Consider the following 72,089-nt stretch of genomic DNA (forward strand, 5'->3'; position numbering starts at 1 on the left):
TGATGAATTCGTACTTTAAAAAGGGGGCAAAACCAATCCGGAGAAAGCCCAGCACACAGCGAACTCTTTTTTTGTCATTCCTTTCCAACGCTTTGTCGGTTTGTGAGCGCACCTTGAGCGAGAAAGCTTTATCGCCTTCCCGTTCGTCGTAACTTATCGCCCGCCCCACCAGTCCGACCACTTGAATTCCAAAAGTACATTGTCGAGGCTTTCCTGTTATTAGCCGTGCATTTCATTAGTTGAAAATTTGAGGCAGTCCAAGTTCAGTAGTGGCAAAAGAAGGCCCACACTGGTAGTGTTACTTTCTATTGGAAGGGATTCTTTTTCTCAAAGTTTTCTTAGTCCCAAAATAATTTTGGTGAAAGTTTTGGAGCCCGTTGTGCTTTAAGCGGTGCAGGCTGCGATTTTTATTTCTTTTTTTCCGCCTACACAACCTCATGTCAAAGGCATGGGCGTGAAGGCTGGGCAGAATTATTCGCGTTGCCTTTCTTTTTGTGCCCACAATGTTTTATATCAGTGTCAAGGAGGCTGTTGTGCTTTAGGGTGTGCGGGATAGGCAATATTACATTTTTATTTATTTTTTACAATTCATACCAAGTTGTTGAAGTCACTGCTAGTTTTACTGGGGCGCCTGGCTCATGTCACTTAATCCCATGTCGCGTGAGGTACAAATTTTAGCGCGACAGCGTTAAGCAGCTCGTATCTAAGGGAAGTGATTTTCCTTCCCTCACGGCGCGGTACGGGTGTCCAGCGAGAATTGTGAGACAGGACGCCTTTTCTTAAAAAATTAATTTTCATTTTCCTTGAATTACGGCGCGGTTCGGGCGGCGTCCAAGATATGTTTCCTTTCCTTAAATTGTCCGCGCAAGGAGTCGCACCGAAGGACGATGGCATTCCGTGGATTCCTTGGCAATGCTGCAACACGCTGCCGCGTCCTGCTCTTAAAGGCGAAGCTTATGGTGTCTTCGGCTGGTCGTTCTTGAGCGCTCTAGAGCGCTACGAAACGGGTGGTTGTATTCGGCTGGTCCAAAAAGAGCAATTGACATGTATTCGGCTGGTTCTTTTCGTGCGCCTCTGACTTGGAGCGCTATGTGCCCGAGGGCTCCGAGTTGCTCTCACTTTCCTGACGGAGCAACGAAAGCTCGGCTGGAGATGGCATCTGGTGATAGCCACGTTTTCAGGTGTTGGATCCGCGCCAAGCCAGGCCAAGCCAGTTCCGTAACCTGCTGCAAAATTTGGCGCCAACGCGTGAACAGATCGAGTTACCTCTCCACCGAAGTTGTGTACCTGGTACCGCTGTGCTAAACTTTCTAGCTGTTTTAGCTCTGCTAAGTGCACGCAGTTAAAAACAGCTGTTAAAAACTGCTCCACAACTCTGTGTAAACAAGAAAACGATAAAATAACAGCTGCAGCTTCAGCGTTTCCATGTGCTGTGCATGTGCCCTAAGCAGTTCCTTATATCGTTCTCCCTTCTTCTCTCTTTCTTCCTTTTTGGCTTCTTTTTCTTGGACAATTGCACTCATTTTCTCAAAAAATAAATCCATGCGCTTTGCTTGTGAAGAACTTGCCCGCATGCTCCTATCTGCTTGGCGCTTTTTGCACGGCCTGACTGTATCTGGTTCTTCCAAATGACTTTGACACTCCTCGGCTGACAAATCCTCAGATGCAGTATCAAGTACTGAAGAGCCCTGGCTGCTATGGGATGAACTTTCCACATGTGTTGCTGTGTTTTTGTAACTGACATTTCCAATTCCTCGTAGCACCTCGGGCTCCAAGTTATTATCAATGGCCCTTATGGCGGAAAATTCCTCCTCAAAAGTTGGCCGACAGGGAGCTTGTCCCGACGTTTTCTTCACCTTCTCATCGCTCTTCTTTCTTTCTTTCTAAATCGAGTTTCACACTGTATTCCAGTGCGCTTGGTTCCAAGGACCTCTTCTATCTCACGAGCAATCTGCTCGTACATGGCGCGCTTTGTCCGGAACCTCATCAGTGGACCCACTTTCGGCGTATACAGCGCATTTTTGTCAAGGAGGTACTTCGTTTCCCCAGAGGTCTACGATGCTGTGTGAAAAACAAAGAGAATACTAATACATTTCGGTGTGCTTGCAGGCCTCGGCAAAACAGTGACGCAGAAATTGAACAGCTACTTAATGCGAGCTACTGCGCAGTACATGCTTAAGGCTACTACAGTACAATAAAATCGATTTCATGCACAGCAGCTTCACATTACTCTCTGCAGTGACGTTTTATGTGCACAAAGCCTAACTGCTCTAAAATCGCCATGAAAAACATTAAATAAAGAAGGAGCAAGCGTGGGGAAGAGTGCACGAGTGCTGCATTTTATTAGTACACCATCTCCATATCAGCAAATTAAGTCCGTGGAAACCAGCTAGACCATGCACAGACACTTCAGCATACCATTTCCTGTAGCATCCATGCTACTTGGCTGTCCATGCTTCTCTGGGCTTAAGTACTGAGGCTGATCAGGTGTGCCTGGTTGGCTACCTGAGAGAATATAAAGAAGGCAGGAGAGTCATCGTATGATCGTTCAATGCGACCTGCACCTACACCGTGCTCTATCTTTACCAATATCAGTGTGTGAGGAATAGCACTATTGGTCCCGACCTATAAATATGCCTATAAGTTGATATCAATAGACATGAAGAAAACAAATGTGGTATATTTTTTCAGCGATGTGAACGACACAAAGTGGCCACTTTTTAAAGCAATAGCACGATGTTTTTTTTATTTGAAAACAGATTTTCATTCGCGTAAATAAACTGGTTGAGGAGTTAAGGAAAAATAAAGCGAAAACAAACGAAAATTAGTTGCTGGCGAGGAAATACAAGCGGGGTCATTAGCTTTCCCACGCAACGCTCTTCTTATCACTGTAACCGCTAGATATTATTTCATCATTTACGTTTAACGCTGACAACTGTATGCATGAAGCAGATAGAATTTTCCTGCATCTATCAGTTGTGAAGGCCGTAATTTGCCGCGTCATTGAGGAGTATCAACGAGAAATGAAAAGCAGAGAGCTCGACGAAACACGCCTGCATATAACGTGCTACGGAGCACGCAAGCGGATGCACACACAAACAGCGGCAAAGTAGGAAGAGAGCGAAAACGATTCATCCAATCGCAAGCATATGCGACTGGGTTTTAGATGTAAATTAGCCTTTCATACGTCACCAACGCAGACCATCTTCTTTCTTGAAAACAACCCACCAATTACGCGCAAACGCGGCATGCCACAGTGAGTTGTTGCTACACATAAGAAATTTGGTGCCAACGCTCGTGTTTGCACGTTCACATCAAATTAACTGATGTGTAGATTAAAATCAATGCATTGCTGTGACTGTAAACTTACCGTCCAGCATTGCGCACAGTAGCTGCTCTGCTGTAGACGGACCCAAATCCCCCCCCCCCCCCCCCCCCCACCGTAAACGAACGCCATGTTGTTTGTTGCTGGGCGGCGAACCCGCGAAATGTTGGCGCTGCTGCCGAGCGTTTCCGGCCCTCTCGGCCGCTCCGAAATGCAGCCTTGTGTTCGGCTGGGGCGCCGTGCCTCCGGCTCGGATGACGACCCGCCCGCAGATTGGTTTGCTCCTGGGTTGCTCTGATTTGGAGCCTCAAAGCGACCAGCCGATCACGCCATTGATCATCCTCCAAATATTTTTTATTAATATCGAAGGACAAAAAAGAAAAACACAGTTTTTCGCTTCTAACAGGCGAAAAATTACCTGCGTAAATCCCGTTTATTTCTTTTTATACCGTTCAGTAATCAATGCTTTTGAAGCAGACAATCTGGATTGAAAACACTTAATAAAGAAATTCCTAGGTGACTGACCAGTTTCCAGCAAAGAAAAAAGACGTTTCAGGATCACTAAGGCTGCCTGAAGCTTAAAACGTCTTTTGCCGAAAACTTGCACCGGAACGCTCTAATAACCGAAGCGTGCGCTCAAAATATACATGGCCTGCCTTCTAGGAGATAGAGAGAGAAAAATATGTTTATTTTGCAGCATGTACAGATTACGACTTGGGCATCAATTCTGTAGGGGAGTGAAGGGGGAATGTGAAGCCCTTGCTATTCACTAATTGAAGCTCTGGCAGATCGACGCTTTATAAATTGTCTATCGTAGGATGTCGCGGTGTGCTCGGATACAGAAAACGGATGTAGAGGTTCATAGAAACTATTATAATGCCAGGCGATTTCGAAGGTAATTGTGAAAGGAACCTCTCTCTCCTTAAGCCTCAAAAGTCGACTTAAGGGCATATGCAGAACTGTGATTATGGACTGCAAACTGACTCCTGTGTCTAGTGGCTTTGCTTGTGTGTAAATGCAAGTGGCCTCATGTGTACAGTCTTTTTCAACAAACCCAAGGCCAAATGCTTTTTCTCTGAGCCACATAAAGAATTCATTGCAGCCCCATTGAAGACCAAAGAGATTGAAATGGTACCAGAACGTTTCTTCTCGGTGAGGAGATTAATTTGAATGCTCCTCTACACGGAACATTACAAGGACATTCATTATCTACAAGTGCACGCTATGGCCTGAGTACTTAAGACGAGGGTTAACATGCGATATTTTGGGGGTCGTCAAAAATTGGGCAAATATGTGTACGTGCGCTCACTAGGCGAGGCATGGTGGATTTGTTTTGACCGTCCTCGTCATTCGTGCGCTTCTACGCAGATTTTGAGCGAAGCCTCTAGGAAGACTACCTTGTAATACCGAAAGGCGCAGCTTGTGTTGGATGTCCAAAGGCTAAGACGTCGGCCTCAATGGTTCGGAAACTTGTGCGTTCTCCGAGGCCTCCCACAGCCCCGCCGCAAATCACTGTGCAATCAACACGCGACGCCGTATACGGTGCTACCCGCCCACGTTGTGGTGATGGCGTGTTGCTACGCATAGAGTACAACGTACGATGTAGCGCTAGTTGTGGGTGTGAACCAGTACCTTTTCTTGTGACTGTATTGCCGCTTTGTGGATTCTGTGTTTTATTGACGCTTCTGCTTTATTTGTCCGCCGTTCGCGGCACAATTTGTGTAGCCTGTTATGACCATAAAGGTGGGTGCTTGCGCTGCTGTCACAGAGGTCAATGGCGGAGATAAGGCATATATCTCTGGACCATAGACCGCGGCTAGAATTAGAGCGCGTTATTAGTTTCTCTATTTTGGTTATCATAATTAATACAATGACAAGTGCATTGATAGTTCTGTGGGGCTGATTATTATCACTGGTCTTTTTCATAGGTTTGCTGAAAACGTGCACGTTGCAGCTGCATTTCCTGAAAGCCGCGGTGCGGAGCATAACACGTGGGCACTCAAGCAGCCCACGTGTCATCAGTCAGTTAAATTTTATGCGACAGGAAGGCGGGTAAGTGTGCAATGAGAGTTATGATACTAGCAAAGCTACGTCCTCTACAATAAAAAGACCACTCAAGCTGATACCTGAAATCAATTTTCTTTTTTTCTATCGCCAGGCATGATCACTCCAGCGCCACAAACTTCATTATACCATATTTCCATCATAATCTATGCCACGCTCAGCTGTGTTCGCGTTCTGTGGTCCCCATGGGGTATGCTTGCTGGTCATTTTCCAGTGTCACAGGCGTGCCTCATTGACGTCGCGAAGAGAAGTGTTCGTGACCGGCCACACTAAAAGGCCTGTACATGGCACCAGTTTGCTGAATAAAATCTGTTCGTGTTGCGAAGCATGCATTTTCGGCTGTGTGACATTGAAAACGAGAGAAACGCTAAAAAACGATCAATTTCATATAAATCCGCGGCGATTCACGCAAGCGCAGCTAGACGAACCTAGAGCTGATCTCCTCCGTACAGAATTCACATCAGGCCTACCTTTCCAACGACTCTGAAAAGAATAGAGACTGGCCACCGGGTACCTGTGTGTAAGACCCGACTGCTGAAGTTTCTTCCAGCTACGGGGCGAGATATTAGCTTTAGCTATTGCGCACTCGACTTCTCGCACTGCCTAACGCATTAAACGCTGTGGCCAACTGGAACTCACACGCGCTTCACTTGTGCACCACTATTATTAATACGATAGCATTAGATTTCAGCAAAATCTGCCGTCCGATGTGACAAAATTCGCTGATTTATAGAGAGGTCACATGACCTTGTGGCGTCATCAAGCCCTGCCCAGCTGACGCATCCTGATAGGTTTAGAAAGGTAACGTGACCTTGTATCGTCATAACCTGCCCTCAGGGTTGGGAGCAGCGTAGTTTCTAGACAGAAACCTAGATAGCCTTCCCGGGGCCGTCCGATTTGACGAGATTCGCTGCTTTGTTGAGAGGTGTCACGTCACAAGATCACGTGACCCTAAAAATTTGATCACTACCCGTGAAAGGCTGCTACGAACTATACTGAGCTGCTCCGTCAGGATCCCGTGTGCCTTCTATCGCTCTACGGATCGCTTTTCGCCAAAAGCATCGCCCGCCTCTCCACGATTCCCTTTCTTTCCTCCTCCTCCTCTTTTGTCTCTAAAATCCCGCGCCACAGGATAAACGTCGTCTTTTTGCACCGGCTCCTAGCCCGTGTTGGTTCTGGTCTGGTGCTGCCGTCGGGCCATTTGATGCAGTGGCGAATGGGAACCATCGGACACAGTCTGTCAACAGCATTCAGGCAGAGGACATCCGGCAGCCGTGGGCAACCACCTGCCAGAGTTTTACAAAGGAAACGATTAGTGGCAATCGTACCTTGTAAAAGCTAAAGGGTATTTCGGAGCGAAGCAAATAGTTAACGATTTCAAGAAGAGATCCCACGGAGCACACAACAGTACTTCTTCGATAAAGACTTTCGCACGTTCTAGGTTCTGGTGGCCCGGTTGCGATAAATATATTGAGCGCGTAGCGGCTAAGTGTCAGAGCGGCGTTGAAGCCCTCTCAGTGCTACCTAGCACGACACCGGTGAGCTGGCCAAAAAGTCAAAAAAAGATGGTCGCTGTTGCACATTGATTTTGCGGGACCGATCCAAAACAAGATGGTGCTTGTCGTCGTGGACTCGCATAGCAAGTGAATCGAGGCCACCTCTCGTACCACACTTGAGCCCCTTCGCATGATTTTCCGCCAGTTTGGTCTGCTACGTACTGTTGTCTCTGTCTATGAAACCCCTTTCACTGTTTGGGAATTCCGCCAATTTTTGGAGCGGTACGGTGTGACACACCTTCGAACGCCACCGTACTATTCGCACAGTAATGGCCTAGCTGAACGGGCTGTGTGAGCGATCAAAGATGGCCTAAAGAAATGATCCGAAGGTGTCTTGGCCAAGGCACTGGCGAGAATATTGTGCAACTACAGAAACACGCTTTTGTTCTCGCGGCGCTCGCCATCTAAGATCGTACAAGGATACAGCTTGCGCACGAGCCTGGATGTGTTTCCCGCCCATGTTCCAGACCGTCCGCGAGTTCCAGTCGCAGCCAGACGCCAGTTGAAGCTTTGGTGGTATACATCCGTAACTACGGCAGTGGTGACGAATCGATGTTTGGAAAGGTCAAGGCAACAGCGGGCGCACAGGTTGTGGAAGCCGGCTGATAACGGGGTTATTCATCTTCATACAGACCAGCTCCGCAGGAGAAGCACTGATTCAGTCATTATGAAATCAGCCTCACCTGCTAGCCCTGGATTCTGTGCGGACCACCCAGCAACAGAACCGGAGAGAAGCGAGGCTCCTTCAAGCAGCTGCCCCGAGGGTCCAGAGTTACGGCGTCCAGCGCGTGCCCGCAGACCCGTGGAAAGATACGGGTTCTAAGGGGAGAAGGATGCTACAAACAACCGAGCTGCTCCCTCTGGGTCACATGTGCCCTCTATCGCACTACAGATCGGATTTCGACAAAATCACGACCGCCTCTCCTTCCTCCTCCTTCTTTTTTGGCATAAAATCCCGAGCCACTGAATAAACGTTGTCCTTTTGCACCGACTGCTTGCCTGGGTTGCTTCTGGTCCGGTGCTGCTGCCGGGCCGTTTTCTACAGAGGCAAAATCAAAAATTGATATGAATCAATAATTGATTCTACGTTGTTTTTAGACGTTAAGGCAGATTAGTGTGGAATATTAAATTCATTATTAAGAATTAGTATCGAAAATAAGACTAAAATCAAGGGCAAGTGTACAATGAACAAAGGTAATCACGCCGCTTCCGCCTCGAGTAACAGGGCAAGTACTGCATGGAGTCCACAAGGCACGTGTACAACGCTTTGGTGACTTGCACAAAGTTTTCACAGCTGGTCTAAGACTACCTTGTTCTTCAGGTGGCCACATCAAAGGATGCTTATCGACGAATCGCAACGACTGCATAATCTTCGCTTTCGGTAAGAAAATTTTGAAAGAAATGTAAAACGCGCCCTGTAACTCAGCCTAAAGCCACGCTAGTAGTGCTCTGAGAAATGGTACCACCCTATCGACTCTTAATGAATGGAATTTCGGAATCGGACATGGACGAAGATACAGCAGAAGTCCACTAGAAAGAAAATAGGACGTAGATAAATGAAGTGCCTGAGTTCAAAAAGTGAGAAGAAACGAAATAAAAAATAGCGGATACCTGCTCCTGCAGCTATCAGTCCGACTACTTCACGTCATAAACCTGGCAACTGCAAATAAACTTGCGTGAGCGCAGAAGTGGCAGAAGAAGCTGCGCAAATGTTGAATCTAAGGCTCTCACTTTACACTTTTCAGATGACTTGAACGCCTTCATAATTTCTTTTTTGGTTACGGGGGAGGCGATAAGAAGTTCATGTCTATCCAAACAGGCAACGATTCAAAGACGATTGTTTCCGAACCGTGAACGCGATGGTGGTGGAACGTGCCCCAATAAACACTCAGCATCGACACCTGGCTAATAATAAAGTATTTGTCAGAGCGGGTGGGAGCGCAAATTAAAAGCTGATTTAATTTCTACCCAAAAGGAAAGAGCGAGAAGGCACGATATCCCAAATTTCTTGTGCAGAGTGGTGAAGTTCTCACACGAGGGGGATTAATGGGTGTGGTACGGGCCGAATCGCCAGGTGTGGTTATGCTATATGTTCGGACACTGCAAAGCATGTGTGGTTGCTATACCTCCGGAGGGCAGGTATAATGATATCAACATAAAAATACACACATCACCACAAATAAACCTTCCACGAAGAAAGATACGAGATGGTGAGAACGAAGTTCGCGATTCCGGTAAGCCGACGAGAAAATGAATATTAGAATACCTTTAGATAAATCACTTAATAGTGCTACAACACAACACGGGTAAACGTTTCAAATTTTTCACAAATTATTTTGGTGTCACTAACTTCAAATCGTTTTGGTTGTGTTCAGCTTCTCAGGCTTTTTCTGCCCTATATTTTTCATGATGCAAACGCAGCCAATGCACCCAGGCACGCGGTATCGTCTACGAGGAAGAAGATAACAAGAAGCGGAGAAGAGGACGAGACAAGGCGATGCGGTCCAGCCAGCTCCTTTTCTTCAGAGACAACCAATGAACCTAGGTGACATTAGATCTGTGTTGTCACCCTGAACTTTGCCCCCAGCCTTTCTATCTTTGTCCTATCACCCCCGCCCTGGTTTCTTGCTCTTTTCAGAAGGATTCATACGCTCAGTCGTCCTGGCCCTAGCCCTTCACCTTGTGGTCCTCCGACATTGCCCCGCCATTTCGTTAAGCTGCACCGCAGGTGAGGAGAACGCGGTTTCTGCATTCTATACGTCGGGCTATCAAATATGCTCGCCAGTCATAGGGTGAGACAATTCAAGCCACAGTCTCCGCTTCTAACGGCTCCTGAAGCGTCTTCTAGAGCAGATTGGGATATTTTTTCCGGCCTCTGGACAACTCTGGAGAGCGCATAGAGGCGGCAGTTCTGCTTTTTACTGGCAAAAAATTGAAACATGGTCCTGGTTTAAGAATTTTTCACGGAATTCACGACGATGCGGCGTGGTGCTCACTTTCCCGAAGCACGCATCACCAAAGTGGCATCGATGTAGTGTGAACGTCCAGTCTGTTTTTATTGGGCCAAATGCACCAAAGAACACAGACCTCGCCTGCCCGATCTACTAATTATCCAGCTACTGAAATTCTGACCTCGTTGAGACCGAGCCATTCAGTAATGTCAAAATTGATCTCCATACATCCTACCGTGGGGCTGAAGCGAAATGAAAATAAGCCACCAACCAAAAGCAAAAAACGCAGCAGGACAACGTTTCTAAGAAAGAAACGTTGGTCTAATTTTTAGCATTGCCTCTTTTGTCATCACGCCTCGATGAATCGGGATTACACAAACTCTCAATTAGTGCACTGAATACAATCGGTGTGAGAGCGCTCAGACGCACGTAGGTGTACCAAAACTACCGATGTCGCACCTAACGTTTTCTGATCGACCATGTACCACAAAAGTGAGCGTGCTAATAAGCGGTAGATGGAGTTAAATGCATAACAGAACAGCTCTCGTCTGTGTTTTCTCTTTTTTCTGTCGTCTGTTTCGCGCCGTACTATCCACAATAAGCTGCTTCCAGCTTGGTCAGCTTCTACAATACATGAATCTTGGGTACATGGCATCTCCCTTTCAGCATGCGGATAATTTATGAAGACCTCAACACTACTGGATACACTGGCACATGGTGTAAAACGGAGCTCGTCAGTTTTGATACATTTTGTATCAATACACGCTCTGTGTGCATCGGTTATTTTTCATGCTTCGAGTGTTTTGCACTCGTTTCCCATCACAGCGTTCTGCACTGTGACTCTAGCAATGTCTCAGTAACATGCACTAGACAATCCCTGCTGGAATCACGTGCATTTGCTGGAATTACCAGGTGAAGCAACTTTCAAAAATAGGCTTTCTGAAGAAAAAAATATGGGTTTTGTGGCATGGTAATACTAGTGATTGCAGCTAACAGAAAACCGCTGAACCGTCTTAACTAGTGAGCTGGTTAACTAGCTTCTAATAAATAACTTTTGCGGTAGTCAGTAGTAGCCACATCAGTTCTTAGATTTTCCAAAACTCGATTATCCTCGGCGCTGTGACTGGTCAAATTTTTGTTGGTACATCCTGCTGAAATACGTGCGCATTCGAAAAGCAAATGCAGGCACGGCGACCACTCCGGCGCACGTAACTAGTCGAAATAGTAAAAATTATTCGAGGAACACACACCAAAGGTTATCGCGCTTTCGAAAATCTAAAAACTGATATCGCTATTGCTAACGAGAGGCTAAAAATATTTAGTTGCAAACCAGGCGCATAGCGCTTGTAGTTAAAAAGTCAGTTATTAGAAACTGTTTACCAGCATACTTATTGGAACATTTCGTCGGTTTTTGATGTGCACTACCACTGGTAATACTGTGCCGCAAAACCCCTAAACTTCTCTCAAATACTTTATATATCTAACTAGCTCGGCTTGTAACCTCTGATTATTCCTGCAGGGTCTGCCGTGGTGCTGATTCATCTGCGGGTCTTGTCTTCCAGCAGGGACGTCTCAAAAGCCCATCTCTGTCCCTACAAAGCGCTCCAATCTCAGCGCCATCATAGGCAAGTACATTGTTAAAATTATTTCTATATCCTAGTTTGCATTGGTTGTTTTGGACATGTTTCTCTTAAAACTGGGACCAGCATGCACACTACTTGAACGAAATAAAGCAGCGCACTTTTATGGCGGCTTCAGCTCGTTCATAAAGCGTAGGGTTCGTTGGTAAAGCAAAATACTTAGCCCCTGAAACTTTGATCACTCATTGCTTAAAGAATAATAGTGGTTTCACAATGATTTGACAAAGTGTTCTAGAAGGTGCCATTTTCCCTAAGCCGTCAGTGTTGCAGTCTTAATTGGTCTCTTCAACTCAAACTTCGTGCTTGCTTTTTCTCCTATAGGAGACGCAGCGGGTGTTTCCAGCCCGGCTTGCACCTGATGGAGCGAGGGCGGGGTAAGTGTCTCCATATGGCGATTGATAGGGATTTTAAATTGGCACATCTCAAAATGTTAGATGAGGTTATAGAGGAGACGTTTACGTCAGCAGCGTTGCCGATTTGTCGCTCATCAACAAATGCTAGTATAGGTTTGAGAGTTGTTTTGAGTGAACCGAATCGAGTTATAAAGTGGTTATGGAGCTTTGAAGCAAAATTCAGGCTATATATTGATCAGTTTCTGAACGTTTCTGAAGGGCACAGAGTGGAGAAGAGGTTGTGCTTCCCTCTTTTATGTCATCTTGGTGCTACTTGCTCTTTCACAAAAACAGCTAGGCACAAAACAAACGACTCACTACGGCAACTCTCTCTTCCTTTCTTCTTTCACTCCCTCCTTTATTCCTTCCTTTACGGCGCGGTTCAGGTGTCCAACGATATATGAGACAGATACGGCGCCATTTCTTTTCCCCAAAAACCAATAATATATATAATGCTTCAAGAAGCGTTTAAATCGGTTCTGCCGTGTTCCTGCTTTCGAGAAAACTATTGTTGAAAGCAGTGCTGAATTTTTGCGCGCGGCTTTTATTTTGGTACCAGTCATCATAAAATATAATAAATATAATAGGGCCCCTTAACTCACCTTAAGAGGGCTATGCGATAGCGGTGTGTTCAGGATCCATTGTGCACAAATGGAAGTTGATGAAGACAATACATCCAAAGCAGAGCGCGAGAGACCGGCAGTTAAAACACGCACGATGTTCAACTTCGGTGGTGGTGTTGTGGGTTAGGGCGCGCGACTACTGACCCGGAGTTCCCGGGTTCGAACCCGACCGCGGCGGCTGCGTTTTTATGGAGGAAAAACGTTAAGGCGCCCGTGTGCTGTGCGATGTCAGTGCACGTTAAAGATCCCCAGGTGGTCGAAATTATTCCGGAGCCCTCCACTACGGCACCTCTTCTTCCTTTCTTCTTTCACTCCCTCCTTTATCCCTTCCCTTACGGCGCGGTTCAGGTGTCCAACGATATATGAGACAGATACTGCGCCATTTCCTTTCCCCAAAAACCAATTATTATTATTATTATTAAAACGCTACGATTGGCTTTTGGTGGGCGCGTGACACTTGTGACGTCATCCCTATATCGACTTATCAGTGAACTTTCTAGCATCCGGCGCTGGCTTGATGTAACGATAGCGCTGTCATCAAAACCATTATCAGCCTGACTTCGACCATTGCAGGGCAAAGGCCTCTCCCATATCGCTCCATTTAACGCGGTCCTGTGCCAGCTCCAGTCACCCTATCCCAGCAAACTTCTTAATCTCTTCCACCCACCTAACTATCTGCCACCTCCTGCTAAACTACACGTGTACTACAGCTTTACGCTATCTCATTAATATCGTATTTGATGGATTATTACGCAGTATATTTGGTTCATAGGGGTTATCACGAATTTCAGAGAGATGGAAAAAGGGAGCTCTGTCTGCAATTTTCCTGTGCAGTTTATGTATCATGTACTTGTGTTAGTATGAGCTGAAAAGCTGACCTTAGCCTGGCGCCGCCTGTGAGCTTGGCAGTGAAGTATTGGTGACGCCCTAGATTCTCTTTCTCCACTGCTCTCATATAATGGCCACCATTAGACACTTAACCTGAACATGGGACATCTCATAGGGCACTCATCTATCCTCGATTTCTGAACCATATTTTAGAGTTCTAATCCTGGAGTCCTAAGCTAACCCTGATTTTCACATGTGGGCTTGCAAGGAGTTGAGCCACTCGTAGACTGAAGAGTTCTGGGAGAGGGCTAGCATGACGTTCAGTAAGAGCGGGCCGAACATACGATCTCTTTATATCGCCTCATCTCTTGCGGAATGCTATCGGCATTGCAAAAGGCATTCCTCCAATAGGATTAGATGGGAGGGGGCGGGGACGGGAAAGGTGGTCTAATTCTAAATAGTAAGCTCCTAATAAATTTAACTTGTGACTTGTTTAGTGTTCGCTTCGCGTACAGTACTCGTGCATATTTCGATGTACATTCCGCAAGGAGATAGGTCTCTGGCGATCTTTTCAAGAATTATTTCATCTCTTTTTTTCAGTCATAGAATCAAGCGAATTCATCAGTAAGTATCGTTGCAACGTCTTCGTAGTATGCGCAAATAACAGGGTCGGCGTCATGGCGCCCTTTTCCCTCACGTGTACTTGACCGCATGAACGTCAGTCAACTATCTATTCATTCATCATTACACTGGAAACTGGTTTGTTGTCATGTCTTAGTTTCGAAGATATGAACACGGTTTTTGTCGCGTATAGAACACAGTAAAAATTTTAAACCCCTCTCTAGCCAGCCTAGCAACTGATAGAGTTATTGGACTCGGGAAGGCACGTACAAAGGAAAACTTTCTGATGCTCTTGGATCTGAATGGACGGCGACATCCCCCAGAAGTGCGTCTTCTGCAATAAGCCAATAACTACCTCTGATGGCCGACAGGTGGCGCAGCAACTAGTTGCCTACAGTCGTTCGTGACGGGCTAGAGTGCAATAGTGTAAAAGCTTGCTCGACTGAGGAGGAATCACCACACCATCACCGCGCTAAGGCAAGGCTCTCGCGCGCTGTTTACGATGTGCATTGTGTGGTCAAGCAATGCGGTAAGCATTGCGCACGCGGGCCAGTGTGCTGTATTAGCGCACAGAGTTGACTAACCCCAAGCTCAGAGAGCACAGGCCAGAGAGACACAACGCTCATTGCCGTCGTTGTTCGTGAACAGTATGAGTATCAGCCACGTAACCTGTGTGGGCGGAAGAGGCGGTATCAGGGGCCGGCAGGTTGGCATCTATGCCAATCATAACGTGTTTAATTAATTGTATAGTGAAGTCTTCCGTGTACACTGTGGGCGTCGTCGTTCTGTGCATGTGTCCGTTGTGGATAGGGCTGCTGTGCTTGCGTCGAACGTTGTTCATGCGCATCCTTGGAGATTTTCCCAATGATTCTGTTTTTTTTTCAAGTCTTAGAAATATACGAAGAGTCCAGTAAGTACATCAGCATCATCATTGTATCAAGAACTATAAACAACTCAGGCCTTACAGCAATCTTTGCCGTCCTGTTTAATTGAAAACTTCAGTGTCGAATAACCAGTGCTAAAGCATTAAGCCAGATGGCGTTCAGTCCGCTTCCCTTAGTTGAATACCAGTTTTTTTTTTCTTACGGCTAAAGCCCATCTCACATTTTTCCTCGCGCTAACACAATGTCATTCCGAATCTTTAAATAAACTGTGCCATTTCACTTACATGCACAGTTTTCCCGCTTGCCACAAACCCGTCTGTGTGACGTTAGAAAGCCTCACGCCCTTCTCTCTGCATTTCAGCCTCAGAAGCAGAGTAAGTGTTTTCTCACCCAAGAAAAAATTGTCCCCGCCAGAAAGGACTGAAGCAACGAGCAGGTTTACGGTAGCAATGCACCGGATGTTAATAGCTTTCAGAGCCAGCCAGGCTACTGACGGTGTTATTGATCACTAAAAGGCCGGACAGAGTAAAAATACCTGATGGGCCTTTTGCTGAAGATCACTGTGATATATGTGAGCGCCATAATATGGTACGCTCGCAGGAGAGGCCTCTGACTATCGTCAGGTTGCGCATGAACGCGACGCAGAAGTTCGGGCTTGATGGAGAATATTCTTAGCAATGAAACAGCGCACAACTCTTCCCTGTTCCTGTCACTCACGTGCTGCTCCCGCTTCCCAGCATAATCGCCTATTTTAACCTTCCAAATTATTATGCGCCAAAGTCACAAGCGTTTTCTTTGTTTTCGTTACCATCCACTCTGCAACCGTACAACCCCATCGGTTAGCATTTCTTCGGGTTGCATCCACGCTGAAGTTATTTTCTTCCTTTGGTTTCTGGTAGGACATCATTCAGACCAGTTCACTAATACCTAGCCAGTTCTGTAATACTATCAAATGTATGTTTGTTGACATAGGCAACAACTACCTTAGTATACTTCATAGCTAGCTGCTTTGTTCTCTAAGTTCAAATGTCTGGATTGGCCAGCACTAAGATACAAATACTACATCTTTCATTTAAAGAATGTCGCCAAGCTTCTGAAATGCTTACAAAGCTCTCGCCACACGAACTTTAGTTTATCTTTCAATATTTCTGTATTTCTTCTCATGGTGAGGAGCAGCAGTTAAAGGCTGGCCTAGAGAGACAAATGACAGGGGCAGACAGAAAGACAGAATCAGAGACCCAGAGAGAGAGAGACAGACTGATAGACAAAGACAGGCCTGCAATACCTACCGTGCCCCTGAAGAGGTTCTCTCAGCTCTACAGGTGAAATCTGGGAACGAACCTTCCAGGGTGGAGGACGGTAACAGAGGGACATTCGTGGGCGTGGTCTTCTGCCTGGTGCTTCTGGGCTTCACAGGGCTCTGTACCTACTTCGTGTGTGGATCGATGAGCAAAGGTAAGCCAACTTCAAAGATGTTCGAATAAACTTGAATATGAGCGGCAATTGCTCAGGATTTCAAACTAAGGAACAAAATAGACTGTGTGCACACAGTGCCGGGTTCAAGAAACGTTTCTAACGGGACATCTTGAAGTTTTCGTCACAGCGGAAAGCACGGCGTCATCCGGGCGCTGTTTTGTCGCAAACTTCACGCCATGCGTGTCGTGAATAAAAATAATTCTTATTATGTGAACTATACGTCGGCGCGCGTCTCAAGCGACTTACTTTATAAAGTAATTGATTTAATGCAAACAAAAAACTCCGTAAACTTCAGTCGTGATTCGAACCCCCACACTTGGTAGCTAGCCATAGGCACGCTACCGACTAGAGGACGTATGCGCGCTGGCTTAGCTGAGGTGTAAGGGAGGGTTGATGTATGTGTGGCACTTGCTTAACTTGAAGCTTAGCAAAGTGGTAATTCCTGCAGCGAGATCAGACGTGCTACTTAATGAGACACTAATTAGAGTAGAATATGTGTGTGAACTGCAGTGTCGAACAGTTCGAACAAAAGAATACGGAAACTGTGTAGTAATAATTGTGATAAATGTCTGAATATGAACACATATCATTCACTATGTGTGAAGAGAAACTTATGAAGGGAACCGTTAACGCTGTTGTGTCATTGCCTTTAGGGCGGAACTTAATTGCACGCCTAATTTTTGTCTTCTGTCTAGAAAGCGATCCACCAGTGATTATAGTACTGAATGATGATACCCAAACATAGGTAAATCCGTTGTTTCGGTTCTTGTTTAAGTCGCTCCGTACAGAAATAAAACGGATGTAGGTTTATTTTTAAAGCAAGTAATTACCTCGCAGTGATGTTTTTGACGGTTTTCAAGTAAAATGGCTCTACAGGCCTCCACCTCGCCGATGTCAAAAGAAGTTTTCCGCATTCCTAACTGAAGTCAGGAGGACGACCCGTCCAAGTGAACAGGGCGGCCCAAAGACACTGGCCGCATGCCGCCAGGGTAAATAAGTCGAAGAAAACTTTCGCATTCCGTACCTTCCGTTCTGTAATCCTAATGGTAGTGAGATAATATCTGAATTCATCATGTGCTTCAACTTGAAATGAAAAAAGGCATTTGCGTGAATTAAAACATATTATACCAGGAGGCTACCTTTATCTCGCTTGTCAAAGTTTCAGTTAATGCTAGGAAGCATAAAGGATGCTACCGCAAATGAGTGATGCCTGCTTTTCAAATACTAAAGCGCTTCTCAATCTTCCGATAGAAGTTAGTGGGTCACACCTGACTATAGGGTGGTGCGATGCAGATGACGATGTCATGGACATCAGTGACGTGGACGGCGATGACACGAACGGGGACAAGAGGAGGCCAAGTTATCCCTCGCAGCACCATGAGAGGATTCCACAGAGCACTCGAGCACCACCAATTCCGCCAAAGTCCCCTTCTCCTCAGCCGTCCGGTTAGTGGGCGCTTTATTTCCGCTAAGCGATTTACACAACAAAGAGTAGCCCTAACGAGTTTGCAATGAGAGCGCTGGGCTAAAAATTGCGCTAAAGCAGAGTGAGACACGATGGGGCCAAGACCAGTTGCTGCATTTAGGCTTACTGCATTCTAGCCTTACTGATTGTATGGCAAGGGACTGTAAACATATTTTGTGACGTTTAGGAAAAACGCATAATCATTCTTCCATGATGTGGCATCAGCCATAATGTGCATTGATGCTTCCGGTTTAGGGCGGGTGAGATGAAAGACTTTGTAAAGCATCGCGCTGACATCGTGGAAAGATGCCGATGTGGCTGGGGACCCTGTGAGATAAGTGTTGGTCTCTTTGGTGGCAGCCGACCCGTCACCTGTAGAAGCTTGGCAGCACAGGAAGGTATGCATGTCCGGCATTCTCTGGCGAAAATTCTGAAAATTAGAACATTGTAAAACATTGTTATCGAAATATTGAAAGCAATGGTTCATTATTCTGATATGTAGCAAAAATATTTCATTGATGGCATCGAACAGATAAGACTGCCATAGAAAACAATGTGGGAAACGCTTTCGACGATAGCGGAAACGTGAATAGAAAACATATACAAGACAGCCGTCGGGTGATCTGCGGATATATTGATTGTTATAGTGAAACATTACATTGTAGGAAAAACTTGCGTTCATAACCGGTTTCCCGCTCCAAAATATTTTTGTCCAGAATTGCTGGCTATGGAAACTTTAAAAACTAACGAGCCCAACTATATAGTGGAGCTAGCTGGTTGGAGAAAGCTGCGGAAAGTGTTCGGTTCTCTTGTCACTCGTGGGAAGAGGTTGTGTGCCGTGCCGGTCGATGCTATGAGCAAAGAAATACAGGTCACGCATGTCGAACTCACATTTGGCCCTCTTGATGATCAAAACTTAGTCAGCGTTGTGGCGATAAAAGCTGCCGGAGATGTTGAAACATCGGTCTTCATCACTGCTAAAAGGAGATAGTCATCGATGTAAGCCGTGTAGAGCGAGAACTGAAAGTTCGACATGCAGGCATTCCTCCTAGGTGGAGGGATTTGGTTGCAGCATTTCGTGACAGTTATCTCTACACGCGTCCGTTAGCTCTAGCCGCAGTTAATGAGTTAGTGTTGCTTGTGGGAGGCATTAAAACTTGAAATAATGATCTGCACATGTCGGCGCCGGCTGTCATGGAGGCCACTAACCTCTCCTCCACGGCTCTCGCAACCACAGTGCCCATGTCGACGACTGCGACTATACGCGACACTACCTGCACGACAACGCCGACGACCATTCGCACGGCTACCCCGAAGAGTACCCGCACGACAATACCGACGACGCCTACAAATACCCGAAAGACACACCGATCCACGACATCAATGACTACCCGGACTACTACAGGCGCAAGCACCAGACCGATTACGCCAACGACGACCACCTGCACGACAGTACTGACAGCACCTATCACTACCCGAACAACCGGGCGAGCCACTACCTCAACGACCACTCGGACTTTTACAGGCACGAGCTCCAGAACGACTGTGCCAAGGCTGACCACCCTGATGACAATACCGACGACGCACACAATTACGACATTCACCAACCGAACTACTACCTCAACAATCACCCGGCCTTCTACAAAGACGAGCACAAAACCGCCTGAGCCAGGGACCACCGCCCGACTGACGCAGACTACGCCGGGACAAGTAAGCACATGTGGTTCATAGGAAGGAGGTGTACTAATTTTTAAGATCGAAATTGGTAAGATTCAAATAGAAAGCTTCAAATTACAAATCCGAATTGTAGACATAGACCTGTATTCCGAGCAAGCATTAGGAGTAAACGCGACGCGGATTTACCTGGTGGAAGAATTTTCCGACAAATGGATTCCTGTTCACATTTACGAAATTCCAGATGTGCCGGTGGATTTTCATGGGTAGTTTGAAAGGCTGCCTACGGTACAGATGTGCTGCAGCTTTAAAACTTTCGCTGCGGTCACGGACATTCAGCCCTTTAGAATCTCGATAAATTTCTGCCGTTCTCTGCTTTTTTCGTTAGACTAGATTTTGCCGATGCAACGTCTCGTATCTTCTGTAAGTCGCGACGTCTGCCTTTCTGTATACGGTACTTTTCATATCTGTATGTTTTTGCTTTGGTTACTCGACGAGCAGTGAACCTTAATGCAAATTGCCATAGTTACTTGCTCGTGGGCTTTTGGTAAGGAGTGAAGGAAAATAATAGTGGTAGCATGTTACAGTAAGCCAGACCAGTAAGCCAGACAGTAAGCAAGACTGGAGTAATTTGTTTATTTAAAGCACTAATCTCGCATTGCTTACAGCACGTAAATCTGCAGATATGAATATTTGCCCTGTTCATACGTTCTTTTCGCTGTTTAGGTTTTTATATCCAGAACTTTTGAGGCACAACACTGTAGTCTAAGAATTTTATGTAACTATCATTTATAATTCACTAACAAATTTCTGAAGACTTGCGCAGAATAAAACTAGGAAGCTATAGAAAATGATTCATATTAAATACGAAACAGCACAGTAACCTCTACAAATATTATAAGAAGTTTAACGTTAATAGAAAATAAGAGCTGCTTTGGTAAGGAAAGAAAGTCAAATGTATAATCTCTTGGCCTTAACTTAAAATGAAAAAGAACTTAAGCAGGGCATTTTACACAAACATAATAATCCGTCGGTCGGTCGCTTGCGGTCACGGAGTTGATTCCAAGACAAGGTAAGCATGGCGAGCTGGTGCGGAGAGTCAGATCGCAGAATGTGATGCAGTTGGCGAGGATAGGGGAGCTGCATCTGGGACTAGACAAGGTTAATTGGACGAATATGCGGAAGGCGTTTGTTCTGAGCTGCAGAGAGGTTGATAACTACAATGACAAAGGAGAAGAATCTCCCTCCCTTCGTCTAAACGGCAGCCAGAAATAGTGCATGTCGGTAACACGTAGCAACCAGCAGTCTGACTCGTCAACTCTTAAGATCCAGTTGTGCGGATATTGCTTCGTCCCTACAAGATGTCGTCGTTATGTGACCAGGTATCATGGCACCGGAATACGGAGTGCCATTTGTGCTAGGTCTGGCTCCACTTTTAGTGCTGATGGCTTTTACACAGCACCTTTCAGAGCCCGACGTTGTGCGGAATCCACTGTGTTCTCTTCAATTTTTTACTTTAAAACGAGAGTGAGCATAACTCACTGGCCTCTTTGTTCTGTGTAGTGGCTTACCTGGTCATGTGTTAAAATAAATCTCAGAGCCATTTTAATAGGTCACGTTACTGTCAATCTTGAGCGGTCGATGAGTTAAAAGACAAAATAAGTAATGGCCCTAAGTACATTTATTCCAGTGGACCACTTGATTAATTAAATTAGATATAAATGACATCAACGTTTGCGAATCGTTGAATAAAAGATTATCCAAATATAGTATGCTCCTCACACATAACGTGGTTTTACCCCAGAGTTTCTAACTAATTCAACCCTTACAGCACTTAAGAAAGTTGTGCTTACCTAAAAGATTTATCTTGGTGCTATTCGGTCATTGCTGCGTTTGCACCCTGATTTTGTCATCTACATCCTCAATAAACAACCTTAAATTTGGCTAGGACAGTTATGCATATATAGGTGGTCATCATGATGTGTGGCCCTTAGGGTAGTCTGCTGAAATGGTATTGACTTGCGTATTAACGTCGATTTATACCGGTACTTATAGCCACCCTGTGATAAAAGGGAATCATAGCGTCAACATTTCCACAGGAAACTACCACTCCACGCCCAGGGGGAGACGTTCCGCGCCGCCTGTGGCGCCACACCTCTTTCCTACACAGACATTCGGTAAGTGACTGTGTCCTCTCACACACATCATTACCATATCGAATAGAGAGAGTTCCGCTATTGAGCTTGGAATGCGGGCACCGAGCAGTGAATTTCGCGAACATGGGATAGGGCACGCATGGAACAGGGCCAGGTTCTACCTTCGAGGGTACTGATTGTATTGCGGGGCACATGATCGGTATTTGAAACCCCTTCATTTATCCCGAACCGCGCCGTATGGGAAGGGATTAAGCAGAGAGTTAAAGAAGACAGGAAGAAAGAGGTGCCGTAGTGGAGGCTCCAGAGAAATTTCGACCATCTGAGGATCTTTAACTTCAGTGCACCGTAATGATCCCTAGATGGTCAAAATTATTTCGGAGCCCTCCACGGCGGCACCTTTTTCTCTTCTTTCACTCTTTCCTTTATCCCTTCCCTTACGGCGCAGTTCAGGTGTCCTCCGACATATGAGAGACAGTTACTGCGTCATTTCCTTTCCTGAAAACCAATTTTCATATAATTTCATGTTAGAATGCTGATATACAGCACCGGATACGATGACAATTACGCGCAAGCGCGAATCCTCGACGTAAAATCTCTTGCGCTATCCCGTTCAGCAAACCTTCTGAAATATGGAGCCTGTTCTTTTTGCTTGTTTACTTGTGATTAAACATGTGTTGTGCGGGTTTTATTCCCGGCATTGACACTAGTGCCGCCGCCATCTGCTCATGTCCTAAAATTGGTCGCTTTTCATGAACGGATTTTCACTGGATGTATTGCAACTGATACGTTTAAGTTTTGCTTCGTGGCTTGCTTGATGACGTCATTTTCCTTTGCCTTCTGGGAGCCTGACACAAAATAGTACCTTGAATTTTTATATCTACTTCAAACTGCTGCCGATACCGTCTGATTCACCGTGACAGTGCTTCCTCTGTGTTTGGCGCATAATGGTCTGAGTGGATTGTGCGCCATAAAACCCAATACAATACAATCCTATTTTTTAAATTATAACGTTATTTTCAACAATCTTGTAAGCCTCTGCCATAAATAATTCCCCGGCAGAAATAAGGTTGACGTTTGCACGAAAACAACTAAAATATTTACGTGGCATCTATATATGTGTTGCCTTTACTATTTTGACATATTCCAGAGCGAAATTTACTGGCCCCACGCTCACCAATGGGCAAACTCTTTTTGAAACTTCCTGTCCCCTCCCCCTTATTTCCTTCTCTCATGTTTCTGTTGAGGGTTGCACCGAGAGTGGGAGAGTTAACAGCGGCTTTCTTTTCCTCATGGACTCTATACAGCCTCCCCCCTTCTTCCTCCCCCAAGAATAACGTGTGCACCATCTGGAGATTATCAAATCCTTCTCCGTGCACTCGGTGGTTGCAGCTAGTGCAGCCGCATGTCACAAAAACGCTAAAACAGCGTAAAAAGGAGACCCGCAGTGGTGCTGAAACTTCCGATTGTCGCTGCTGTGGAACGCGGTTTGTCGCGCTGACCGCAGCGGCAAGTAATGCGAATTCCTATTGCTGGTTAGACTTTTCCCTCTCTTTCTCATGTAAAAGGACAAAAAAAAAACTCGCCGCGCAAAACCCGATTATCCAGCTTGTTTATACAATCCTGTCGTGGTTTGTTGCGCGGCCTGGTGAAGAAATATAGCTGAAGAAATCCATACGTATCTGACGACTGTGGATACCAACAGTGACGTTTCTGCAGCAGTACAGCTCTTCCCAGCCCAAACATATTCGACGACACAATAAAGCAAAACTTTAATCACCCAAAGTAAGAAGGGGGAGGGTGGGGGCAACAAAATGTACAAGGGTTGCGAAAATTTTTTGTGTTATCTCCATTCTTGTAGAGTGGTCCAAATACTTGTCTAGAGCGCTCGAGCGGCGTGCTCTGTTGAGAATTTTTGACAACTGCCAGTGTCTGTCGGTCCCGATGCAGTTTTTACATACATGAGGAAATAAACACAATCTGTGGGATAGTTAGCGCGCGATGACGTCAAACTTAAAATTGGCCACTTAAAATTACAGAATTGTACTCTCCGGTGCGCGCTTTTGAGCGCTCTAGACAAGTGTTGGGACGACTGTACGTTGACGTCATTTCGACAGAGAAGACAAGTAGGAAGATGTGCCCTTCCAGCCGCGGATCATGGCTGGAAGCCCTGGTCCAATCCACGACTAGTAGCTTGCCTGACTGAGGCAGTCCTGGCATCTCATACAAACAATGCTACATTGTGGAGATGAAAAAAACTGAACAAAATACGAGATGATTCCTGAATGATACGAATTTGTGAGAAGGGCCTGTCATCTTTAGATGATAAAACGAGACTTCTATCTTTTGAAGAACATAAGTGCAGCGTTGCGCTGTGGTTGCCGTGTCTAGCGCCTAAAGGTGTGCCTTACATGCAATTGGATTCGCGTGTTAATGTGAAATTTGAACGCATTGTCAAACTTCGGTCAAATATGTGCGTGCGCAGATGATGCCAGGCATGGTGGGCTTCCGTTTGAATGTGTGCGTCGGTCGCGCGCTTCCATGCAGCCCTTTGGACTGCAGATCTCCGCACATCACAGTTCGCGGCCGAAGGGCGTGGCCTGTGCTCGACGTCAATCTGGCTGCCCACGTCAGCAAAAACATCCCTGAGACTGAGAAGTTGGAGAACATCCTCAACCACTTCGAAGGTTCCGCTAAACTGCGGGCTCATGACCTGCCTCGGAAAGACCCGCTAAAAGCCGTTATGCTGTGTGTGCGCGCCTCTGCAAAGTGCTTGCAAACAGCGCGAATTCTGCGTGCATGCCCACGCTTGCTGTTGTGACGATTACGGGCGCTTCGTTGACACCGCACAGCGGACGTTTCACCTTACTATCGCTGGTGTTTTGCGCTACACTCTGTGTAGTACTTTGCAACCAAACAGACGAGGTCCCCGATCCTACCCCCCCGTTACTGCCGTAGACATGACACACATAATATGAGCGCTGCCCATGGTTCCAATTGTTTTATATTAATTTCTGTATGTTGGCTATCCTTATCAGTACAATGTTAAGCCCATTCCTGCTGTGTTCTGAATGACCGCTTGAGACATGCATTGGCCTCTTTGGCATTGACCAGCGCGTGCTTGACCGTGCAAGTCATTTGAATGTTTTTAAGGAACCGGTACGGTATATCTATCGCACAGAAGTTCTCAGTCAGTGGCGGTTCTGTTGTTATCATGCCGGCAGAATTTTAGGTATACAGGGAGGAGTATGGTCCAGCTACGCCGATCAAAGGACAAAGGCCTCTCTCACTGAAGGCCTCCCTGACTGTCTTCTTTATCTGCTGTTCTTTATCCTCCTCGTCAAGTTTTAGTGAGGAAAACATTTAAAGGGACATTGGGAGGAAACTCAAGTTAGCCTGTATCGATCTATGACTACTTTGTAATGATAAATAGTTACTTGACCGATAGTTTCACTAAAAATTGAGGTTTTTGTATGCTAAAACTAGGCCAAAAGTTAAATACGGATGTAGCCACCGCATGGCGCTTTCCCATGTATACTGCGCAGCACCGACAATTTTTTTTTTGAGCGTGGATTCCAGAGTCAAGGCTACACGGCATTTCACCTCAAAACTGGGGTGACTGAGTCCTTGTTGGTGGAGTAGCTAGGATTTTTACTCGGACTGAGGGGAAAATTAGAATGGAATGCGCTCATCAATAAATGTATATTGTGTTCCCAACCCAAATAAGCCATCATATCAACAAAAAGCCATCCATTGATTTATCTTTTATGCCATTTTTCTTGTTTGTCCTGCAGTTTTCTAGAAGGAATCTTCTAAAGGGTGGTCTGCGCGTACCTTACTCGTATTAATATATCGAAGAAACGTATTTTGTGGGTCGGAGTATATGTATAGTACAGCTAAATACTGTCATCATCTCTTGACCGAAAATTCATGCCGCTATTTGCATTATTGTTACAGTGACAATTTTTTGCACAAGTGGGTGATAAGGAGATGCGTACTTAATGCGCAATAAGAGTGGCGCTTCCTAACCACTATCGTCACCTTATCCACCGTAGCATCTGTGCCAAAAATAACTTTACTCGAGGCGGTTCACCTCAAGAGGAGCATTCAGTGACATACAGATTGAGGAGGTGTGAATCAGACCAGACATTTTTTGTTTTATTCTCTTACTGCCGCTCTGGCTGCTGTCGTCTTAAACATTGGCATTAGTAGCAACCTATGTTCGTGTAGCACCTCCGAGTAATTATGCAGTGTTTCGCGATGTGGCGACAAATGTGTCCTATGACTTTGCATTTGGCCTCGACAAAAATGCTGCCAGCGGAGCTGCAGAACAAAGCAGGCGGCACGGAAAGAATATGCCACACTCCAAAATTTCCACTGATTCTAAGGGGCTTTCTGCAATGCAACCGCAAGCTACCGATGAGATCCTAACCCTCGAACTCTAAATTTTGAGCCTGTTGCTCTAGCTACGAATCTATGGTGACGGCTTTCCTTCCTTCTGCATCCTGGCGTATTTATGTGTAATGGAACCGAGCCTTGAGAGTGTTCACCAGCGCCCCGTAGGAACGCGATCGAACGGTGAGCGTGGAGGCTGTGCGAGAAATCTCGTATGATACCTATGGTGCCAGGACTATCAGAAACGAGAACCTCGCCAGCTATTAATCAAAGGAAGAGAAAAGAAGAGCTCGTTATGACATATATGACGTTCCGTTATGCATGTCAAAACGAGCCCTTCTTTCTATTCCCGTATCTGCTGAAAGTTTATCGAAGACCTCGAATCTGGAACCTTGATGCTATAGGTAGCATGATAGAGTGCTCGCACAGCTGCCACGCTCACCGGTCGACTGCGTTCCTACGGGGTACTCGCGATAATGCAGGACGTACTACGTCCGCCGCTTTGGGCCAGAGTGGCGCTGGTGAACACACTGAACGCTAGGTTACATTCAAGTAACACTTGTTGCTGGGCTAGTTGGTGCATAGGTCTATAGTTGGTGCAGGCCTGGATGCTTGCGTCAACGCACATAACGATGGAGCCATGCGGCAGATTGGCGTCTGTCTCTGTAATTCGGGTCGCGAAACGACGATGCCGCGCGGGTAGTTGATGGCCGACGTAGATCAGTTTGCTTGTTGTCGCTTAGCTGCACAAAGCGCCTAGGAGGAAGAGCTGGCGGCGGCTGTAGAATGGAGTGTGATGAAGCATATGCTCTGAGTGCACACGCTGTGTAAGACTTGACTTTAGGCGGCGGGCACCGCGTCGTTTGCTGCACCAGCTCATCTAGTGTATTCAGCCCCCCAAGTGATGACCCTCATTGCCTCTCGATCAACAGCTTCTAGACGATCCCATTGAGCCCTCGTCAAATGCTGTAATTGGGCTTGCTAAACGAAGCGCGGTTGCCCAACCGCCCGCACCAACTGTCCTGCAACATGAGAGCGGGCTCCACCTGTTTTAGGAGCAATGCATCTAATCAGACCCAACGCCTGAATAGCTTGCTTTTCAGCCCGAGAAAGCCAAGCAGTACCTGTTCCTGACTCGTGCATTGTCAAGCCCAAGGTTTTTATGGTCGAACTTTCTTGACTTGGAGCTACGGATAGATGGAGACGAACTGGTATTGCAGCCAGTTTACGGCGCCTCAGCGGTTGGCGACTGACACGAACGTGATTTTGCTCACTGAAAGCTGCAGACCAATTGCCGAAGCAAAATTCGACGTAATATCTATGGCTGATTGTAGGCCTGCTGCTTGAGTCAAGTCGTCGTGAGTGCTCCACACCGTTATATCATCAGCATACAATAAGAACTTATTCTCAGAGACACCATGCAAGCGCCAAGCAAGGGGTATAAAAGCAATATTAAATAATGTTGGCGATAACTCGTATCCCTGGGGAACGCCGCGAAGAGGCACAAATGATCCGACGGCCTCACCGGCAAAGCGTATGGCAAAGTTTCAGCCTTCTAGGAAGGATTTAACAAAATTGCCTACTCTAACGGAGAAATGCAGCATGTCAAGAGATTCCAGGATGGCAGCGTGACTGATATTATTGTGCGCCTTTTCAGCGTCCATGGCCAGTACAGTACGTATATTGTGGCTGGGAGTTGAGGCCACAACTGCTGACGCCAAGAAAGCCAATCGATATTCTGTACCTATGGACGTACGAAAGCCAATTTGGGCGGGATGGTAGAAACCATGGTGCTCAAGCCACCACAACAGTCGTGTGGCAAGCATTTTTTTGGTAAGCTTTCATAAAGTTGGCGTAAGCGATATAGGCCGGGAATTTCCGAGGTCTGTCGGCGGCTTCCCCAGGTTTGGTATGGGGATCACAATAGCCGATTTCCAGGTTTCTGGTACGACACCTTCTATCTATACCTTGTTAATGGTCGCGAGGAGTTGAGGCAGTGCAGCAGAACTTAAGTTCTTGTAAACCTCGTATAGAATGGAGTCCGGACCGGGCGCAGTCTTCCGACGGGCCTCGTCTATTGCTGCAAGCAACTTGGGCATTGAAAATGGGCTTGCAATTCCATCGGCGTCGGCTGTAGATGGGAGCTTATCGACATATGCTGTAATTTCAACCAAGGGGGCTCCTAGGACCATTGAAGGCAACACATCATATTTGGCGAAAAACTTCCGCGCTGCCTCTCTGGCGAAATCATCCGGAGCTAAGTTAGCTGCGAAGCATGCGGTGGCCGCTGCGTCAAGACGAAGGGAACCATGTGCTATTGCACGAAACGTTCACCAGAGAGCAGCATTCGATGACTTTGTTAAGAACTGCTCACACCACGCATGTCACTGCCGTAGCGAGAGATCGCGTTCATATCTGCGAGCCTTGGCAGTAAGGTAATTCAGCCTTGTCCGTGCTTGACCAGAAGACGGGTCTCGGGAAGCTGCCATCTCTGCTTGTCGGCGAGCAGCCCACAGGTTAAGCATACCCACTTCCAGCGCCGGGCGATTCACGTCCGTCCAGGTGACAGCAGTAGCCTTATTCAGCGCAATTTGTAAGCAGTCCATAAGTAGTGTAGATGATTGCAGAGAGAGATCTTCGACGGTGGTGCGAAACGTGTCCCAATTGACCACAGAACACCTACGACGTAATCGACGGGCTCTTGATGGATGGATACCGATGATGATACGATGGTGGTCACTACCCCAGCAGTCTGGCTCCAGGTGCCACGATGGAGTCCCGGGTCCTGACCACCACGTTAGGTCCGGAGCATATGTTGGACTGCGAGCATGGCGCACAGTCCGCGTTGCTGAATCTGGATAGTTGAGTAAAACAAACAGCGCATCTGCGAATGCGTCCCCCACACGCCTACCACGAGGGCTTGAAGTGGGGCACCCCCAGTCGGGTGAGGTGCGTTAAAGTCACCACCGAATAAAACGGCCGCTCTGGGTGCTGTCGTCGTAGAGTTAATAACCACCCCAGATTAATGCGGGAGGGAGCTTCACCGGCGGGTCTTACATAGTATGACACGACCACAACAGTTTCCTTGGGAAGCTTCACAGCCACTTCGACTACCTCTTGATATGACGTGCACCTTTTCTCTAGAGAGAGGCGAACTTGAGGAAATCGCGCATGAACGTACACCGCCGCCTTTCCCGGAGGGGCATCAGTGTGCACACGACGGTCGTTCATTGAAGGAGACATGTATCCACTGAAGCCCAGAATGGATGGCAAGGCATTGGTCTCCAGCAGTAGCAGGGCCCACACCTGGACCTTGTTTATGCGAATTCGAGATTTGAGCACTCCCAGATTAGTGGAGAGGCCTCTGCAGTTCCATTCGAGCACATCACAACTACGTGTACTTGCCATTTTCGATTAGGCTTCCAAGGGTTGTAATAGAACTGATGTCTGGTTAGGTAACTGGTTTACCATAAATCGGAGGAGGGATGTTGTTGAGTTACCTTGCAGTGCTGCAGAAGACCTGGTAGAGTCTGCGAAAAACGCATGAGGGCTGGACGTAGTCCAAGGCGCTGCAGCATTGATTGGCGAGGAGTAGGACTCCGCTGGTTGTCTGCGGCGAGCAAGCAGTTCATGGCATTGCCGTAGCTTAGAGACCTTGGCTAAAAGGCGTGCAATTTGGTCGTCAACTGCTGCCATGTCATCACGCAGAGGTTCCAGTACTCTGTGCTTTTGTGTAGCTTGAAGGCGACGGCGATCCTTCATTACTTCACTGTACGATTGTTGGGCAAGGGCTGCAGTTGGATTGGGCTCAGAAAGCTCCGGCCAGTCGTCTTGATCCCACTGAAGAGCCGCAAACCTGTTGGATTTCTCTATCGGGGCTCTGTTTTCATTATGAGGCACTTGCTTACGGATCCCACGCCGAACCTTCTCAGTTGCTTCCTGTTTTGTTGGGGAAGTTGGAGAGGCGATCTCGTGGTCGTCAGTCTTGCAAAGTCCGCACCTGTAAGACGGTGTGTCTTGTGCCCGAGCCTCATCTTGCGTTGCAAAAGAGCATGATCGGCGCATGTGGCCAGGTCTGAAACAGCTGTAGCAATGGACAGCACTCGGTTTGTAAGGGCGAGGCCGCAGAATACAGCCATAGTAGTAAAATCTTTCTGGGAGAGTTGGTGGGCCTTGTAGTGTGACGATGCACGAGTGCCCCTTTCCCATATACCGCGCTTGGATGACACGGTTGGTTGGACATTACAGCTCACGCTGGAGGGTCGTCGGTAACGTCGGCCTTGTAAACAACACAGCGTTGTAGATTCGAACCTTCTACTAGGTACACCTGAACCGGCACCGAGATCTCGCTTGTAATCGAAATGCACTTGATCAAGCGTTTTCAGACGCTCGACAGCAGCCAAAGTCGGGAGCCACACAGCGATGGTATTAGATTTCGTTCTAGACGTGAAGTCACGAAAACCTTTGGACCCAAGACACGCGTCCAGGCTCGCCTGAAGAATCCTGTTCGGAATATCTGACAGGCTTTTGGCTGCCAGAGATTTAATGGTCACTTCATACGATACCGTACCCGATGTCGGCACAGCCACCTGGTTGGCATACGCTGGGCAGGAACGCTTGCCTTGTGAGTTGCAGTTGGCAGAAGACGAATCCTGTGCAGTGTCCCCTGATGGGCGCTTTTGAGAACTGCGGGAAGCCGGTGGCACGGATGGAGGTGCTGAAGGCAGGTCCATTGGAGAGCTCTCCTCCTCACGCTGCACGGTTGAAGCCCCATCCACCAGTGGAGGCTGGGCAGCCATTGCCGAGTTCCGCCCAGAGGGCAGATCGCTCACGGGCTGAGGTGCATTTGAAGAAGGCGGGATGTTCTCTGCCGCTGATGGACCGGGAGCAGGGACCGACGCCGGTGAACCCACCTCTGCCAGCGCGTCACCGGTGTCTCTAGGCCTAGCCTTGGAGACCAGTCCATCTGCCGGGATGACTGGAGGACATTTGCTTACTGCCACCCAGTCAGTGGCGCATAAGCCTCCCGAGCTTCCTCAGATGGTACGAAGTCAGTTCTCTTGATATAAGGAACGTATTTATGCGCAGGGACACTTCTTCTTCTACCTCATAGACTCCTGTGCCGTTGACAACTTTGCAAAGGCCGTTCATTTTCTCGAAAGGAAAGGCGCCCAACCGGCTCCGTGGGTCAGCTTAGACATCAATCTCGTTTTCATGTACGTCGAGTTGGGGCCCAACTGTAAAAGCCTACCTTGGCTGCGTTCCGCACACTGGATAGGGAGCGCGCCCTCCCTGCCACCCGGGGAGGCTTCATGCAGTTAATGGTTGATCGCGAGTGATTGATCACCATATGAACGCTCCGGCCTAGCTATTGCTGCAGTGCCGCATGTCAGCCACAAGGCTGTAAGCGCTAATGCATTCAGACCACATCTCTCTCTCACCTCCTCCACATGCATCAAAGCACGAATGAGGTGTCCGCATATCCAGGGAGCCACTTATGCACCCTTCCTTTGCTCAATGCCATTCCCGTCTAGAACATTGTCAAAGCCAACGCCAATGAACACAGTGAACGCCGACATATTTCGATCTGTATATCCTGGACTAACTGAGCTAATCCACAATATTTTTTTAAGCGCGTCTTCTCCTCCGAGATTGGTTTTTTTGAAGCAAAAATCTCCGCTTCTCGCATGCTAAGCTGAAGCTCAGGGACTCTTGGATTTGATCCACAACTAGAGGCTCGCCGCTGGTGTGGTAGTGACGCCATACCGCATGACTTACCGCTCGCTCCCACCAGTTGTGTCACGTGATCAACCACGTCAATAAGGCCAGCGCTCGTCGCCTAGACACCTCAGACGTGGAGCCAGAACTGGTCATCGGGACGAGTTCTTACACACATCATTAAAGGCGCCGGGCTGTTCCTAGCAATCCCTATGACAGAGAGCGTCACGAAGCAGCGTTGGCTATAGATAACTCACGAAAGCGGGCTTGTCGAGTTGATGAAACCGATGAAGAACTGAAGGTACGTCTGGAAGAACAACGACACAGGCAACAAGAATATCTCAAGTGGAAAAGAGCAGCGGATGCAGCCAACGTCTCTGCGTCGACATCGGTTGCCTTTCGATCCATATAACATGACTAAGCCGGGTAGAGCCCCAGCCACTTTTTTTTAATTCTGCGACTTTTTCTGTGGTTATATGAGAACGCTGTTTTCGTTTATTTTTTCGGCTAAAGTCAGTTTCTAGTATTTAATTACTTGTTTTCCGGTGGTATAGTGTATTTGATGCTGTGAAGATTCACTGTTCTAGACCGAGCAGCCCATTGACGGGTAACTATCACAAAAATGAACACACAAGCATTTGTGCGTGTAAATAAAAAGCTGATATCATTAAGAAGAACAGAAGCTACATGACATGATAATGATGATAGTGAATTTTTAAAGCGCAAGGGCATCTGCATCCAAAGAGCGCCATGGCACAAGGTAATTCTTGTTTGCTCAAGATAGGGTAAAAGGCCCATTTTCCAAGCATTTCAACCTGATTATACCGAGCACCAGGCCAGGGGAAGCTTGAACCCATTGTACCACCGGTGGATACCCTGCGGCACTGGGAATCGGACCCCGCACCTCCCGCATGCAAGGCGGATGCTTAGCCACTAGGCCACCGCTGCGGTTATTTTGTTTTTATCATTATTGTCTTTCCTGCACTGTTTCATGTGATGACGTTTCACATGATGCTTACATGACAGAACTGCTATACAAAAATGCAAGTGCAATTTTATTTCTAAAACATTCAGCTGTATTATCATTCGGTTGTTCCACTGGGCTAAACGAGGGGGCGGGGCATCACGCGGTCTCAGTGTTGACGAAATTAACCGATAAAACTGCCGCTTAAACCCCACTGTAGCTGCAACATCACACTTTTCTGACGCTTATGCATGGTTTTGCGTCAATGTCCTAACACGCAGTGAACTGCCCTAAATGGGGCGACAACCGTGAACGAACAGCGTTACGCTAGCAGACGACGACTGGCGAAGATGTGGAGCTCAGCGGCCGTTCTGCACACACGTGGCCAGCTCTGTGCTATATAATCCCACCATCGTCTCACCATTTCTCTGGATAAAGCACTCTGACAATTTTCTGCTCCTACTGAGTGGAATTCCTACCCAATAGCCAGCTAGTTATCGATGGCGTCAGCGCCACGCGACGTTAAATGCTTATAGGCGCAGCTGCTTTCCCCCATTTCACCCTTGCCTCTCTTCAACAGTGTCACCAGTGTCGCCGCAAGTGTCAGCAGTGTCCCTTGCGGCTCCAAAGTGACGTTATTGCAGACCACCACTAGATGGCCAAGTTTCATCAGATCTATAATGCCCTCGTTAGCTATCGAGGTGCAAGAGACTTCACTTGACTCTGACGACAGATACCCTAAGGAGGGGGAGGTACAGTAACAGTGCTGTCGCACTAAAATGTATCGATGTCCGAGAAAAGCTCCTCATTGAACTGGGTTTGAACAAACGCCGGCACAGATAGAGCACCTTCTTTACATGATAAAACACACGGCCGAAGCCGCAATTTCTATGAGCTCGAAATGTTTTTAGCTCTCATTCTCGGGCAATGTCATTAGAACATCGCCCCAATCCAAAACCAGTGCCCGGAACGATGCCGAAACACTGAGCGGCAGTTGCGCTTTCGCCTAATAGAGCCGCAAGATGCGAGAGTCAGGCAGCCTCTTCAAGACCTGCATGAAGCGTAACGCGAGTTTTAAGGCGAAGCAGATTATCAATCCACTTTGTCAATAGCACCAATTATAATTGACTGAACGGAAATATGAGAAGCCAGCCTAGGCAGCTAACGCTTAACTGTAAATGAAAAGCTAAAAACAGCTCTATATAGTATATCGTCTCTCCGCGACTGCGCTAAATAGGGCAGCTAGCATTCTCTACGGCCCGTACAGGAATGTGTCACACTGTGGTCCTGTAAATAATTTTATGCTGACCCGTGTACTCTCCGCGCCCAGACAGACCGCATTTCTTACAGGCCTGAAGACGGCTACTTGCACGTTAACTAAAATTCCGCCATACTTGTTTTGGCTACAACCGCGTTTAAAACAAAGACAATAACAGTGGGACACAGGGTAACTTTTAAACTTTACCGGAAACGCTTCAAAGCAGACGAGCCTGTAAAATGCGCCGCGGCCAAATGGAAGCCAAAAAGGAAATGAGCAATTAGGCAGATTTAGAAGGCCTCTATGAAAAACGCGGAATAGAAAATACATGGTAACAGTCAGATCGAAAGGTGTGGCGCCAGGATATTCAATTGGATAGCGCGAAGATAGGGCGTTAGGGGGTGAGGGGGGTGGGTATGCATTAAAATTTTAGGTATGCTTGGCTGTTGGTTTTGGCACGAACGTCACCACGAGTTCAGGACGACGTTTGCCAAGAACAGTCGCAAAAACATTTCATGCCCGATGCCCGAAAATCAAGCGTGTTCTTGTTATCCTTGAAGTTCATTATTGAAGACAGGAACCGGAATTTGGAACCACGTCGTTTCGGTGTTAAATATAAGCCACAGATCACTTTTGAATGTCAGTAGAACTCTGTGCAATGTTTACCGATGCTGGTTATCTTTGATGTGACTAAAGACTGATTTGATTATTGCCGTTATTGATAATTACTGTTATGATTATGATTTCGGCCTTTATAACATTTTTAAGTCTGCAGAAAGCGCGCCTTTAAAGGAGAGGTTCACAATAGACACTGCCGACGAAGCGGTATATCTACAAAATAGTGGAACCAAGATATTGCAAGAATTTCTCGCCACTTTCTCAGGGACGCTTCTCTAAGCGATGCGACTAAGTCGGTAAGCATATCACGCTTATTACACTCCAAGAGGCACAAATATTCTTTGCAGGCTTGCAATACCGGCACCAAGACATACCTGACGTTCTCCATTATGAAGCGGATGGTGTACGGCTGTGCTTGCTCCAGGTCATTGAACGACAGCACTGGTATTGGCTTCAACAGTTGCCAGGATCGCAGTATTTCCGGAACAAAGTCATCCATGTGTGACTCGCCGGTCAATGCGTAGTAGACCAGGTACGAGGACAGATTTCCGGGACTCAGGCGTTCTTGGATGTAGTCTGTGCATCCGTCCACCAGTGAGGTTAAAAGGTACTTTCTGGCGGACGCTCATCTGTGTAGTGCATCCAGCACACTGTTCATGTGGGCACAGCCACAGTACAGGTACCTGCGTCATGCATGGATGGATAGTTGACAAGAGCGTTTCCTCTAAATAGAGGCGAAGGGAGGCGCCATCAGATTTTTTCCTATTCACTTTACAATGCGTCCGCAATGTAGGCCGCGGTCTGAGCACTCACCGCTGTTTGTGTCTGCAAGGTTGTGCCTAAAGAAAATTTAGGTGATTAACGAAGCGAAGTTGTAAAACGGGTAAAAAGTAAGAATTACGGCAAAAATCTAAATGACTAAGAATGACTGAAAAATTAATTAAACTGAAATGATGATTAAGAAAAAAGCAACTAAGAAGATGAATGAACAAGAAGCGGCAGCACTCCGACAAATAGGCAAAATACGCCGAGAAAATTCGAAGCTACACGAATAGCTACGCTGTGCTCAAATGACTCTAACAGGAACACACTGTACGCGGGTAATGAAACTATGCTCCCTGAAAATTTTAGGCCTTTTTATTAACCTTAAAGCACAGCCCGAAAGTTCACGCTTCTTTCAGGTACAAACTCTAATTAAACTTTCAGTCTATGCCTTATCCGACTTAAAATTACGCGGAAGACATTGAAACAAAAGCACACTGCACCATCAATCACGCCTGTTCCAACCCTGCGTTTAACTTAGACAGTTTTATTCCCAGCAATTGAAGAGCCCTTCACCTGTCGCAAAACATACAAGTTTCATCACTTTTCAAAATGCCGGGCACACTTATTTGTAGGCGACGAGAGGTGGCCTACAGGTGAAGATAAAGGTGAAGAGGATCTACCGTTGAAAATTTTCAAGGGCAAACTGAAAACCGCCCTGGAGCTATCCTTGAGCGAAGACCGACTTAATAGTGACTGGTACTGTCTGTTCCTAACGAGTTTACGTTGTGAGGCTTTAGCCGTTCGCCGAGTAAAAAGGGCAGCGCTGAGGCTACCCTGTTGGAAGCAACTTGAATACCTAGCAAGTTATGATACCGTTTATACGCGAGAACAACGCGACTGAGTTTTGTTACATCTCTCAATAGCCAGGTCATTTCGAAGGTATCTGCTTGTCTAGGCTTAGGTGCCTAGCTGGATGAAAAGTGGCACTTTTAAGCCCCCTATATATAACGCCGGACGTTTTCTGCGTGCCTACTGGAGAAAGAGGAATTTCTCGAACGGACACGAAAGTGGCTGCCAGCCCGTCCCATCTCACGGCCCAGGTCCTCCTCTCCTCGCGATTTTGAGTCACGTGCTCAAGTGTTCGTGCTATCTGTGACCGACACTGTAACGCGGACTTCCAAAGGCCGCCACCATCCCGTCAAACATAACGTCGCGAAGATGCAGCGTGGCTGGCGTCAGAAGTGACTTTCGTACTGTTAGCAAAAGGCGGGACCATCCGTCTTGGGTGCGCCACGCTTGCATGCTTTTGAGCATAATCCGCGACATGCTCGCAAGTTGTTGTACAGGTAAGTTGCGCCACAAGATAGGAAGCGACATAAGATTTTACAAGTTCCTTGCCGACAGAGAGGGGCGAAAGCGATGGGCAGCGACCGTGGTGGGGACCAGTGGGCCCCTTTCCTAACAGATCGGCTTCGTGGCTAGCACTGCATTTCTGAATTGAAATATAATAAGCTTCAGCATGGCAGGTGGCAGTTAAATTAACGATTGGTCGGAGTAAGTGGCCCAAGAGGAGCAACCTCGGTCGCCGAAGCCCCACTGATGGCAGCACCTGCCATGGCAGGGCCATCGCTTGAACGCTGTGCTATGAAGACTGCCGGGAAGTAATGAAGTCGACAATGACCAGTTCTGCATACATGGGTGTTATTCCACTAAAGCTGTCGAGTCGTAGCCTTAAGGCCGAATTTCAGCGTCCCCTCCAAATTTTTATCTACTTGGTGGATCTTCAGTAGCGCGACGTACGATTAAACAATGAGCGCCCGCACCTCGTTCGCTTTCTGTCATGCTGTCAGCATGCGAAGTCCACACGCAATATTCGGGGCCGTTGTCGTGTCCCAGCTACTCTCACTACGTGCCGAACAACTCTTCGTCCAAGAAAAAGAAAGACAAAAAAGCTGATCAGAGTCACCTTAGCGATGAAAGCGGTGGAGCCGCCAGTCGCGACGTTGCCGAAGTAGCTCCAGACTCTGGAAGTAGTACGACACGTAGTTTCCTTCTCATTTAACTTTCGTGAGCTAACAAGTGTCTTCTTCCAACAAAGGTGCCAGAAAGCGATTAAACGCCTCTAGGATCGAAGATAAGGTTGACTGATGTTATTTCCCAGATTTTCCAGATTGTATATCTTCAGCTCGGTCAGAGGCTGACAGACGCATCAGAAATAATACACCTAAATCAATTTTTATCTAGAAGAACGCATACTCCCCATGAGAATACAGCTGGATGCATAGTTTTAGATAAGAAAAAACAGAATGACTTCAAATATTCCGCTCAACACATTGAGCGCATTTTTACCTTTAACCTAGAGTAAAACGGTCTATGCATGTGCTTTCGCAGCTCGCCGATCATCGAGAGAGTAAAAAGCGAGCCTTTATGCGGATCTCCGTACACTGCCAGTGCAGAGAGGCCTCGACTCCTGTCACAGACGTGTGCAGGTCGAATTAACGCAGGTTAGATACGCCCTCGATCGACAAAGTTCCAAAGAAAACAGCGACCACACTTGCCTCACTCATCGTAGCTGCATCAGTAGTATTCCACGTTCTCCAAAGCGAAGGTTTGTCATTTCAACCTGCGGGCGAAGCTGAAGCTGATTCGCGTCGTTCATCGCTTTTTACCAGTAGCAGTCGTCTACGTGTGCTGCATCGACCCGAAAGTTGAGGTCTGTAGACTATCTCTACGCCTCGCGGTTTCTCGGTTCCATCATTCCTCATCATTTATTATACATATAAGTGCCCTCATGTGGAGTACAACGTAAAAATAAGGCCAGAACGAATGGCCGGAACGGAAGCTGTGGACTGGTTTTATTTGATCAGTCGACGCAGTCGCCCGCCATAGCTACGCTTTTGTTCGCTGGAAATTAGGAGCGGAGAAGGAAGCCGAAGCAGCTCCTCGATCGCTAATTCCGCCTGGCTACAGGTTTAAAAGTTCAAAAATACCCTTCAGGCATAAAAAGAAACGTTTGTAACCTCAACCGACGGGCTCCTTGAAATATTCGCACTTGTGAGTTGGCTTCAAAGGCAGTGTCGTTCGGCACAGTCGCACAGTCGAGTAAGCATACTGCTTGTTGCCTACAACTCGCGTCGCTGCAGGTCGCAGGGCCACCATTATATAGAAATATGGCGCTCATCTACACCATTACCGCAGCTGAGCAAAAGCCTGTGCGAGAGAGAGGCGAAAGACGGTAACACTTTTCTGGTCCTCACCTGAGCATGATATCAAAACCGACTGGCTGGATGTCCGTTACGTCGACGACGCCCTGCTCAACAATGTCTCAGGAGAGCATGGCGTCGAAAACCTCGCTCCTCAACGCAAGGAAGAGCCTGTGGGCGCGGAACTTGCGTTCGCCAACATTGGGGAAACTATCTGTGCAAACTTTGAACTTTACATCAGTCAGGCGACCGCTGGAGAGAGATGCTTTCAGCTCGATCTACGACCAGGCGTCAAGAGACTACGGACGCAGAGGACAGTGGGAGGCCAGGAAGAACTAAATGTTAATTTCGTGTAAAGCTACAATATAGTGATGGTGGGAGTAAAATGCTAGCACTAGGCGCGCGCTATGTCGCCCGCCAAAAGATTACCTAAAGTTCAACTTAGCGTTCTACGAGGCGCAGTCTCTGCATTGCCTTGACTTCCAAGGCCTATAAACTGAGAGCCACGAACTAAATCTCCAGCTTAGACAATCAGCTTCTTCCGAACGAAGTGCAGCGTACGCTGGATTAGGGAAAACAATGGTTGTTTTCGTCGTTCCTCCAGTTCTACTTTACGAACATTTTTTGAATTAATTTGATAGTGGCATTTTATTTGAGCCGCATTTCAATATAAAGCTGCACGTTTCGTGCTCACTTCCGGGTGATCAATGCGCGTGACATTATGCTTGCAATTTCACAACCGTCGTCACAATCGTTTTTACGTTAGTCGTTGCAACGTAATCGTTACGTCACAAAGATGTCTACTGCCCAGGACCTTTCGACTGCCGACCAGTCTTCTTCACAGTGCTACATGATTACTGCTGACGAGTATTTACAGGGTTTTAAAAAAGGCTGTTAGAAATTCGCCCTAGATAACCCCTCTTTCCCCCAAATAAAGAAAAAATGGCTGTGGTGTAGCTCTAGTTAACCCTAGTCTAATTGCGAAAGCTTCGTTTCCTCCGCATGTTGTCTACGCAGTGTCTCATTCCGACGCTCTCCAGAACTCAAACTGGTCTCTTCCGAAGTTCAAGAGTATGTCCGGGACGTGGCACGACTTTTTTTAGGCGCATCTTCGTTACGACGCTTCTCGAGTGGTTCGGCGCGTTCTTCTGGCATCTCTTGAGCGCATTGTCTCTTCCTCGCTTCGGGCTGTCGTCGCGTCTCTTTCGCGCTCTACATAAGGACCTCAATACACTGAGTAGAAGCGCATATATATATATATATATATAGCAGATAAGGTAAAGTAAATGAGGGGCCCGTTTGACAAACTTATGAAGGGAGGCAACAGTCACCGAAACCAAGGTGCATAGGGGAATGTTATTTTTTTTAATGTGTTGTGCTGATCAGTGGGATAATATTACTTAGATTATTTAATCGCTTAAAGAAAATTACTTATAAAGCAGCAGAAAAAACAACCATGCCGCTGGTGGGATCTGAGCCCACGACCTCCGAATATCGTGTCCGGTGATTTTACGAACTGAGCTACGGCGACGACTGTCCAATCTGCTGCTCTCGTGGGTGTTAATGTTCATGTGGTGTACGCGAACCTTGAGAGTGTTCACCAGCGCCACCCTCGACCACAGCGGCGGACGTAGCACGTCCTGTAATACCGCGAGCGTGACGTAAAACGTCATCTAACGGCGAGGGCGGAAACTGTGCGAGAGCCCTCTTAAGCAACCTGTGGCATCAAGACTGCCAAAACGGAGACCCTCGTTAAGCTATTAGCAGACAAGGTAAAGTAAATGAGGGGCCCGTTTGACAAACTTATGAAGGGAACCAATAGTTACCGAAACCAAGGTGCATAGGGGAATGTTATTTTTTTAATGTGTTGTGCTGATCAGTGGGATAGTATTACAATATTAAGCAATTTAATAATCTAAGTATCATATATATATATATTTATATATATATATATATATGTATTATAAAATCACTAAAAATTGAAGAAACATAACAGGATTTAATTCATGACGTTTCGGCTGGAGGACCAGCCACTCGAAAAAAGCTGGTCCTCCAGCCGAAACGTCGTGAATTAAATCCTGTTATGATTCTGTTTCTTCAATTTTTGGTGATTTTATATTATATTGACCAAATCAGCTGCCAGAAATCACTTTTGGTGTATATATTTATATATATATATATATATATATATATATATATATATATATATATATATATATATATATATATATATATATATATATATATATACCTCGCGAGGCGAGTATCTCTTCTCCCTTTACCATAGCGGAGCACATCTGGTAGAGCGAGAGGCGACGGCTGCGGCGTTGACGGCGGCGGCATTTGCTGGAGCGCGGCTGAGGCGTTGCTAGGCAACGGCGGCTCAAGGTCGTTCGTCGACCACGGCATACGGCACACCGCTGAAGTGCGCGACGAGCCGAAATGGATCACTGGCTGGCGCAGTAAAGCATTCGCTTTAAAAGAATACAAAAATGCACCTACGCCCTTTACGTGTGATTAGTCAAAGTCCATAAGGGCGTCCAGTGGCCACACTTCGGGCATAGCACAAAACTCAAAGCACACACACTCACAGCACACAACACAGAACGCTATAGCACACACAGACACACATTCTTTTCCAGTGGATATTCCGATATTACTTTTTTGATTCAAAAAGAGACTTACGTCATACGAACAGTTTCCGGGAAGAGTTGTAACTAATCGGAAGGAGACTACCGGTCTTCCAGCCTGGTGTAAGGCAAGGCTCTGACGATTATGTGGGCGCACTGACCCCTAACGTTACCTAGAAATGGTGCGTTTGACATCATTACTACAGCCATGTGTATAAATGGCCAAAGGGGTGATGAGAGGTAGAGGAAAGAACTGAGGCAGTGTGGCAGACTTCACCCTGCGCCTTTGCGCCACTGTTTCCTATTGCGCACAATTGACCTGCCTTGGGGCTTATGTAAGCCCCACCCAGTGACTAACTGGGGTGTGTGCAGGACAAATGGAAATGATAACAAATTGATCGATGGGATGGAAGGTAAGAGCGCCCCCTTTGAAACGGGGTGATGGCAGTGGCCATCATGCTCCGCTTCTTTCTCTTTAATTTTGTTTAACGGTGCTAGAAGTTGTTATTAAAAAAGAGAATCCAGCGCCCTCTACCAATTTCCAAGCGAAAGCCTTGTTCGCGACGGCAATCTCGCATTCTTGCTCAATTAGGTAGGCGGGAGATGTGCATTTATCTGTTGAAAGGAATGTTGTTGAAATTACACAATAGAGCAGGGGTGCTAACACAAGGAGGGGGCCGAGACACTTACTCGTCAAGTAACCTTTAAAGAGAGTCATTATTGTAACCTTTTGGTCAACCTTTTGGTCAACTTCCTTTGCACTCTAACTAGGAAGCTGGTGGTGACCTTCGGGGCTACAGGTTCAGGCAGATTAAGGGGTAGAGGGCAGCCTCCTAACCCTAACCGTCTCGAAGAAGGATACAGTGGAGGGCGACTGACACATCTCCCCTCGCGCTAACGCCTTCAGTTAGCAGAGCAGGTGAAAACGCGGTCCGTGAACAAAAGATTTTGGTTGCAATAAACCTTCCGATAAGTCAGCTTTTCTGCAATGATGCACGTCGTACATTGAGACTATGAAAATAGCTTGGAAAAAGAAATTTAAAAATATATTTTTAACTGTGTTGTGCAGTTGCTCCACTCTTGCGGCTCATGAATTATGTAATAACATCGTTTCCATTCTAAATTATGAACGTAATTATGAATTTCATTCTTTAGGTAGGCAGCTGAGTTTTCCAGGGCTCTAATTAATAACTGTCCCGGAGGACACTATTTGAATTTAGAGATGTGATACTATTCTCGCACTTCTGGTCATGAAGCGTGCGGAAGTTTGATTTCAGGATGGTTGACAGATCATAAGCAAAATTCCAGCTACCTTTCAGATCTCCTTATACCTACTGACTGCTTTCTTTGAACTCTATACGTTACGCCACTCTACAAAACCTACCACATACTGACGGAATTCAGGCGGTATACTTAAGGCTTACAAGCGGGCATTACATGATAGATCAATTAACAACAGCATACTAAGATCTTTACTCACACTGATTCGGACACTTAATGTCGTGGTTGGCCGCTGCCTTTCTCACATGGTTACTCAAAGATGGCGACATTGCCCCATCTCTTGGCAAGCGGCCCAGTTAAGGAGCGCGCGAACTGAAATAAACACAGTTGTTTCCGGAGTCGGCGTGGCTGGTTGCTTGCTTGCGTTCTCCTTGTTCCACGCGAAAACAAAACGTCACTCAACAATTTTGAATTCGACAATGCCCATTACATCGAGATTAGCGGCCCTTCTTGGGAACAAGAATAGCGCCCAATTATGCAAGTACTGTCATGGCTATCCTACCTCTAAACACTAACCTCTATATATAGCTTTCATTGATTGCGAGAAAGCATTCGACTCAGTGGAAACGCCCGCAGTCATACAGGCATTGCGAAATCAGGGTGTACAAGAGCCTTATGTCAAAATACTGGAAGATATATACAGCAACTGCACAGCTACTATAGTCCTCCATAAAGTCAGGAACAAAATTCCAATAACGAAGGCCGTCAGGCAAAGAGACGCCATCTCGCCAGTGCTATTCACCGCCTGTTTGCAGCAGGTTTTCCAAGGCCTGATTTGGGAACAGTTGGGAATAAGTGGTAATAAAGAATACCTAAATAGTCTGGAATTCGCTGACGACATTCTCTTGCTGAGTCACTCAGGAGGTGAACTGCAATGCATGATTAAAAAGTTAGACAGGCAGAGCAGAACGGTGGGTCTAAAAACTAACATGCAGAAAACCAAATTAATGTTCAACAGTCTAGCAAGGGAATAGCAGTTCACAATTTGCAGCGATGGGCTGGAATTGGTAAAGGAATGCCTCTTCTTACGTCAGGTAGTGACAGCTGATCCGGATCATGAGAGGGCAATGATAGAAGGATAAGAATGGGGTGGAGCGTATATGGCAGGTTGTCGCAGATCATGCATGGCAGTTTACCAATATCCCTCAAGAGAAGAGTATACAACAGCTGTGCCTTACCGGTACTCATCTACGGGGCAGAAACGCAGAGGCTACCGAAAAGGGTTCAGATCATGTTAAAGACAACGCGGCGAGCCAGGAAAAAAATGATAGGTGCAACGTTAAGAGACCGGAAGCAGGCAGAGTGGGTGAGTGAACAAACGTGGTTTAATTACGTCCTAGTCGAAATCAAGAAGACGAAATGGGCTTGGGCAGGGCACGTAATGCGAAGGCAAGATAACCGCTGGTCCTTAAGGGTAACGGAGTGTATTGCAAGAGGCGGTAAACGTAGCAGGGGGCCGCAGAAGGTTAGGTGGGCAGATAAGATTAAGAAGTTTGCAGGCACAGGGTGGATGCAGCTGGCAAAGGACAGGACTCATTGGAGAGACGCGGGAGAGGCCTTCGCCCGCCAGCGGGTGCAGTCAGGATGATGATGATGATGATGATGACAATCTTTGTTGTTGCAGAATGTGATCACAAATCACTTCACTATGAACGTTTCATTGACGATAATTTATTAATTTGATCGCGGTGAAACATCACTTATAGATTTTATTACAGCCTTTAACAGTGCTCACCCATCGATCATTTTTTCGCACCACTACTCGCTCTCAATAGTGAATTTCCTGAACGTCACAGTCGTGGTTTCTAAATATCGGCTTATTAGCAAGCCCTGTCAAAATCCCACGCATTGTCAGCAGTATTTGAATTTATAGAGGAACCACATGATGCACTGCAAAACGGCCATTCAATACACCCAGCACGCCGCTTCAGGCGGTTATTTGATCTCAAACTGCACAGAAGTAAAGGACGAAGTATTGCGACAAAAATAGCCCGACAAGAAACCATTGATGGGGCAATGAACAGAGCGGGCAAGCTGAACACTGATGACGTTCACAGAAGCTCCAATGCTGCCTACAAAGCTATTCACACGAATCAAATTCTAACATACTCTGGGCTGTTCCAAATGTCTCGCACATTCTAGCCTGACACTATAACACACCCTAAGTGAATGCTGCAAATCTGCTTTTGCGGAGGCATCGCGGGTGGTGTACCGACGAAACAAACATTCACGACATTTTAACTTCGCCCTAATTGTACCATTTGCAGAAATCTGTAAGCACCCGGGCTGCAGCCAGTGGAGGTGAAAGGGAAAGTTTAGCGAGGAGAAGTATAGAAGGAAGCGATTGCAAGAAAGGAGCGGGGAGAGCTATGTACACCAATAAACCACTGATAATGCGAGGTTTTTATGGCGCAAGGGCATCTAAGGCCAAAGAGCGCCAAACAAGAGGCTTCTGGTCGACTCAGGCTAAAATATGTGCAGCTGATAAAATCAACACCAGGTGCATAGCGCCTAAGAGTAGTGAGTATGTGCATGATTACAGAATGTGGAGAGGGTGCATAAATATCTGATGTAATGGCTTAAAGTGATGTATAGCGCCTAAAACGTTTTTTAAGAGTAGTTATATATAAAACACGACGGCAGGTAGCCTCAATTGCAGTCCTCGCTTGAACAAGAAGAGCGAGGCCTCTGGCATCTATGGGAAAGCACAGCCATCTCCACAGCATTGAGGAGGCGCTCAGATTACTTTGAATATGAAATTTCTCGGAAGAAACCTGCATCAGTTAAAAATTATAAACCTTATTTAATGAAAACATGCAGTTATAACCAAAAATTAGGGAAGGGTGCTTTGGTATTTCAAATGTGCAAAGTTAAAAGAAGTGTTGTCGTCTTTGTGTATCCAGTCTGGGGCATATGATTAATGCATGGACAATTGAGATGTGCGCTCCACACCTCGAGCATTTCGGCGCCGGAGTATCCTGTAAAAGATATGTGTGTGTGTGATGTACGCATGTCCTATCCTCAGTATAAGAGAGCAACTTCTTTGAATCGAATTTCTCTTTCTGTGGTGTACTTCCCAATCCATGCTTTTATTGTGCGGAGTTTGTTGTCTGTGTGTTAATCCCAATCCTGCTGCCACTCTTTGCGAAGTGCAGTCCTATTATATGGCCCGAGGTCCTGGTATGGAAGTTGGTTTATATCCATCCTACCCAGTTCCGCAACTCATCCTGCAAATCTATCAGCTTAATTTCCATCTATTCCACAGTAACCTGGTACCCAGCATGGTGTAATTTAAAGGTTCAGTCTGTGTGCAGACATAAGGAATTTCAAATGAAAATTCATTACAGTATTTTTACAGGGTTCCCCAGAAGACAGGGCCATAACCACACTTGTTGAGTCTGAGTAAATAACAGAGCTTGGGACTTTCTTTTCCAGGATGAATGTAACAGCAAAAAGAATGCCAGTATGGTTGTGTGTATATTCATTGTTTTTGTGTTGAAAAATTGACAATTTTTACCTGCACATGAAAGTGAGGAATTCTTAAAGGCATAAGTGTAAAACTCTGTGCACTGTTACATTGCTTGTAAGGACAAGAAATGCTGTTTTATGCCTAATGGTGACCCATTCTTGCCAACCTCACAAAAAGATGTCTCGCAGTCTACAAGGTACACTTCCCAGTGAGCAGCTATGTCTTTAGAACAAGTTATCAGAATGTTGGCCTTGTATGTTCTTGTATTGAACAAGTGTGGCGACTCTAAAGGGTAATATATATAATTGGTTTTTGGCGGAAAGGAAATGGCGCAGTATCTGTCTCATATATAGTTGGACACCTGAACCGCGCCGTAAGGGAAGGAATAAAGGAGGGAGTTAAAGAAGAAAGGAAGAATAGGTGCCGTAGTGGAGGGCTCCGGAATAATTTCGACCACCTGGGGATCTTTAACGTGCACTGACATCGCACAGCACACGGGCGCCTTAGCGTTTTTCCTCCATAAAAACGCAGCCTCCGCGGTCGGGGTTGAACCCGGGAATTCCGGATCAGTAGTCGAGCGCCCTAACCACTGACCCACCACGGCGGGGCACTCTAATGGGTAAAGGTGGGATTTTAAACGGTCGTTTTGAAAACATTAGCGCGCTGGTCGGATTTGGCCTTAGTGTGTTGCATGAATGGTCAGTATGAGAAAACACCTTCGTATCGTATGTTATACATGTGTACTTCCGCCGTCGTTCAAGTGACCATTAGTCCGCCTCATTGTACAAACTGGCAATAGGGCTTTTAGGGAAAGCACCAGTAGCCTACCACAGACTCAGGTGGTACAGAGTTGAGCATTCTTAAGGTGCTTTTTCGTGCTGATTCGTACACTACGGAGGCGTAGTCTATGCGTGATACAACTAGGCTATTTTTAGAAGACTCAGCAAGCAGTCGAGATCTTTACCCCAAGCATGGTGTGACAAGATCCTAAGACGATTAATTGATTTCATGCATTTAAGTCCTAAATGCTGAATGTGTGTAACGAATATAAGCTTTTCGCTGACCATGACGCCATGGTTCCATGGTACTTATGTCCGAAAGGACACAAATACTCTGCCCGTTAAGTGTGAAGTCGGATTTAGGCATAACACCACGTTGTCTTGTGAAGAGTACACTGACTGTCTTTTCTGTGTTGACGCTAAATTCATTTTCGTCTGCCCACTTTGATACTGTGTTTACTCCTGGCTGAATTTGCCGCTCACATATGGGGAAATTATGACTTGTAGCGTATTTGTACATCGTCGACATAAACAGAGTAGGTAGGATATGGACCTAGGCAGGACGCTCTCTAATGAATTCGTTTTCACTATGAAAGGAGTGCAACTAAGAACGCTGCCTTGCCGGACACGATTTTCTTCCATAAACTGCTTGGATAGCGAGTTCTCTACATGGGCCTTGAATGTGCGTTCAGACAGATAATTTAGAATGGTGGCCAGCATATTGCCTGACATCCAAAAGACGAAGAGGTCTCGGATGATAGCATAGCGCCATGTGGTATCGTATGTTTTTTCTAGGTCAAAGAAAACAGATAAACAGTGCTGTCTATGCTCAAAAGCGTCCCTTACGTAACATTCGAAGGCAGCGAGCTGGTAAGAGGTCCACCGCTTAGCCCTGAATCCTTCATGGGGCTGGTCTAGGAGCCCATTGAATTCTTGGACATGCATGCGGTGACGATTGACCATTTCTCAATGAGTTTACATAAACAGATGGATAGAGCAATTGGCCGATAACTGGCCGCAAGTCTGGCTTCTTTGCTTTGCTTTATTACCGCGTTTATAATCGATTCTTACCAGGCTTTTGGAAGACATCTAGCAGCCCATATCTTATTAAACTGGCACAGGACAGTTTCAAGGATTTCTTCCTGCAGGTGCCTGAGCCTTCCATAGTCGACTCCGTCAGGGCCTGCTGCTGTTGTGTTGCCTCAAGTGCCTAAGGCAACCTTCAACTCTTGTAAAGTAAATGGACTATTTTATCCTCCAACAGATGCCTTTTTTACAATAGGGTTCTGCTCCTCAGCTAGCTTGTATCGAAAGAAGGAATCTGTATTATACGCTGAGCTAAAAGTGCATTCGAAGTGTTTGCCTAGTGCGTCTACTTGGTGCTCGAATGTACCACCAGCAGTGCCAACAAGAGGAATAGGATGTGCGTGTGCTATGCCCTTAATGTGCTTTGAGTCTACAGTACGGTTTATGCGCATCTGTGTAAGAATTTAAAGGGTAGAGAAACGATTCCCAACTTTCCAGTTCGGATATACGTCGGGTACGCCTGCCACCTGCTTTAGCAGGTTTGAAGTTTATGAAGTTGTCAGCCGTTCGATAACGACGAAATTTAGACCATGCATTATTTTGTCCTGACGAGCTTTCTTGCACTGCGCATTCCAGCATGCCCTTCGTTTGCTTTATATTTTACCTGATGTCTGTGGAATGGATTTTGGTGCAGCGTTTATTATATACAGTGTGATTAAGGATTGTGAATCATCCATACCTAGGACTTTAATTGATAATCAGAGCAACGCTGATAGCTCCCGGAAGATCTTCCATTCAGCAATTTGTTCTTCAAACTTGCTAGGATTATTTACCGTCAGGTTGATATTTTCTGTATGTTGTAAAAGAATGAGAAAGTGGTCGCTTCAATAGAGTTGTTCTATAACAGCCCACTTAGTAGCTGCCAAGAGCAATTGAGAGCCAATGGCAAGGTCTACCGTAACGTAAAAGTTGTGTGTTGCATTAAAGTATGTTGGTTCTTTTCTATTGAATATGCATGAGCCAGACGACAAGAATTTTTATATTAGCGCACCTCGAGAATCTGTTCTGGTACCTCCCCAAAATGGGTGGTGAGCGTTAAAATCGTCAACTAACAGAAATTGCCCGGCAAGCTAATCATAGAGTTTTCGTGTTCAGCAGAGGACAGGCACGATATATATATATATATATATATATATATATATATATATATATATATATATATATATATATATATATATATATATATATATATATATATATATATATATATATATATATATATATATATACGGTTATTACACTGCCATAAGATAAGGCTAGTATTGCCACTGCCTCTAAATCAGTGGCCAGTGGAAGACTTTGAGAAGGAATTGGATTCTGGACCACAATAGCAACGCCACCTGATGAGTGCGCAGTGTCGTGCCTGTCCTTCAGGTGTGCTACCTATTTTTTTAGAAAATTTCTGTGTGTTGGGTTTAAGTTCCTTTCTTGTAGGGAAAGCATCTTTGGTTGAAATTGCGTGAGTAGTTCATATATATCATCCAGATTCTTAAGCAGACCTCGGCAGTTCAAGTATATAATCCTCTCGAAGGTCATAATTTTAAATGAAGAAGCAAAAACTAGCAGGAATTGTCTAGATGTCTCCGCCTTTATCAGGCGGCTTGACTGGAAGATGTACTTTTGTTTTGAGGCGGTATAGGAAACTCCACCTCACTTTGGGGGACTCCTACAGTGCCTCTGACGCTGAGGATCCTAGTGTCACCAACATTGCTGCCGGTGGAGACGCGTAAGCAGATGTGCATTTCTCAGGAGGGAGATACTGCCTCTCACTTGTTCGTGTTTTCCCAGAGGTCTGCGAAGCGTTTATCTCTGGGACATGGAAGTTTGGTGCAGGCGGAGGCTGCTTGGTGAGGGGCCGAAGTGGCCGCACATCAGCGATGCTGAACTGCGTGCCCACTGTGACGTACGAGACGCCGCCCGGTGCCCCGGCGCGCTGCATCAGCGTAGGATCTTCCGGAGTGCAGCGACAGCTTCTTCCGGGCATTCGAGAATGGGATGTTTTCAGTAACTTGCAGGCGGATTATTTTTTCTCGTTTTGAAATGTGTGACATGCTCGCGAGTAGCCGGCATGTGGCCGTGGCAGTTTGCACATTCTACTTGAGCGGCACTGCAATTGTCTGCTGGGTGATCATGGACACCGCACTTCGCACAGGTGAGATTCCCTGGAATGTTTTTGATCCGTGTCCGTACTTTCAACAATTGAAACATATCGGGTTGGGGATATATCAACGGGCATTGCAGTGGTTGAACTCTGCTTTTAGAGCACCTGGAAGACGGGACTGTTCAAGTGTTAAAACAATGTGGGGTATCACCACCTCTTTACCGTTCCGCCTTATGGTGATGCGGTGAAGGGCAATGACACCTTGATCTCGGAAGCCTTCCAGAAGGTCACTTTGTGTTTATTGGATGAGATCGCGTTCTGAGATTACACCTCGCACTGTGTTTAGTTTGCGGTGGGGAGGGATGGTCACCAGGAGGTGAGCAAACTGCTTTTGCCTCAAAATGATGTCAGAAAGGTCTTTCTGGGAAACTTCAATAACATGGTCTCCAGACGAGAGTTTCTTTGCTTTGGACTTTTCCCAATTACTTTTTCAAGGGTTCAACCGATAATAATAATAATAATTGGTTTTGGGGGGGAAGGAAATGGCGTAGTATCTGTCTCATATATCAGTGGACATTTGAACCGCGCCGTAAGGGAAGGGTAAAGGAAGGAGTGGCAGAAAGGAAGAGAGAGGTGCCGTAGTGGAGGGCTCCGGAATAATTTCGACCACCTGGGGATCTTTAACGTGCACTGACATCGCACAGCACACGGGCGCCTTAGCGTTTTTCCTCCATAAAAACGCAGCCGCCGCGGTCGGGTTCGAACCCGGGAACTCTGGATCATCCAATACTACTACTAAATCTGTATGTCAGCTTCTCCGCATGCCTTTTTTTCCAACAAAAAGGTCTCGTTCCTAGATGACACTGTCACATTCTGTGTGGAAGCAAAACGAGTCATGTTCCCATTTCTGAGCCAACTCAGGAATGTCGCCAGTTTTCTTCAATATAGCCCCGAAAGAACCGTCGAAAACAGTATGATGGTACACAATATAAAAGAGGATCGCAGTCAACCTTCTGTACAACTGCAATAGCAGCTAGGCAGGAAAAGGAAGAAAATGGGCCTGTGTTCCTTCCCTGACTACAGGGCAGCGAGCGTGAAATCGAAGCAGGACACATGCACGGACACAACATCCACATGAGCTCTGTCCCTGCCTGTGCCCTTCTTTTATGCCCCGTTCGTTGCGCTGTAGTGATGCCATATCGTAACCAACTCGCCCAACAACTTACCTTGCCTTTGTTACTGTTCCGGAAGTATTAAGCTACTTCATGCTGAACATTCCAAAAATATTTTGCTGAACAACGCCTTGACTCCAAATTCCTCCCTACCCCATCCCCCCGCATCCCCAGTCAGAACGAGGAACCCACTCCCCAAAGCAGAGTGATAAATGATGATCTCCCTTCTTTTCCTGCCTGGACTCTGCTGCAGGCAGAGTGCGACCATCCTGGGTTTTCATTCGCTCCAGGATTGTGAATGTGTCGTCGGGGTTCGACACCTTTTGTTTCGAAAACAGCCTCGCAGAGAAGACGACTTACAAGTTTCTGCAAATGGTCAATTAGAAGGTACAAGACATATTTCAAAAATGCTCAGCTCAAGTTAACCGCAGCCCGTTTGCGATGTTCACGCGGCACCATTACGTTATGTTCGAACAAACCCCATGTTCGAATTAAAGGGAGTCCAAATCAAGTAGTTTCTGCTGTAGTTGAATATCTCAGCTGGCCGTTTCTTTTCATTCGCCGCGATCATCCATTGTTTAGTAAGGATACTACTCTGCGCTTCCCACTCTTCAACCCGATCCAGCTTATATCCTACCATACAGCCTCAGTTTTGCTCGACTTTAAACTGACACGGGGGGGGGGGGGGAAACTGAGTCAAATTGGTATATTTCTATTACTATCCGATCAAAAATTGCAACCAACAAATTCCGCACGCCCCACGACTGCATGCCTCCTGCATCCATGGTTCTGGCGCTCTTGGCCAACCAACATCAAATCGAGCGGCTACCAGCAGGAGTCGCATGTGTACCTCGGAGCTGCCGTTCCATCGCTCTGCACAACCATTACCAGGTCTGTACTACGCTGGAAGAGATGCTATTTATCCCAAAGAACGAGCCATGTTATTGTACGATGTGTTCGCGAGTGTGTGTGCGTAGCCTAGCGAAATACTTGCTGGGATAGATATTTCTGATTCGTTCTCCGCATTTCGCGTAGCCGTCGTCGTCCTCGATGAAGACATGAATAAGTTCGTCGTGAGGAAAGGAGAAGACCCAGAAACGTTCTCACTTCTCGGTGGGCACATCGTGTTATGAGGGAAGGGACTGAGGAGGTAGTGAAAGAACAGGCACAGGCCCCATTGTGGAAGCTCCAGAGTAATTTCGATATCAAACGGTGGAGCACATGGACGCCCTTTGCGTTTCGCTCGACCATGGTCTTCGGCCTCAGTAGCCGAGCGTCCCAACCACTTGGCCACCGGGGCGGATTCCCTCCGCGGACTATACTACAGCGACGAAAAAAGAAAAAGAATGAAAAGAAGTAAAGCATAGAAAACCCAGCTCGTCATGGAGTCGATGTCGCAACTGAGACTGCGAATGTCTGCGTTGAGTCGCCATGGATGCAGCGGCAAGATTAAGCGTGGTGCTCGGTCCACTGCACGTCAGGAGGAGGCCAGAGCCTGCAACCATGCGGCAGATGGAATATAATATGAACCCGTTCATAATGTGCTGCAAAAGCATTCTTCGGCAGAGCGAGAGAGAGAAGACATTATTTACACCGACATCGACATCGGGGCAGGTGCTCAGCCACAGGGAGGGTCTCCCCTTGCCGGCGCAGTGACCGCAGAGAAGGTATTGGAGTAAACCTCCTCCGCCCAGCGTAGGACGATCTTTTATACATCCGCATTTGGGCTGCGGATGTTGGACTCCCAGGCAACTTGATCAAGGGGATCAGTCTGTTTAGCTGCTGCAGATTCGGGGCATTGCCACATTAGATGATTTTGACTCAGAAGTACTTTGCAGAGACTGCAAGCCTCTGGGTCGTGTGGACGCTCATTATGCAGAAAAACATAAGGGAAGCGATTTACCTGAATTTTGCGCCAGGTACTATAATCCGAGGGTGTTAGGAACCTTCGAAAACATTCCGAACATCGCAAGATCCAAATTTCGCGCCACCGACATGGAGGAAAAACGATCGCATTCGCGAAATTTCACCAGGGCGTGCAGCCGAGACCATAGATAAAGCTCACGCCACAGCCCATCGTCGTCAGCCTGACTACATTCAGTGTAGGGCAAAAGCTTCTCCCCTTTTTCACCAATTAATCCTGTCCTCTGCCACCTGCGGCCACCCTATCCCCACAAACGTCTTAACCTCCTCCGCCCAATTAACTTTCTTCCACACCCTACTACGCTTATATTCTCTTAAAATCCTGTCTGTTACCCTTAAGGACAAACGGACCTTGCTCTCGATCTACATGCCGTGCGCATGTCCATTTTGTTGTCTTCAGTACGACTAGGATATCATTAGCCTGCGTTCGTTGCCTGACCCACTTGAGCTCTTCCTTTTGTTTAGGTTACACCCATCATTTTAATTTTCGAAACTGGCTGCGTTTTTCTTAACTTGAGCTGATCTCTTTTCGTTAGCCTCCACGTTTCAGGCCCATAGGTGAGTACCGGTAAGATACAAGTGTTGTATACGTTTCTTTTGAGGGTAATTGGTAAACTGTCATTAATGATGTAAGAGAACCTTCCATATGCGCTCCACCTCATTCTTATTCTTCTAGTTATTTCCCTCTCATGATCCTCTCCCTTCTAGTTATTTCCCTCTCACGCAGCCGCCGCGGTGGGTCCGTTTTTATGGAGGAAAAACGCTAAGGCGCCCGTGTGCTGTGCGATGTCAGTGCACGTTAAAGATCCCCAGGTGGTCGAAATTATTCCGGAGCCCTCCACTACGGCACCTCCTTCTTCCTTTCCTCTTTCACCCCCTCCCTTATACCTTCCCTTAAGGCACGGTCAGGTGCCCAACGATATACGAGACAGATACTGCGACATTTCCTTTCCCCCCCAAAAATAATTATTATTACTTTTTGGAATTGGTAAATGGATACTCCTTTGGGAAGGTAGGGACCACTGATCCGGATCATGAGAGGGAAATAACTAGAAGAATAAGAATTGGGTGGAGCGCATATGGAAGGTTCATTTACTAATTCCAGCACCTCGCTACCAGTTGTGAACTGTTGTTTCCTTCCGAGACTGTTCAACATTTCTTTTCTGCATGTTAAGTTGCACTTCATCTCATGAGTGCCACCGCTTGTCAATGTCACTAGCGAATCACAGATTACTTAGGTATTCTTCAGGATCTCCTATCCGCAACTTTTGGCAATCCTGGGCCTCTGAATACCTCCTGTAAAGAGGGGGTGAATAGCAATGGCGAGATCGTGTCTAACTTCATGACATCCTTCCTTATTGGAATTTTATTGCTGATATTATGGAGAACTATCGTGCTAGCCCGTAACACATAGGGTGGTGGTAAGCGTGAATTATTTAGCGCTGGGCACCTCGCGCAGTCTCCATGGCTACTTTCACTGTTTGACGTGCCACAGCGCTCACCACCACTTCTTCGGCCTAAGAGACGCACTCAGCCGCCTTCCCACCGTTATGAGCGGCTACATTAAAGAGCCATCGTCAACGTAAGTGACGCAGCCTTCCTACATCTCAACTCATCCGGCTACGCTGCGCGACCAAGGCTACAGTATAGTATTAGCTCTAATGGTTTCAGTTGAAAAAGCGCTAATGGCGCCCAGCCTTAGGAGAAAAAAGGGATGAAATGCGACGACGACGTTTTAAGGGTGTTAACTCCTACTTACTAGCATTCAAACGTGTCTTGTCTTTCCGAGATATCAAGATGGCGGACGGAAATCTCAGGTCAGCAAAACGTGACCCCTCATCAGGTGACCACATGCGCGCCGTCGTATGGTCGGCACTTGCGGCTGGATTACCGCGCTGCCACTGCCGCTGCTGTCGCTGACAGGAAGGTAGAAAAGGAAAGTGCACGGGCCTGCCTACTGGCTCAAGCCGAACCACACTCGCTGCCGCGTGCTGAAAGTAGGAGAGTTAAAAGATAGGTGAGCAAAGATAGAAAGGCGCACGATAATAATCCGCGGGCCGATCCCGGTGGCAGTGCAATCCCGAGCCGCCTTGTGCCAGAGTGCTTCAAGTCAAGCACTCCGCCATATTCCAAACATAAGTTTAACTTCCAGGAAACAGCGCAACGGCACAAGGCCAGAGGACAAGAAAGGACGATACACAGCGCTGACTAACAACAGAATGTTTATTCAGTAAGCCATGCTTATAAAGGCGCCAGGGACACTGAAAAAACAGAAAAACAGAAAACACGCACAAAGAACCGTGACAGATATCCCTCCAACCAGGCACGTATATGATAACACAAGGTAACACGTGTGCAAAAATTCATGCTCTTTCTGCAAGATAGCGACAGAAGGGGTGCTTACGCACCTCTGACCCAGCTTCAAGATCTCAGACGCTTCGATAACTTCTCTAGTCAGCTGATCTTTGTGTCTATCAACAATTCTGCTTTTGTCATACAGAGGCTGGCACGAACAATCACAACAGTGAACACCAATGTGGCGGGCAGCGTTCTTTACATCATTTTTGTGCTCCCTGAGCCTATCGTTCAAACAACGACCAGTTTGTCCAATATATGAACCACCACAACTCAAAGGGATCGAATAAACCAGATTCTCTACGCACTTCACAAATTTTACCTCATGCTTTTTTGTGCAGATGGGTTCACCTTCATTTGACTTTTTGGGGCCATTTACACGCGCGCACAGACTTCTCAATTTCACAGGAGCTGAAAAGACAACATCTACTCCGGCTCTCTTACCTATTCTTTTCAAATTATGCGATACAACATGAATGTAGGGTATCACAGACACATTTTGTCTTCTGGTACTATGGTCGACAGTGGCAGAAAGATAACTTTTTCAGCATCCCCTCCGCTACAGCTGCTAAGACGTTGAGGGGGTATCCTGCAGTAACGAGCCTCTGAACCTGATAATAAAAACTATGGGCAGTCCTGTGGGTGCAAGATTTTTTCATGGCGTTACTGAAGCAAGACGCTATAATGCCCCTTTTTACGAGCTTCGAATGAGAGGAACTATACGGAAGCAACGGCTTTTTGCTCCTAGGTTCAAAAGACCAGCACATATGTGCAACAGTGAAGTACAGGGTCAAGTCAAGAAATTTTATGCAGTCATCAACAGGTACTTCGTGTGTCACTTCAAGAGGCGCGAGGACTTGAGAAAAAACTGAGAGAATGGCATTAACTTCTTGATCAAAATTCACCGCATCGGATTTTATCAGAATCAGGTAGTCATCTACAAAACGGAATACTTTTTAAGCATTTGAGCTAATGAGACGATTTTTAAGGGTCCTTTCTAGCATGGCTAAGTAAAAATCGCTGAGCAATGGAGCAATGCACGCTCCTATGCATATCCCTTTCTTTTGAATAAAAACACGTCTATCAAATTCAGCGTAAGTGGAATCAAGGTATGTTTGTAAGAGGGCCAAGAAGTTTTGTACGGAGATGCCGGAGGCATTCTGAAAAGCAACAGCTCCGTACCTGTCAGTTACTTCATTCATGCGCTCTAGCAGTTCTTCATGTGGGATAGAATAATACAAGTCCTTGACGTCAATTGAGAAGGCACGCAACCGTTTGTCCTGGTTATTCTTCAAAAAGTCAATTACATATTCCGATTTTTTTACCTGATAAGGGTCGTCAATAGTTAAGAGAGCTAAGTTCTTTTGTAAAAACTTCCCCAAACACTTTTGCCACGCACCATTCTCCGAAATAATTACACGTAAAGGCATACATAATTTATGAGTTTTTTCTGTAAAAAACATGCTCAGGCTCATTTTTTTGCACTTATCTATTGAGGAGCACAGGGCTTCTAAATTGAGCTCCTTGCACAATTTTTTTGCCTTCGTTTTGGATTTTACAAGGCAGGCAGTACCGCGCTGATTAAAAACCGAGTGAACCGCATCCCCCGCTTTTTGATTAAAACAATCCTTGGGGAATACCGCAAAATCCCCTTCCTTATCCGCGGTTAACAAAACCAAAAAATGATTCCGAAGGTAACTGACAGTCTTGGTAATCGGGGGGTTTTTTAGCCGAGGCCTTGGCCGCAACACCACGTCCACCCCGTCCTAAAGGCATCTACTAGCCTCCGGTTCTTTTGCTTGTCGGGAAACCCGTCTTACCATTGCCAGTTGCTCGGAAGGCTTCATCTTTGGCTCAACCGCGAACTTTGGGCCAAGACGTAGGACGCGCTGAACATCCTCCTGAAGAGGAACACCTTCTGGGATATGGTCTTCGTTGAGCGTCACTATCGGTTTCTTGGGAAGGCACCCTAGCAGTAGCGAAAGCTGCTGTTGCCACAGGAACTCTGTTGTGCTGCTGATGAGGCGACTAACATCATGCCACTGGGTCTTCCAACTACCTGGCGGGTTGGAACATTGCAGAAGCAGCATCAGGTGGTCCTTGCAAAGCCTCACTTGTCGTTGCCATTCTGCCCTGAGGAACTTGCACATTCTTATACCATGGCTAACAGAAGGCGGAAAGCCCTCAAACAGTGCCAGCACTTCAGCAGGAAGAAGACGCTTTCGAATGCAAAAACCTAGCATTCGTGATTTGCACGACGCGCTGGCGATGACAGGAATGAAACGTGACGGTTCATAGAGACAAGACGAGGAAATAGACCCCCTTGTACGAGAAACGAAACTGTACAACAATAACTGATGGGCACGTTGGTCTGACATGATTACCAGGAAACAGCGCAACGGCACAAGGCCAGAGGTCAAGAAAGGACGATACACAGCGGTGACTAACAACAGTATGTTTATTCAGTAAGCCATGCTTATAAAGGCGCCAGGGACAATGAAAAAACAGAAAAACAGAAAACACGCACAAAGAACCGTGAGAGATATCCCTCCAACCAGGCACGTATATGATAACACAAGGCTAACACGTGTGCAAAAATTCATGTTCTTTCTGCAAGATAGCGACAGAAGGGGTGCTTACGCACCTCTGACCCAGCTTCAAGATCTCAGACGCTTCGATAACTTCTCTAGTCAGCTGATCTTTGTGTCTATCAACAACTCTGCTTTTGTCATACAAAGGCTGGCACGAACAATAACGACAGTGAACACCAATGTGGCGGGCAGCGTTCTTTACATCATTTTTGTGCTCCCTCAGCCTATCGTTCAAACAACGACCAATTTGTCCAACATATGAACCACCACAACTCAAAGGGATCGAATAAACCAGATTCTCTACGCACTTCACAAATTTACCTCATGCTTTTTTGTGCAGATGGGTTCACCTTCATTTGACTTTTTGGGGCCATTTACACGCGCGCACAGACTTCTCAATTTCACAGGAGCTGAAAAGACAACATCTACTCCGGCTCTCTTACCTATTCTTTTCAAATTATGCGATACAACATGAATGTAGGGTATCACAGACACATTTTTCTTCTGGTACTATGGTCGACAGCGGCAGAAAGTTTAATCTTTTTCAGCATGCCCTCCGCTACAGCTGCTAAGACGTTGAGGGGGTATCCTGCAGTAACGAGCCTCTGAACCTGATATTAAAAACTATGGGCAGTCCTGTGGGTGCAAGATTTTTTTCATGGCGTTACTGAAGCAAGACGCTATAATGCCCCTTTTTACGAGCTTCGAATGAAGGAACTATACGGAAGCAACGGCTTTTTGCTCCTAGGTTCAAAAGACCAGCACATATGTGCAACAGTGTAGTACAGGGTCAAGTCAAGAAATTTTATGCAGTCATCAACAGGTACTTCGTGTGTCACTTCAAGAGGCGCGAGGACTTCAGAAAAAACTGAAAGAATGGCATTAACTTCTTGATCAAAATTCACCGCAACGGATTTTATCAGAATCAGGTAGTCATCTACAAAATGGAAAACTTTTTCAGCATTTCAGCTAATGAAACGATTTTCAAGGGTCCTGTCTAGCATGGCTAAGTAAAAATCGCTGAGCAATTGTGCAATGCACGCTCCTATGCATATCCCTTTCTTTTGAATAAAAACACGCCCATCAAATTCAGCGTAAGTGGAATCAAGGTATGTTTGTAAGAGGGCCAAGAAGTTTTGTTCGGAGATGCCGGAGGCATTCTGAAAAGCAATAGCTCCGTACCTGTCAATTACTTCATTCATGCACTCTAGCAGTTCTTCATGTGGGATAGAATAATACAAGTCTTTGATGTCAATTGAGAAGGCACGCAACCGTTTGTCCTGGTTATTCTTCAAAAAAGTCAATTACATCGTCCGATTTTTTACCTGATAAGGGTCGTCAATAGTAAAGAGAGCTAAGTTCTTTTGTAAAAACTTCCCCAAACACTTTTGCCACGCACCATTCTCCGAAATAATTACACGTAAAGGCATACCTAATTTATGAGTTTTTGCTGTAAGAAAACATGCTCAGGCTCATTTTTTTGCACTTATCTATTGAGGAGCACAGGGCTTCTAAATTGATCTTGCACAATTTTTTTGCCTTCGTTTTGGCTTTTACAAGGCAGGCAGTACCGCGCTCATTAAAAACCGAGTGAACCGCATCCCCCGCTTTTTGATTAAAACAATCCTTGGGGAATACCGCAAAATCCCATTCCTTATCCGCGGTTAACAAAACCAAAGAATGATTCCGAAGGTAACTGACAGTCTTGGTAATCGGGGGGTTTTTTAGTCGAGGCCTTGGCCGCAACACCACGTCCACCCCGTCCTAAAGGCATCTACTAGCCTCCGGTTCCTTTGCTTGTCGGGAAACCCGTCTTACCTTTGCCAGTTGCTCGGAAGGCTTCATCTTTGGCTCAACCGCGAACTTTGGGCCAAGACGTAGGACGCGCTGAACATCCTCCTGAAGAGGAACACCTTCTGGGATATGGACTTCGTTGAGCGTCACTGTCGGTTTCTTGGGAAGGCACCCTAGCAGTAGCGAAAGCTGCTGTTGCCACAGGAACTCTGTTGTGCTGCTGACAGTGACGCTCGAAGTTATGTTCGAAGTGCTCTTAGCTGTTGCCTGTTGCCCTTTTTCTCTGTACAGATAGATGTATTTTAAGTTTCAATGGGCAATCTCGATGATGCAACCTGTGCGAAATGCATGAGAGACATGCCATATGATACTCAGCACATCTCATGCTGTGAATGTTTAAACATTTTCCATTTGGGTTCTTGCTCTGGAGTCTCGGCGAAAACCTTCAAATCGAAAAACGAGGACTACAAGAAATTGTAACAAATGTACATAGTGCCGAAAGTCTGAGCCAAATGTTTCCTATCACAAAAATGCTGACGATACTTCTGTCACTGCTCTGCTTCTCGAGATGAGTAGAAAGCTTGACGAGCTGTTACCCTTGAAAAAATAGTGCATGACCTGGAAGCATCGGTCAAGCTTATGTCTGACAAACACGACGCCGTTCTTGGTGACGTAACCAGGCATAAAGGCGAGAATAAATGCTCCACCGCTAAGGTTTCAAAGCTTGAAGGAACAGTCGGCTGTGGTGACAAACTGCAGCGAACTGCCTCTTCGGTAAATGACATCTAGTATCAGAGCAATAAATTGAACCTTGAAGTTCATGAACTTAAGCACGTTGAAGATGGATGTCTGCTTACTGCAAATAATGCTAATGCATCCAAACTGAAGCTAGACATGCTGAGTGATCAGTCAGTTTCGGAAATCCACTGGCTGCCAGCTAGAGCGAATAAATTTCCTGCTCTCTTGATACGTTTTGCAAACCAGTCGTATCGAGGCAAGTGGTTAGAGAAAAGAAAATCCTTGCCGACTCTTCAATCTGGCCTACATGTGAGGGAAAACTGCGCAACGCAAAACAGGACTCTACTTGGGAAGGCTAAAGAATGGGCGACCGCGAATGACTTCCGTTTTGGCACCGTGGTGGCAAGATCTTTATTTGGAAGGAAGAACGAGATAGTGCTCACGTGGTAAAGAATAAAGCCAATCTGAACAGTCTGAAATGACGGGTCAATCAGCATGTCATCAGTTCACCAAGACAAGTGCAGATTGGATATCGCCTACAGATTTGCTTTACATCGGCTCGAGTATTGTCTTTTAACTAAATGTTTTCATTTAAACAGTCAGTCTGCTCGAAGCAAACATAATGAGCTAGTTGTGCTCTTTGGTAGCCTTAATTTTGTATTTAATTTCGTTATGTTATCTGAGATACAGCACAACCACAGTTCTCTTGTTTGGCATCTACCTGGCTATGGGTGTTTCAAAAAATTCAGGACTACCTCTCGCGGTGGTAGTGTTAGCTTACTTGTTCGTGACGATATTAATGTCGAGTACATTGAAGAAGTCTCCTGTGTCACACATGGTTACGAGGTTCTATCTTTTCTCAGCGGCAGAAGTGTCTACACGGCATTTTATCGTCCACCAGGTGACAATATCCCACGTTTCCTTTATTTCCTCGAAGAGTTCTTCACATATGTTTCTGCGTATAAGTATGACGTAATCTGGGGTGGCGACGTTAACGTTGATTTTCTAGCTGATACTCGCTTAACTCGGGATCTTCAAATCTTGCTTCAGTGGCATTGTTGCTCAAGCGTTATATCCGTCCCAACACGAGTAACCCATGCCGCATCCACTTGCCTAGGTTTGTTTATCACCAATGTTTGAACGGCCATCACGGAGGCTGGCGTTCTTTTGTGTAGCCTGAGCGGCCATATGTCCGTTATTTTGTCTCAAACGATGGCCTAAAATGAAACGGCAGTGCTTTTTCCCCAGCCAAGTGATCACACGAAACCGTCTGGAAACGCTTCGCAGACAGATTCAGTTACTGGACTGGCGCAACGTATATGCCACACAATGTGCTGAGTCGGAATATAAGGAATTTCTGCCTATTTTCAGCACGTGTTACCACAAAAATTTTCCCCTGTGAACTAAACGCAAGCGATCGTCGCACATTTGCAAACCGTTGATCACGAATGACCTCTTTCGCAAAATAAAGCTTAAAAATGGGCTCTATAACAAGTTTGTCATGTCGCGTAACTATAACCAATCTACACATAATTAAACGCTAGCGTAACAAGTAAGCAAATGAGCTTCAGAAAGCCAAGACCTCTTATGAATATGAATGCATCATGTCTCGTCATAATGATAGTCGCAAAACTTGGAGAAACTAATCATTATGCTAAATCTAGTGTCGTCAGCGCATGCAAGTATTGAGATTTTTAAAGATGCCAGTAGTAAACCGGAAGAAATGCTTCCCGATTGTTTCAATAATTATTTTGATTAGTGCAGCTGGTATATGTGTCAACAGATATGCCGAAAGTTATGTTCAGGTCAGATGCTCCGATAGTATTTTCTTATCACCTACTAGTGAAACAGAGGTAATCCATTTATTTTATCAGATACGGAATACCACGTCGCGTGATATTTATGGCATACAGATTAGACCTGTAAAGCACGTCTTAGACATTGTAGCACCTGTTTTAGCATATGTTTACAACTTCTGCCTGGCATCTGGGGTATCTCCCGCCGAAATGCAAACAGCTAAAGTAATTGCACTGTTTAAAATGGCAATCAAACTGTGATATCAAATTACCGAACCATTTCCATACTTCCAGTATATTCAAAATAGACTTGACAAAATATAATTTTGGCGTAAATAAGACTTCTTTAAAAACATACCCTGTTAACCGACTGTCAATATGCTTTCCGTACGGAACGGTCAATCCAGCTCGCGTTACTAACGCAAAAGGAACTAATATTAAGGAACTTTGAAAAAAAAGCTGCTCACGATCGGGGTTGTTATCGACTTTAGTAAGGCGTTCGATTTTCTTAACCATGACCTTTGTTAAAGAAGCTAGGATATTATGCTATTCGTGGTATTACTTTGGATATAATCAAATCTTATTTATATCAGCGGAATCGATTTCTTGAAATGAAAGGCATCTGCTTCCAGTTCAGGAAAGTAACAGTTGGAGTTCCCCAAGGAAGCATATTGGGCTCCCTCCTTTTCAATGTTTACATAAATGATTTTGTTCTTGTTGATAGAGAAACAAAATACATAATTTATGCAGATGACGCAACAGTCGAACCATAATGGAAGCCTAGTCTGAGCTGGAAAATCTGTTGTTGCAAAAATTCAGATGGTCACAGGATAATGGCTTAAAAATAAACACGGAAAAAATAAAGGTATTTAATTTCAACCAAAAAATAAAGATCTGAACCTAGAGAACGACTTTGTGAGAGGTTCTTCAAGAATTGAGCTCGTCCCGTCTGCGAAAACGTGGGTGTAATTTTTGACAGCCATATATCATGGAAGGATCACATAGATTTTCTTGCAGGAAAACTTGCACAAGTCGCTGGTTTATTTTTCAGTTTAAGACCGCAGCCACGCAAGGTCAAACTTCTTTTGTATAACGCACTATTCCTGAGTCACGTACACTGCTGCTGTCTTGTGTGGAGTGCGACGTCTACTACAAACATAAATCGTTTATTCGTGCTCCAAAAAAAGCCAACACGTAGTATCTGTAATGCTCCAGCAGACGCTCATACTGCAACTCGTTCCAAGCAGTTTAAATTACTCCCACTGCACTCTGTTAAATTTCAGGCTGTTGCTAGCCTATCTTAAAGACGAAAAACAGACAGTCACACATTATGTCCTTAATTCAATAATTATAACCAGAACAGCATACAACATAGGCTCACCTGAATGCAGGTCTGTGCCGCAACCTCGCACTAACTATGCTCTTCAAATGTTACACCATCGCTTACCACGCTTTTTAAAACTCCCTCACACGGATTAACGTAGATGCCACTTCTTGTCATATCTCGCAGTTTATATGAGAATTTATGTGATTTTCGAGCATGCCCTTTTTGCTTCCTCGTTTTGTGACTGCTTCTGATGTAGGCTGTTGTCGCTGTAAAACCCCTTCTGATATTAGTCTCTATCATGTTTCAATCACTCCTTTGTTGCTCAAGTGTACACAGTGGATTGCGTAGCTTTTTCCTTCTTTTTTTCGTTTGTAATATTTTTTTACATTGCTTTTCTCCTTGCTGGCATAATGTGTAAGCCAACGTGTCTTTTTTTGTTATAGCTTTTTGTGCCGCCGCGGTGGCTGAGTGGTTATGGGCTCGGCTGCTGGCCCGAAAGACGCGGGCGCTACCCCGTCTACAGCGGTCAAATTTTGATGAAGGCGAAATTCTAGAGGCCAGTGTACTGTTCGATGTCAGTGGAGGTTAAAGAGCCCCAGGTGGTCGAAATTCCCTGAGCCCTTCACTACGGCGTCACTCATAGCCAGAGTCGCTTTGGGACGTTAAACCCCCATAAACCGTTATAGCTTTTGTTTATGTATTATTTTTGTTAATTCCGAATCAGTGCCTGTGCCTGCTGCTGCTGCCGACAGACTGGGTTAAGGCCTGTCAAATTGCCTAGGTGAGAGCAACTTTCTCCTTATATACCCCATAAATTGTACGTTTATGTAAATAAAGGCAATTCAAAGATATCAGGTATGCGCCAACAGACCCTGATGGCGCATACCTGATACTCCTCCGCAGCTTCTTCGCCGTGCGCACGAATTTGTACATAACCCGAATAGAAACCACAAATCAGCTAAGATGTCACTCAGCCGCCACCACCGAAACCGAACGCCCGACTCTGTTTCTATATAGGCCGTCAGTGTTCATTGGCGTTGGCGTTGACAGCGTTCAAGACTCCAGAAGAGTTGAAATCTGGGCCATTTGGCAAATAGGCGAAAAAAAAAAACAATCTAAACAGACGAGGGACAAGAGAGAAAATTCACATCACTACGACTGGACTATCAACTGGCCGATCATTTTGAGGAAAGGAAGAGCGTATAACTGACTCCGTGGTCAGTGGACGCTTCAATCGCGCTTTGAGGTACGTGGCCGTGGTAACAGATGTGGGCTGCATGCCTTAGTGCTGACAACGTTGTGGCACACCAGCGCCTCCTTTATAAAAGCTCTTTATATAGGCTTACAAACTTTATAAGTTTTATAAAGCAGGCGTTGGGCACACACGCGGCACTGCAGCGATAGGCATGGCCGCAACGTTCATCGGGTGACCAACCTCTAGCGACCACTGCCACCTGCCAAGGTGGCGGGGTGAGCGCGCTGGCTATCCCTCGTGAGGAAAGCATGCACTCAGACTGACGCGAAACCGCGTCTACTTGCCCGATACACCGCAGCTTTCGCTCTCTAACAAGGTTTAGCAATAAAACCGCAGGTATTTTAACGCGAGAGCGTTGAGGAGTTTGTGTAGCAGAAACGCCAGTGTGGGCGTCGGTGGCGTGCCCACAACGGCTTTTCTGCTACACGAGTTCCTTAACGCTTTCGCGTTAAAATACCTGCGGTTTTATTGCTGAACCTTGTTAGAGAGCGAAAGATGCGGTGTATCGGGCAAGTAGACGCGGTTTCGCGTCAGTCTGAGTGCATGCTTTCCTCACGCGGGATAGGCAGCGCGCTAAAAGCGAGAGCGTTAAGGAGCTCGTGTAGCAGAAAAGCCGGTTTGGGCATCGTTGCCGTAACCCGCCGCGGTGGCTCAGTGGTTAGGGCGCTCAGCTACTGATCCGAAGTTCGTGAGTTCGAACCCGACCGCGGCGGCTGCGTTTTTAAGGAGGCAAAACGCTAAGGTGCCCATGTGCTGTGCGATGTCAGTGCAGGCTAAAAATCCCCAGGTGGTCGAAATTATTCCGGAGCCCTCTACTACGGCAACTCTTTCTTCCTTTCTTCTTTCACATCCTCCTTTATCTCCTCCCTTACAGCGCGGTTCAGGTGTCCAACGATATTTGAGACAGATACTGCGGCATTTCCTTTTCCCAAAACAAACCAATTATTACCTGCGGTGGCGTTGGCCGTGAGCAAAAATCGTCCTCGCACTCCTCCTCCTCCTCGCAATATTCCCCACTGACCCAACAGATAGAACACAACGGCATTATGCCACCGTTTCCCGAGTAAACTAGGGCCCGGCTGCGAGGCTAGCGCGGGAGCACTGAAGAAGGCTGCGACCGACTAGAGTTGAGCCCTGCTGGGAGGCTAGTCCTGCCACCGCGCAGAGGGAGGCTAGCCGGCGCTTCCCGTCCTGCGCGTTTCTATTGACGCGTGCGCTCTCCCCCCCCCCCCCCCCCCCCGGGATCTGCGCTACGTGGTTTGCCGCTCCGCGTGTCCCTTTCACCATACTTAGCAGAGGGATTTGTCTAATGGGCAAGCTGTCGCGCCGAACGGGCGCTGGCGTTCCGCGGACTTCCTGGCAGTGCTGAAACACGCTGTCGCGTTCACTCGTAAAGGCGAAGCTTAAACGTCCTCCAATTTTTTTTTTGTAGCGGGAGCTACACTAGGCTACCAGTCGAGCATTTCGCATGCGCCGTTACCATGGCAACCGGAGAGGAGCAGTGGGTGCGCCGTGCGCTTCGCCGCCGCCGTCGCTGCGGCTTCGAAGCTGAACGTGACGTCACGCGGATGAGCAGTTGTGCGCATGCGCCAATACTATCAAAACCAGAGACCCCACACCTGCGCCGCGTTCGTCACCACCGCCTCGCAGCACGCCGGTCTATCACCAGAACCGCGCGTCGTCGCATGCGAAGCATTGCTTATAAAAGGCGAAGATGTAATCGGCGGCTTTATCGCAACGCTTGATGTGGATGCACAGAAGGAGAGTCCAGCCGCTGCTTAACGGCGATATCGACAAGAGAACATTAACTCATCCGATCCTGAGGTTTTCGCCTGGCATTTTGCTGCTCAAGATACAAAGAATGAGCGTCGGAAGGCGGAGAGTGCATTGGAGACGCCCGAACAGAGAAAGGAACGCCTTGCCAAACAGAGACGCCAGACTGCCGAGCGTAATAGACACCGCAAAGCCGGCGCCGATGTGGAGCCTATGGAAAGCGTCGGTCAACGGGAACTAACCGAAGAGGATGTGGAGGCTCGTCGTGTGACTGATCACACCGTTCGAGCTTCCGAAAGTGCATTTGCGACCCGGGCAATTTAAGCAGACTTTATGAACAATCCGTTTGAACCCTATTGTAGCGTTTGCGACAGACTGCGACACCGAAAGGACTTGACACCAGTGAGTAATCCAATGTATAACACTACGTTTGGCATTACCAGATCAAGGTCAGCCAGAGAAACGTACCTCCCGTTACGTATATACCGTCATAGCGGAGCTAAGTCCATGCCATTTTTTTATGTTACGCGTCCTTCTTGTCAGTGCGATAAAAGCAAAGCTATAACAATTATCAAAATCGTGCTTGCTCGGTTAATTATGCGACATTTCTATAGGTTACAAAGCATTAAATGTTTCACGTCCCCCCAGTGACAGCAAATTAAAGTCCGTAGGCGTCCTCCTGTGTCCGCAACACCACGCCCGCTCTGGCGTCAGAAAGCGCTTTTAGCTCGTCCATAGCATGACAGGCTGAACGCCTAGAGGTGAGCGCCGTGCTATAGGACGCAGAGACGCGTTCCCGCGCGTACGTGCGATGCTCGTGTTCCAGTGGGCTTGACCAATTGTCTTGACACGTATAATGTGCCCCGTAGCCTAAACACCTCAACGCAGCGTGCGGATCATAAGGTATATATTGAACCGGAGTTGTTCACGTGTATTATTTCTGTTGGCCAAAAAATTCTAAGCGCACATTTTTGAGGAAACATTTTTGAGGATAGGAAAGGGTGCAGTAGCTCGATACATCTCGGTGGACACCTCAACCCTAACTTACACTTTTTTTGTGACCCATTGTGTGACACCTTACTCGGCACTTTTTGTGCCCCATCAATAAGCGCTCTTGCGACCATTCTCGACACTTTTGAGACCATGACTCAGCGCATTTAATTACCCACTTTGTGTCCTTGACTTGTGCTCATGATTCATGATTTTTATGCCCACGACTAAATTCCTTCCTCATGCAATGGCTCCGGTCATGACCACTTTGAATATGACTCCGGTCATGACTCATAACCTCATAATTGTGACTCAATTACAATGACTCACATGATCATGACAATGATATGACACAATATACCAACTGTCATACACGTTCAATCATGACAACTATACACTACATGATGACGTCATACCGTGCGACTAATCTTGCTTTCACATTTTACGTCCACATTTTGCAGACAGGTCAGCTGCCGGCGTAGCCCAGTAATGCTTTCGCAATAATAACCAGCGGCGGCAGCTGATAATGATCATAAACTCATTTACGCCCAGAAATATGGGAACCAGCCCAAGATCTGGTCGCGCTGCAGTAGAGGCGCTCGGCAGGGCTCTCTGGGACTCTGCGGCCTTCAATGCGCTAGAAATTAGCTGGCACTTTAGGGTCAGCTCGTAGTTGGGTTGGTACGCAGGAGGGGCTCCCTCGCATCATGAGTAGTGGAATTGTCAGCGTTCTGTTGCGTACATGTCCCCATCATATGACGGAATATGGTCGGTTTTGAGCAATGTTTGCACGCCGCTGCAGTTAAATTGGGCAAAATTAAGTCTGCGATAGGCATCTGTTTGGGAAGGTTCTTCCTGTTTGTATTTTGCGCCAATGGACGGCGTCTGCTCGAGAGAGCTCCCGCTGTGTTGGAGGGTATGGACAATGCTCGAGTCGGTAATGTTGGATGATCCCTGTACGCAACGAGCAGCGTTTGAGTGCCTTGGAGAATGAGCAATGAGACCATAGTCGCGCGGACGCGGGTTCGCACCTCGGATACGGCGGCCGCGTTTCTATGGAAGCGAAGCGGATAACGTGTCTGTGCGCTGCGTGCTGTCACTGCACGTTAACATGGTCGAAATTAATCAGGAGCCCTCCACTCTGGAGCCTCTTTCTCTCTTCCTCCTTTCACATTCTGCGTTAGTCCCTTTCCGCAGAACAAAACTGAGGGGCGCACCAAGAATCGAAATGATTACTGCGTCTATTAGTTCCTATGACCAGTTTTATTAATATACGATAGCGTAAAGAGCACGTTGAGGTGTTTTTCCGGCGTTGTGCCGCTTTCACACTCTGTTAGGGGCTGGGGGATAGCGGGGCTAACAATGTGGGCTCCCTATTGATCGCACTAGTAGCGTAAAGACTCAGTTCGCATGTGCGAGTGATCAGAGTTCCTAGTAGGGTGCCTCGATGAGGCACCCTAGTTCCTAGTGGAAACTTGCGCCAACCATCGGTAACAAGTCGAACAATGAATGAAAAAACACAAGCAAGAGTGCCTATGAAAATGGGTCTCACTATGAGTGCCCTATAGCATGGGTGTCTGTTGGAAGCGGCTATGCTACCGTGATGTCACACGCAATTAGTGTCTAAATGTCCCACCCCCTCACCCTATAGGGGCAATTCCTTTCTGCGAATTCGTCCACAAACCGCAGACACATCGGAGTTAACGCTAGCGTGAAGCAACACAGCACAGCATGCACCCGCTTTCATCCCACCCACTTCAGCTGGTCGGTCAGCGAAGAATCTGCGGCGCAATACAGGAATATGAAGCCGCCGCATGACAGCGCACATTATTCGTAAATATTCCACGTGCCGGCCATTGCAGCGGCTGCCAGATCGGTACTGCAGCGTCCGGCTCGATGCGAACTGAGCCGCTCAGCTGCAAACAATATTGTAGGCACATATTTCACGCGCGACAAGCAAGAAACATCGCGGTGCAAAGTGAGCCAGGCGCACACCACTCACCTGGTCAACGTCCGCAGCATCGGAAGGTGACAGCGTAGACATTTCAGCGCGGACAGGCTTCCAACTTCCGAACAGACTCCTAAACGAAGAGCGCCGCCAACGCGACTTGGACCAAAAACTCCCGAGCGTTTCTTTCTTATCACGCGTCTGATGTCGCACTAGTGCACTGCGTCTCCGGCGGCGAGCACGGAGAGAGAGAGGGAGAGAGAAAAGCTTTATTATTGGAGAGGAAGTCGGGGCACGACCCCACTGCACTCAAGTGTTTATGTCCCTAAGGTCCATAACACTGGCAGCCCGGCCGGTGGCGATTGTCTGCACGGCCGCGTCCTCCGAGCGCAGCAGGGTCTCCCAGTCCTCCCAAGTCTTGAGGTCCTCTAGGTCGCGCGGGGGAGGGTCCGCTGGGCAGCGCATTTGCCCATCCTAGTCGATACGCGCATAGCCTCAACCCAGGCTTCCATACGCTGTCACGTGTCATTTTACATTTAAATGTTTTACTGCAAGCGCCATGCTACTATAATAATTATAACCAAGCGAGAAATTCGTTTATTAATTGCACATTATGAGCCAAAATGGCAGTTTTGAAAGAAATAGTCACGTTGCCGAGCCAGTGGCCGAGCGCACATGAAATAAAAATGGCGGCGTCCACAGAGTGCCCCATTTGGGCGGCTACCTCGCACCGCGTTTACGCCGTCTCTCTTCAGAGTTGTGCTAAGAGTTACCCGTATTGACTCGCGAGCCTGGTGTAGCCTCAAGACTGCCTGCATAACAGCAGAGTGCCCATCTGGGTGGCTATCTCGAACCCCATGTTTGCGCACTCTTCAAAGTTGTTCTAGTTACCCGTGTTACTGACTTCAAGAAATGAAAAGGTGAGCTCTTGCAAGAATTACAGTACGAGAATTGGACTTATTGCTCCGCGAAAAGTCCCTCTCGCGAGCCTGACGTTGCTGCATAACAGCAAGCGTACTGCTTTGCTAGTTTTTGATGCAATGGAGGGGCGCTTAATATCTGCATTTTCGCTAATGCATGTATTTATGACCTTGGCGTCGGGATAACGGGTGATAGTTACTGTACCTTATCAAGGACTGAGCCCTTTAATTCATCTGGATCACCTCTTGCGTTCTCTAGTCACGTAAGAACATCCCTCTAACTTACTCTAGATATTTTAAAAATAAAAAATTATTTTAAACTTGAAAGTGCTATGTACTGTTTGTAGGTAATGCCTACTATCCTAATGAGCAAATGCAGACAGGCTCAAGGGGAAGGTCAAATGATAGCCGCGTCATTTTTTTTTGCTGTAATTGCCATGCAGGAAGTTATAAATATTGTCAGTTACACGTGCTTACAATGACAAGGCGTCACTTTGTAAAAACTTAGCATGGCTGCTTTCTGCACAAGCAGCTCCAGTGCAATGCAAGGCTAGAGCGAGATATTTAGCATATGGCTAGCTGTGTGCTGTATTCCACATGTGTGTCCAAATATGAATGCAATGAAATGCAACCACCTGTAATGCTTTGGCAACTGTTTCCATATCCCTTTCATTGTATGCCACAGAAGACCACATAAATGCAAATAAAAACAAGCACCCCATTTCTGAGCTTGATTTGTGACCACGCAAAACACATCGAAGACCACATGGAGCACTGTGCGACTGCAAAATTAAAAGTGAAAGTAAAGATTGGCAGATTCATTTGTTACAATGCAAAGAAAAAAAGAGCACAAAAGGGAACAAATGCTGCAGCAGCAGCAAGTGTTGCCAGAAAGCACTCTAGAATGTAATAAGTGCGTGAAGTTCTTGTTCCTTTTGCTGCCTATTCTGAGCTCTGCGACGGTTGGTTGGGGCCCGTCAGGCAGATCACAACTGCCTTTTGCCCCTGCACCCGATACCTTGTCGTCAGAATAAAGAATATCTATCTTTCTAATTGCAGAGCACGTTTTGCATTCCAAAATCATTTTCCTGTAGATATAATAGGTGACTAGCACTGCTGCTGAGGTGGGCCATGTTGAAGACATTTACCAGCGCCGCTGTGGCTGAGCAGTTATGGCGCTCGGCTGCTGGACTGAAACTGCTGGTTCGATCCCGGCCGCGGTGGTAAAATTTCGATGGAGGCGAATTTCTAGAGGCCCGTGTGCTGTGCGATGTCAGTGCACTTTAAAGAACCCCAGGTGGTCGAAATTTCCGGAGCCTTTCACTACGGCGTCTCTCATAGCTTGAGTCGCTTTGGGGCTTTAAACCCCCATAAACCAAACATTTACTAGCAAACGCTTGCTAGGACGTGAAAGAAAGTAAAGATTGATGTCGTCAGCAACGTGGGCTAAATGTCAGAAGAACAAAGGCAAAGGTTGGCACTTAGCAGCACTTGTTCTAGGGTTATTACTGATGTCAGTCACCCTTTGCAAGTTTTACGAATTGCCACAGCACATGATAGTAATTGTACACTACAAGCAGCAACATAA

The 72,089-nt window shown here is 46.6% G+C and overlaps 1 protein-coding gene and 1 long non-coding RNA gene across 2 annotated transcripts; both read left to right on the plus strand.

Annotated features, from left to right (window-relative positions):
• The first annotated feature begins 9,411 nt into the window (after positions 1–9,411).
• On the plus strand, positions 9,412–11,513 carry LOC144134660 (uncharacterized). Its single transcript, XR_013315198.1, has 3 exons — positions 9,412–9,490; positions 9,584–9,673; positions 11,416–11,513. It is a non-coding gene; the product is annotated as an uncharacterized LOC144134660 (long non-coding RNA).
• A 340-nt stretch (positions 11,514–11,853) lies between these two features.
• Positions 11,854–24,630, plus strand: LOC144134661 (uncharacterized). Its single transcript, XM_077667522.1, has 7 exons — positions 11,854–11,910; positions 13,980–14,003; positions 14,887–16,339; positions 17,654–17,806; positions 19,063–19,535; positions 21,599–21,676; positions 24,200–24,630. Exons 3-7 carry the CDS (start codon positions 16,330–16,332, stop codon positions 24,299–24,301), a joined length of 816 nt encoding a protein of 271 aa, XP_077523648.1. The 5' UTR covers positions 11,854–11,910; positions 13,980–14,003; positions 14,887–16,329; the 3' UTR covers positions 24,302–24,630.
• The last annotated feature ends 47,459 nt before the right edge of the window (positions 24,631–72,089 follow it).

This window comes from Amblyomma americanum, chromosome 5 (genome assembly GCF_052857255.1).
Source record: "Amblyomma americanum isolate KBUSLIRL-KWMA chromosome 5, ASM5285725v1, whole genome shotgun sequence".
Taxonomy (NCBI): Eukaryota; Metazoa; Arthropoda; class Arachnida; order Ixodida; family Ixodidae; genus Amblyomma; species Amblyomma americanum.

Bases quoted from the DNA above. Each gene is read 5' to 3' on its own strand.
- LOC144134661 (XM_077667522.1), top strand. The intron at 17,807-19,062 runs GTTAGTGGGCGC...TCGCAACCACAG, and splicing joins CCCTTCTCCTCAGCCGTCCG to TGCCCATGTCGACGACTGCG. The intron at 21,677-24,199 runs GTAAGTGACTGT...GCTTCCATGCAG, and splicing joins CTTTCCTACACAGACATTCG to CCCTTTGGACTGCAGATCTC.